At 51.2% G+C, this 72,089-nt stretch overlaps 2 protein-coding genes and 1 long non-coding RNA gene across 3 annotated transcripts; all 3 read right to left on the bottom strand.

The window, feature by feature from the left end:
* Positions 1-1,358: 1,358 nt before the first annotated feature.
* Positions 1,359-5,040, bottom strand: LOC133352820 (uncharacterized). The gene is made up of 2 exons (XM_061568741.1): positions 3,773-5,040; positions 1,359-3,632 (listed from the first exon to the last, which is right to left on the bottom strand). The coding sequence occupies exon 2, from the start codon at positions 3,136-3,138 to the stop codon at positions 2,122-2,124; it is 1,017 nt and encodes a 338-aa protein (XP_061424725.1). The 5' UTR covers positions 3,139-3,632; positions 3,773-5,040; the 3' UTR covers positions 1,359-2,121.
* A 16-nt stretch (positions 5,041-5,056) lies between these two features.
* Positions 5,057-8,897, bottom strand: LOC133352819 (cytochrome P450 1B1-like). The gene has a single exon (XM_061568740.1). The coding sequence runs from the start codon at positions 8,636-8,638 to the stop codon at positions 6,890-6,892; it is 1,749 nt and encodes a 582-aa protein (XP_061424724.1). The 5' UTR covers positions 8,639-8,897; the 3' UTR covers positions 5,057-6,889.
* A 19,023-nt stretch (positions 8,898-27,920) lies between these two features.
* On the bottom strand, positions 27,921-68,999 carry LOC133352660 (uncharacterized). The gene is made up of 3 exons (XR_009756284.1): positions 68,895-68,999; positions 46,561-46,753; positions 27,921-29,220 (listed from the first exon to the last, which is right to left on the bottom strand). It is a non-coding gene; the product is annotated as an uncharacterized LOC133352660 (long non-coding RNA).
* Between the last annotated feature and the right edge of the window lie 3,090 nt (positions 69,000-72,089).

Here is a 72,089-nt window from a genome sequence, read left to right as displayed (position 1 = left end):
CAGCCGTCCTCAACGCAAGCAACCTGAGGACGGCTGCTTGCGTTGTGGCCGAAACGTCGTGAGAATAATTTTATTATGTTTTATTTTTTATTATTTTATTACTTCCCTTCTACGTGACTTTACTGAAAGAACCAAGAAGATGAATCCCTGCAGTCACGAAAGCTTCAAATCGAAATTTCAAATGCGATCAGAGTCAAAAGTAAACCGATATGTTTTGGTTAGAATATTTTATTACCTCTAGACGTGTACCCTCTATTGCTTGTTTACGCTCTCAGTTGCCACTGAGTCCAATTTTCGGCAGCCCCAAAGAATATTCCTCACCGGCCCATTTGTTTTATTTGGACCCAGCCCAAATGGGCCAATGAGATTATACGGCAATTTGGGCTCGGCTTGTTTACAAATGTCTGGGCCGATTTTTTTTTGTCCCAGTCCTCCACTGGGTGGGTGCAGGTGCATGCGAGGGCTATTGAGGGTCACATCGCCTAGCCGTAACGCGTTTACCATGCGTTGGCAGAGATTCGTGGTTCGAGCCCCGCGTCCGCCCTGGTTAATACTGCGGGTGCATTAACCATAAACAAATGCGCGTCGTCTGCTTCAAACCGTCGTGGGCACGTAACAGATCACCTGACGTTATTCGATGATAATGAGCAATAATGATTTACATTTGTAAAGTAGCGAATTTCATCCGTAGATCCCACTGATGTCGCCCCGTTTACAGAACCTGCAGGGCACGTGACCTGAACTCGGCGAGGGGGGGGGGGGGTTAAAGGCCGATTTACAGAGTTGAGTTCTCAAGACGGAACTGAAATGCCATTGGAACCTCATTTGCCAGTAAACAATATAATTGGTTTTTTACCCTTCTATCTGACAACTGGCGTCATCTGGTCCAACCCATGTGAGACTAGGCTCTAAGGAAAGCTGTCTCGGGTGTGGACCAATCAACTTCAAGGACAGTGCATACAGAGTTATGTTTTTTGTTTGCATCATGACCGCAGGAACTGAAATGGTTCCAACTATTCAGATTGTGTGCCGGCGTCACGGTCTAATCTTTGTGAAATTTCAAAAGTTTACCCACAAAATGAGTTTGCTCAATCGGGATTCCATACAGCACGGCAGTTATGCCCCCCTCACCTCCTCCAGCCCCACCCCCCACCTCCTTCAGCCCCCCTCCTCCTCCAGCCCCCCCACTCCTCCACCAGGCCCCCCTCCCTCTAGCCCCCCCCCCCCCTCCTACTCTGAAACGACTTAGCAGGCTGTCGGGGAAAGACCACGTGAATACCTAAATGCGATCTCCAATACAGTACGCATATACTGTATGTTGACGTAAGAAATCGATTCACACAGTTACGCACGAGATAATTTGATGATAAAAAATCACGTGTGTTTATTGTCGTTTTTCTTACATGTTTAATAGTGTTTATTACAAAGCGCGCGCACGCCCACACACACACAAAATCACCGCCGGCAAACATTATAAACCGGCAGCTGTACTTTCACATCGTGATAAAGTGCACACCACTTACTCTTTCGTTTAACAACGCGAGGAATTTGTCCCCCAGAATAATAGCAATTATTATCATTAGATTCGAATTACATTTCTCGTAAAGAATATACGTATTGCCTTAGTAGCGGATCAAAGGTTACATGCCGTACATACAATTAAAACACTGATTGGTATTTTTACTGGAATACCTTTGCACATATACGTAGGTAATGAATACTGTCTCCCAATGGATCACTTGGGATAAAAATAATTATTATAATTATTAGAACAATGTTCATAATACGATATCGGTAGTTATTATACGCAGGGATTAACATCATCGGGGTGTGGGACACGCGACAAAACAACACATTTCTGAACCCGGCACACCACATCGAGTATAGCTCTCGCTCGTGACTGCTGATTGCTACTACTGCGACTAACCCTCACGTGCCACGGACAAGAACAAATAGATAGACGGCGAGTGAGCAATGGGTCGCGGGGTTCGACTCGGTGAGAATTAGGAGATAACATGACCCACAGGCGGCATTGCCGGTAAAACAGATCGATGTCTTTATAGACTATAAATACGAATTACGCATGCACATGATGGGTATAGAAAAACATTGGAAGGTTGCTTATACTTGAAGCACATTTAAAAAAATATTTATATAACGGCTGCTGAGCATTGGGGTACGAAGGCTGGAAACTCCATGCGGCCAGCAACAATCAGCACTATGATAGTTTGCAATGATAGGAGTGCGTGGAGAGGCGGTGATGCTGGGAGGGAAGTCCGAAGTGAAACGCTTCCAGGGAAGGAAGCGACAGGGAGATAAGTGTTGTGACCTGCTAGTGTGGTGGGCGGGTGAGTGAGTGGGTGGGTGGGTAAATGAGTGGGTTGGTGAGTGAGTGGGTGGATGAGTAGGTGGGTGGATGAGTGGGTGGGTGGGTGAGTGGATGGGTGAGTGGATGAGTGAGTGGGTGGGTGGATGAGTGGGTTGGTGAGTGAGTGGTGGATTAATAGGTGGGTGGATGAGTGGGTGGGTGGGTGGGTGAGTGGATGGGTGAGTGAGTGGGTGAGTGAGTGGGTGGATGAGTGAGTGAGTGGGTGGATGAGTGAGTGGGTGGATAAGTGGGTGGGGGAGAGGATCAGTGAGTGGATGAGTTGGTGAGTGAGTGGGTGAGTGAATGAGTGAGTCGGTGGATGAGTGGGTGGGTGAGTGGATGAGTGAATGGGTGGGTGGGTTGGTGAGTGAGTGGGTGGGTGGGTGGATGAGTGGGTGGGTGGATGAGTGGGTGGGTGAATGAGTGAATGGATGAGTGAGTGGGTGGAAAAGTGAATGAGTGGGTTGGTGAGTGAGTGGGTGGATGAGTAGGTGGGTGGATGAGTGGGTGGGTGAGTGGATGAGTGGGTGGGTGGGTTGGTGAGTGAGTGGGTGAATGAGTGAATGGGTGGATGAGTGGGTGGTTGAGTGGATGAGTGAATGGGTGGGTGGGTGGGTTGGTGAGTGAGTGGGTGAATGAGTGGATGAGTGAGTGTATTGTTGAGACCTGGCAGTGATGGTGGCTGAACGCACTGTAGATGAGACGACACGAACTTGGTTGAGATCTCGGGCGAAATCAACGCAGGATAAAGGAACGCTTACACGAAACATTACGTCTAAAATTTCGCCGAGATCAGATCACGTGAATATGTAACAATACAAGTAATGTATAATCCCTTCCATCAACACACTGCTGGATGAGGGGCCTACCCCACGCCATATGGCGGTTGTTTTCACCATACTTCGCCACGCTGGTCCGTGAGGGTTCATCAAGGCCAGGTGCATATATGCGGGGACATAGAAGTACAGTACTGCAATTGGTTTTCCTGCACTGCCATCTGCTGACCACAGCAGCCTACAGCTTTGTGTTGTTGGTGGTCGCTCATGTTCACACTATCCAGGCTCAACACCTGCTCAGCTTTCTGAGATTTGTCGAAATCGGTCGCGTGCCGTGGCTCATTGGTCAGTTGAAGGGGGCCTTCATTGTGAAGCTTGTGAAGCTCACCCACCTACTCACCCATCACCTACCTCGCCCACCTGCTGACCTACGTACTCACCCACGTACTCACCTACGAACCCACCTGCTCGCCAACACGCTGACGTACCTACTCACCCATCTACTCATCACCCCACCTACTCACCCATCTACTCCTCACCCCACCTACTCGCCCATCTACTCATCACCCCACCTACTCACCCATCTACTCCTCACCCCACCTACTCACCCATCTACTCCTCGCCCCACCTACTCACCCATCTACTCCTCACCCCACCTACTCACCCATCTACTCCTCACCCCACCTACTCGCCCACCTACCCACTCACCTGACCCCCCCATCACCCAGTATGTAATTGTGCAACTTGAATCCCACGTGACGTGTCACATTAAATCCCACGTGATGTCTGCACGACAGACAGATGATTCCAATTAGATGGCTGTCCTGGGACACCTCTCCCCCCCAAAAAAAAATATCCACACAATATATAATTGTCAGGATATGGTTGAGAATAGCAAAGATGAAGTGGCCGAAACGGGCGAGCGAATGATTCCGTTTTTCGTGCGACCGTTTGCGCAGAGAGGCGATTAATGGCAGATATAGATCGTAAATTGTAAAGTGTTTACAATGAATCGAGCGCGAGCAATCTCTTAAGAGAACAACATCGTCATCAACATCCTCCATTGTCTTATCCACTGCTGGATTAAATCCTTCCTCCCACCCCGGCACCGTATCTCACGGTCTGGTGCCGCTACCATTCGTCTCACTTCTGAGCGTGAACTGCAAATAAATATGTATAGTTGTGTAATCAAATAAGAAACGTGTGTATGCGATTAAACTATTTTGTGTGCGTTGGCGGTGGTGCACAAACACAATTAACAAACCCACGACGATCGTTGGCAACACTGTCGCCTTAAAATAATATGCATATAATTGGCGACGTTTCGGGCATTGATCCTTCAGCTTCTTTACATGGCCCGTTAGCCACCGCAGGAAAAGTCGACGGTTTGTATCTTTTACTGCCACGGTTGACGAGCTTGAGTTGTGTGCGTTTGATATATATAAAAATGCGGGCGTGGGTTATCAACTTGTTTCAAAGGGCACTCAACTCAAATGAGATCGAACGGGAGTGGGGGGGGGGGTCTCGTTTTGTATCTGAGCGGAAACGCGACTATTGGGTCTGATGATCTTCCTAATATGTTAACAATATCTATTCATCAGATTCGATTTTTATTATATTTCATCTATAAATTTTGTTTAGAATAAAATATGTTTTGGCCCAATGTATCTGTGTGTCTCTGTGTGGCTCACTAGGTCCGCAAAAAAAATAAAGTAGCGATTCGTCGAGGCAAATTTGCGATGTGGCTCTGGGTGTATTCGAGTGAGTGTGTGTGTGTGAGTGAGTGTGTGAGTGAGTGTGTGTGAGTGAGTGTGCACGCGTGTGTGAGTGTGTTTGTGTGTGAGTGTGTGTGCTTGTGTGTGAGTGTGTATGAGTGAGTGTGTGTGAGTGTGTGTGAGTGAGAGAGAGTGAGTGTGTGTGAGTGTGTGTGAGTTTGTGTGTGAGTGTGTGAGTGTTTGTGTGTGAGTGTGTGGGTGTGTGTGTGAGTGTGTTTGTGTGTGAGTGTGTGGGGGTGTGTGTGAGTGTGTGTGTGTGAGTGTGTGAGTGAGTGTGACTGTTGGCTCCAGCAGTCTGTTAAGGTTATAGGGGGGAGGATCTTTGTCTTTGTTGTGATCTCTGTGCGAACTCCGCACCCCCCCCTCTCCGTTATCGATGGTGGAGGGGTGATCGATCAACGTAGCTCTGCAGCAAATGATACCAAATAAACATTCGCCAACGACGCGTGAATTAGACCCTTGGTGAGGTCAGCAAATATAAAGTCGGCCCGATTTTTGTTCAGTGACAATACAAACACACACACATATATATAATCACGCGAGTTTGCCCATCCAGACCAATAGTGTTATTATAATAACATGTATAATATTACTACAATTACTATACATTTCTGGACCCAATATCACCTTGAACATATTATCTTGGTTATGTTTTTCTTTGGCTCATATCAGCTCGATTCAACTCGGGTTTGTTATCAGTTTCGATTGCTCATCAGCCGATGGGCTGAATGAAATACGTGTTCCTGGCGTGGCGACACGGAAGGGAGTTTTGGGTCTCTATTTACCACGGCAGCCCTTGGGATTGATTGCTCTGCGTACGCAATTAATGAGAAGCGAGGCCGTAACGAATTGCACCGTCGTCGACACCAATACAATGTCACGATTCGATCAATGTAATCGATTAACGTGGTTTTTTTTTGCAGCTATCATCGCGCGAGATGAACCCAGTAGTGACCGCAGTTCCCACCGTCGGCTGTGCGAACGAATGGAAATAATCGATGAAAAAATTATCGATGGAGGAATCGTGAATGTAATCGTCAAATTGCACCACACATCTCGCAAGTGTGTATATGTGCGTACATGATACGCAGATACACACAAATACATGCAAAGCCCCACCCCCCCTATAGTCTCCATCGTATGTTGGGGCAAGTGCTGTTATCCACCACCCATCAAAGCCGTCACGACGCCCGACCGCCTTTGTCTCCCCAAGTGGCGATGCTCACGTACGCCATGCCAGTTACGTGTACTGGTGTTAAGGCCGTGTCGACCTATACGGACGAGGCCGCAGGACACGTTCAAATATCACTCGCTGCGGCTGTAAATCGAACTTGTCCACAGCGTGTGCGGCGCTGTGCGCGAACCACTGCGTAGCCGCTCCCTCCGCACTCTCAACGAACTCATCATCATCATCAGCATGAGTATGTATCACACAACTCTGGTTTCTCCACTCGCACACGATCTCTCTCCAATCTACGTCGTGTCTTCTTGCAATTGTCCCGTTCATCTCTTCACTCGCTCTAAAATATGATCTCACTCTCTCACCCGGATCGCGCCTCCTGTCAATCCCGTATTCATGATTTTTGTTTTTTAAAATTTATCTTACACTGCCCCCCCCCCCCCGCGCTCTCACTCGCTGTCCCAAAGTGTTCTCTCTCTCTCTGGCTCACTCGCTTGCTCACTCACTCTCTCGCTCACTCTCTCACTCGCTCACTCTCTCGCTCACTCTCTCGCTCACTCACTCGCTCACTCTCTCGCTCACTCTCTCGCTCACTCACTCTCTCGCTCACTCTCTCGTTCACTCACTCACTCACTCACTCGCTCACTCACTCTCTCACTCACTCACTCACCCACCCACTCACTCACTGTCACGCATGCGCGCTCTTACTCTCGCTCACTCTCTGTGCCCCCCACCCAAAACTCTCACTTACATTCTCACTAACACAGTAATATCCTCACTCTCTCTCGCGTCACTCCTCTGCCTCTCCCGGCCGACCCAGCAGCTGTTCGCGCGGCGTGAACGCCACCGAGATATGCTTGGGCTTCAGGGAGAGACCGTACACGCCCTCCAGGCTCACGACGTGCCCGGGGGGCACGGACATGCTCAGCTGGTGGAGCAAGACGCTGCAGAAGAGGAAGAGCTGCATCTTGGCCATCTCGTAGCCGATGCACCTCCTCTTGCCCGACGAGAAGATCATGACCCGGCGCGCGATGTCGCGGTCGAGCGCCGCGCCCGTCTCGTCCAGGAAGCGACTCGGGTCGAAGCGCTCGGGGTCGCGCCAAATTGCCGGGTCGTGGTTGACCGACCACTGGTTCACGAACACAACGGTGCCCTTGGCGATGCGGTAGCCATTGAGCTCAGTGTCCGTCGTGGTGGCGTGCGGGATCGTGAAGGGCACGTAGCTCACGTGACGCATCATCTCGCACACGAACGCGTCGACGCACGCCAACTGCGGCCGGTCGTCCAGGCGTGGCAGCCGTTCGCGTCCCACCACGCGGTCGATGTCCCTCTGCATGTCGGCCTGAAGGTCCGGGTGCTTGGCGCACAGGAGCACGAACCACAACAGCGACGTGGACATGGTGTCCTGGCCGGCCCCGAACACGTCCGTGAGGGTGCTGTCCACGTACTGCGGCCCCAACTTCAGGGGCTCCTCGCGCGCACCGCCTCCAGCGCCACCAGCAGCGCCACCAGCAGCGGCGCCGGCCCCGTCTGCCGCGTCTCCCTCCTCGTCGCTGTCGCCGCCTCCGCCCTCGATGTGCCCGATGAGCGCGTCGATCATGTCGCGCGGGGTCGCCGCGGGGTCGTACGAGTCGCGGTGCTCCTGCACCTTGCGCTGCACGAAGGCGAAGAACTCGTTGTTCATCTGCTCGAAGTCGCGGTAGATGGAGCGCACCGGGTTGGGGAAGCGCATGAGCCACGGCATTACGTCCACCACGCTGCCGGCGCCCACCGTCTTGCTGAAGCGCTCGTTGTTGCTCAGGAGGTCGCGCAACTCGGCGTCGTCGTGCTCGTAGCGCTTGCCGAAGCACACCGCCGAGATGACGTTGGCCACGGCCAACACCGTCGGCTCGCTGGGGTCGACGACGCCGCCTCCCGCCCGGCTCGTCGCCGCCGCGAGCATCGCGCACAGCTCGGCTGCCTCGAGGCGCACGTGGCCCTCGAAGACGCGGCGGGTCGCCGCCGTGCCCGTGAAGAAGGCGCGCAAAGTGGAGTGCGCCAGCCGCCTGTGCATGCGCCACAGCTCGCTGTAGTTGGTGAACGACATGCTGTTGCCGCCCGACACGAGCGCGAAGGAGGGGAAGTCGGGCCGGCCCGCGAACTCGGTGCCGCGCTTGACCAGCGCCTCGCGGATGATCTCCTCGCCCGTGAGCACCACCACGGGCTCGTGGCCCAGGTGGATGCGGAACACGGGCCCGTAGCGCTGCGCCATGGCGGTGAGGGTCAGGTGAGGCATCGGTCCCAGCTGGAGGGAGTTGCCCACGATGGGGAACGCGAAGGGACCCGGAGGGTCGGGAGCGCTGTTCTTTTGCTGCTGCTGCTGCTGCTGCTGCTTCTGCTGATGAGAGCGGCCGTGCTTGCGAGCCTCCAGGGTGACGAGAAGGATGAGCAGAGCGGAGAGCAGGAAGAAGAGCACGGGAGGGTGCGAGATGTCCCACAGCTGGGCCCCGCTGCCCGCCGCTACCACGGGCAGCGCCTCCATGCTCTCGGCTGCGGTCATGGCAAGGCAGAGAGAGAGAGATGTCAGGCAGAGGAGATTCTCTCACTCGCAAACGTCGTGGGCTCGTTCATTCAACGCGCGCCAAGGGGAGGCGCCGTCTCTGCGACCTGATCGCTGGCACGAGTCCGCTCTGCTGCTGGCGATGATTACGATGATTGCTGGCGGTGATGGTTCGCTGATGGTACTTATGCTGCTGCTGCAACTGCTGAAGCTGCTGAAGCTGTTGCCTCTGCTGCTGCTGCTGCGACTTTTAAGTCGCGAGTGGCGTTGATCTGCGGGTGCCGCAGAAACCCACGTGTATTTATCAGCATGACCCCCCCCCTCCTGCATCGACTGCCCCCCCACCACCACCCATCCACTCGTCCCCTCCCTCCTCTCCCACCCCTCGCCACGATTGTGACCGCCACTCGGAAGGAGGCGAGCGAGGGGCGGGGCGGGGGGCGACTGCTGCCTCTGAAATTTTGCGAGGACGACCCAGCCCCCTCCTCCTGTGTTCTCTCCCCATCCTCCACACCTCCTACAGCCCCCACCCTCAGCCCCGCCACCCCCCACCCCCCAACCCCATTACCATCCCCTCCGCGTTCCAGGGCTGGGGGCACAGGGCTACGTGCAGAATCAGAGCCAGGGGAGATGGGGGGGGGGCTCCGTGTGTGTGTGTAGCGGTTAGCGCTACGCTGCACTACGAACCTGGCGACCCGGGTTCCACACATAAACACACACACACACAAACACACACACAAACACGCACACAAACACGCACACACACATAAACACACACACAAACACACACACAAACACACACGCACAAACACACACGCACAAACACACGCACACACACACAAACACACACACAAACACACACACAAACACGCACACACACACATAAACACACACACAAACACACACAAACACACACGCACAAACACACACGCACAAACACACACGCACACACAAACACACAAACACACACACACAAACACACACACACAAACACACACGCACAAACACACACGCACACACACACAAACACACACAAACACACACAAACACACACACACAAACACACACAAACACACACACACAAACACACACAAACACACACACACAAACACACACACACAAACACACACAAACACACACACAAACACACACACGCACGCGCGCCCTATGCGAGTCGCAGCGCGTGCACATCCCACGACCCGCGGGAACGAATCCCCCCGGAAAGTTGCTAGGGGGTCTCTTCCCCCTCCACCAAGGCCTCGAAATCTGATGACAAATTTCCCTCCCTCCCTCCCAACCACCCCCTCCAACTGCTTCAGCTTAGCACTTCACGAATTCGGAATTCCCCCCCCCCAACCTCTCCCCCCCCCTCTCCTCCACCATCCATATTTCCATGTTCGTATACACCTCGCTCGCTTCAAGAAACGATAACGACCACTTGAATGGCGCCGAGGCTTTCGAGACCAAATATCATCCACAAATTGGCACGTTCTGTTTACGTGGCAAACCTTACTAATTTTTCTGTGTCGGGTGGTGGCGGGTTTAACGACACATTTATATTCACGCCTTTGGGCCCTGCTGAGTAAAAACAAAGTCATCGTTCGGTTGTCCTTCCCCCGGCACTTCCGATTGGCACGGTTGGCTACGTACGATGCGAAAGAAGTTCGACCCTAATGCATCGTCATCATTATCACACCCCGACTTCTCGGCTCGACCAATCGTGTACACTGCTGGGACACCTCGCATAGCAGCGGAGTCGGGGTGTCAGTGGGTCTCTGTGTGTGTCTGTATCTGCGTCTGTGCGTGCTTGTGTAAGTGTACGTGTGTGTGGGGAGCTGTGGTGTAGCGGTTAGCGCGCTGTGCTACGAACCTGGCGACCCGAGTTCGATTCCCGCTCACTGCCAACACGGTCCTGGGCCTTGCCTAGGTCGACTCAGCCTCAAATGTGTACCCGGTGCGGTGTGTAAACATCGTCACCAGGGAGACAAAGGCTGCCGGCGTGGAGCTGATCACCCCTCGTGTGCCGTGCCGGCCTTCATAGGTGCTCGCTAACATCACTTGCCCCAACAGTCTGTGAAGGCTATACGGGGATCTTTGTCTCTGTAGTGTTCAGAAGTGAGTGTGTATGCCTTCACATGCGCTTGCTAGCAGCACTTGCCCCAACAGTCTGTGAAGGCTCTACGAGATATCTTTGTCTTTGTCGTGTTCAGAAGTGAGTGTGTCTATGCCTTCACATGTGCTTGCTAACAGCACTTGCCCCAACAGTCTGTGAAGGCTATACGGGGTATCTTTGTCTTTGTCGTGTTCACAAGTGAATGTGTGTATACCTTCATATGTGCTTGCCAACAGCACTTGCCCCAACAGTCTGTGAAGGCTATACGGGGAATTTTTGTCTTTGTGGTGTTCAGAAGTGAGTGTGTGTGTGCCTTCACATGTGCTTGCCAACAGCACTTGCCCCAACAGTCTGTGAAGGCTATACGGGGTAGCTTTGTCTTTGTCGTGTTCAGAAGTGACTGTGTGTATACCTTCACATGTGCTTGCCAACAGCACTTGCCCCAACAGTCTGTGAAGGCTATACGGGGTAGCTTTGTCTTTGTCGTGTTCAGAAGTGACTGTGTGTATACCTTCACATGTGCTTGCCAACAGCACTTGCCCCAACAGTCTGTGAAGGCTCTACGGGGTAGCTTTGTCTTTGTCGTGTTCACAAGTGAGTGGGTGTATACCTTCACATGTGCTTGCCAACAGCACTTGCCCCAACAGTCTGTGAAGGCTCTACGGGGTAGCTTTGTCTTTGTCGTGTTCACAAGTGAGTGTGTGTGTGCGTGTGTGCGTGGTTGCGTGCGATTGTGCGCTAGGATGGCGACGGATGTTTTTGGTGTGTGTGTGTGCGAGCGTGCGCCTGTGCGTGCGAGGTAGGTAAATAGTTCGCGTGAGTTCAGGGCTGTGACCCACCCACCCACTCACCCTTCCACCCACCCTCCCACCCACCCTCCCACCACCACGCCGTCGTCTCGCTGTTATCTCGCTCTGTAATCTCGCTCTCGTCCTGGCACGGCCACGCGCTTGGTGATTGTGCGCGCGCGCGAGCGCGAGCGTGGTCGGGGTGTCCTGCGCGCGCGCGCGCATCTTGCGGGACATTCTGGCGTTGCGAGTTCGATTCCAGGCCCAGGGGATAATCTGATTAATAATGGTAAATCGGGAATTGGCTTCCTTTAGGTCGACTTAGCATCTGAAAGCGTACCCGCTGCAGTGTGTAAACAACAATAAAATATCAGCACTCGGGAGAGACAAAGGCGGCCGGGTGTGTTAGTTGCTCCATTCCTTTTGTAGACCGTTCCGGCCTTAATAGGAACTCGCGAACAGCACTTTCCCCAACAATCTGTTATAATCAAGATTTTTATATTTAATGGAGGAGGGGGGGGGGGGGGGGAAGTTGTGATGTAGTGGTTAGCGCACTGCACCGCGTGCTTAGTTCGACGTTCCGGGCACAGCCAACATCAGCGGCGAGGCTGGATCCCTGACCATCCTCCCTCGACGGCGCCTTAATAGGATCGCTGCCGCCGTGTGCGCGCGTGCATTTGATGGGAGGTTAAGGGTCACCTTGTGCACAAAGCCCCGCGGGCTCCCGACGCCTCTAATCGAGATGGGGGACGCATTTTTACAGAGGGCTCAGCTTCGCCATGAGAACCATACACAAATGCAAATATCCCCCGGCGTTTTCCGTACCACGCTTTGGGGGCAAGTGCTGTTAGCGAGCAACTCTCTGACACGGCACACGAGGAGGTGGGGTGGCCGCTTTTATCTCCCCTCGTGGCGATGCTTACACACTTCTCATTTGAGGCCGAGTCGACCTAGGGGAGGAGGCCCAGGACCGGTTTAGATAATCGTCACTGGTGTTGGCCGTGAGCGCGCTAACCGCCGTGCCACCGCTCCCCTTCACCATGAAAACCAACTCAGCCCTGAACACACACCACCCACAAACACCATACACACACCAACACACACTACACACCCCACACACACACCACACACACCACACACACACACACCACACACACCACACACACACTGCACACACACCTACGCACACCACACACACACCACACCACACACACACCTACACACACCACACACACACCTACAGACACCACACACACGACACACACACCACACACCCCACACACACACCACACACACACACAGCACACACACACCACACACACCCCTCACAGACCACACACACACACCTATACACACCACACACACCACACACACACTGCACACACACCTACGCACACCACACACACACCACACCACACACACCACACACACACTGAACACACACCTACGCACACCACACACACACACCACACACACACCACACACACCATACACCACACGGTGCTGTGTGAGTGTAAATTGCCTGCCCCAGTTGGCAGTCGTTGTTGCAGCTTCATCGTTCACGGCGTGTCAAGGTAAAGGTGCAGCCCTGCAATTGCCTCCTAACGCGACACTCGAGCGAGCTTCGAGATCGAAAGCTTCTAGAGAGGATTTTGGCCAACCCATCCACGCATGGGAACATCCACACTTCAGAATCAGAATTTGTATTCAGACTGGAGGAATCCTATGAGCTATAAAGCGCTTTTATTTTCCCACAGATGTCCAGTCGGGTGCGGGGTAAGAACTTTCCAACCAACAACCTGTACAAAAAACACGATCGGAGTGGCAGATTGCTATAAAGGTTACCAAATCGCCCAAACGCACAACAAAAATAAAACTAAACCATCACCCATCCTGCCAGACAAAGCCCACCGCGGTATTAACTTTCTTTGTCAAAAGCCACCTGGCCACAAAGGATAGTTGAACAAAGTGGCCCACCATTTGGACATTTATAGCACTTCTACTCCCATGTGGACAGAACCGGGGTGTGGTGGTAAGGGGTGGCCGTGGTGGGGGGGGGGGGGGGGGTTAAAAAGTGCCCGTATTTTAAACTACCGCGCCAGAAGAACGCGCTGGTGACCTCTCGCTTGCAAGTTGCAGAGTTCAAACGACGACACCACGGCGGCGTCGACTCTGGTTTTTCACACACGGCCCGGATGATGGCCTCTCACCACGCCTTGTCGTTCATTGGGGGATTTTGTTTAACCATACTTCACCACGCTGGTCAGTGCGAATTGGTGAAGGGCGAGGCGTGGTTGCGGTGGGGGTGGAACCGGTGCAGATATCAACTCGCGTCACCGTGAATCGATCCCGCGCGGTATGGATGATTGACAAGTTCAGTGCGATAATTCTAGATTTGAAGCTTTCGTGACTGCAATGATTCATATTCTTAGGTTTTTTTTGGTAAAGTCACGTAGGTAAAAACATAAAAAAGTAAAATAAAATAAAAATCACGACGTTTCGGAGGCAACACAAGCTTCCGTCTTCAGGTGGTACCGTCACAGCCACGACAGCTGTATCAAGTGCGCTAACCACTGCGCCACCGCTCCTAACCCCCAGTGAACACACAGCGGCCCACGTTTGTAGAAAGGTCACTCGATAATTGTAGTCGTAATAATGATGGCGCTGATCGCATGTTGTTGATAGCAACCGCGATAGCAAATCACAACTACGATGCTTTAATCATTGTTACAGCGATGATGATTAAGGGTAGCGATGATACGTTGTATTCCAAACGAATTGTTGCTGTTCCTGCGTTGGCAGTGGTGCACAAACAACAAACAACAACAACACGCTCCGTGTCAATAACAACACCGCCGTGCGCGTAGCCTGAGCGTGAAAATGGGCGACGTTTCGGGCAATGACCCTTCTTCACAGCATATTCGAAAGGGAGGCCAGAAAAGTAGAGTTATTTTTGTATATTCGAACGATGGTGAGTATAAAATTACCGTTACAGAGATGCTGACGATAGGCCTACGGATGATGCTCATGACAATATCAGCCATCACGATGCCGTTAGCAATGATTATAACGGCATCGTGATGGCTGATGTCGTCATGAGCATCATGATTATAATCATTGTTAACGGCATCGTGATGGCTGATGATTGTATCCGTGATGATAATCATCATCACGGATACAATCATCCGCAGCGAGCATCACCGATTGATGCCGCTGCTGCTGCTGCTGGTGTTGTTCGTTACGAGCTTAAACATCGCCCCACCCCCGCACCACCCCCTTCACCCTCCTTCGCGTGTGGCACCGGGATGGCAGTGCGGGATAATTGGGTTCATTTCCCTGCCCATCTTGGATGGCGGCACGCGAAAGTGACGCGAGGCCGACAGAGACCCCCCCCCCCTCTCCTCCTCCTCCTCCCCAAGCCCCCCCACGTCCGCTCCGCTCCCCCACTCATCCCTCTCCTCTCGCCCCCTGCGCACGCCCCCCCCCCCCGCCCGCCTGCCTCGCACCCCGGGCGCTTCCTCGCCGCGGCTCTTCAATGCGTGCTGTTGTTTACGGTATTCGCCTTCAGCCCTCACCTTCTCCCCCCCCCTCCTCCTCCTCCACGCGCCCCCCCCTCTCTCCCCCCTCCTCCACCCTTCCACCCCCACCCACCCCCCACCGCCCCCTCGTCTTCCTCGCACGCGATCCGCGCAGCTTGCCAATTACTCGGGGTTGCGAAGGGCGCGTCGCTAATTGCGTAAATTATTTACGCGAGGTTCGACTGCCTCTCTCCCGCCGCCGCCGTCACGCTCCGTGCCGTGCCGTGAGCACGCACGTCCACCCACCCCCCCGCCCCCCCCCCGCCAAAAAAAAAACACAAAGACAAAGATACCCCGTATAGGCTGAACAGACTTTTGGGGAAAGTGCTGTTACGCCAGTAGCGCTCGTGAAGGCCGGGACGGCACACGAGGGGCTTTGGGTAACCACATGGCTCATTTGAGGCCGAGTCGCCCTAGGGAAGGCCCACGATGTTGGCCGTGAGCGGGCATCGGACTCGGGTCGCCGGGTTCAGAGCACAGCGCGCTCACCGCCACGACACCGCACGTACAAGGGCAAAGACAAAGATCCCCCGTATAGCCTGTAGCAGACTGTTGGGGCAAGTGCTGTTAGCGAGTAGCACCGATGAAGGCCGGAACGGCACACGAGGGAGTGGGTTGCCAGCATCACACCCCGGCCGCCTTTGTCTCCCCAGTGCTGATATTTACCCACCACACCACATACACATACATACACACACACGTACGTACACAGCTCCTGCACGCGACGCACACGCACGCACTACAACATAAATGCACGCACACACACAAACATCACACAAAAGACATCCTTAGAGCTTCACAAAACTTGCTGATGCAATTGCAGTTAGGGAGCACCTAGCACGGCCCCAGGGGCCCCCGGAGGGGGTGGGGGGAGGGGCTAGTGACGCGGTTGCACCCGGACTCGGCCCTCTTTGTTGCTTGTGAAGTTTTGGATGATTTTGAAACTCGGGGGGGGGGGGGGGGGTGGGGGTTTGAGGGAGGGGGGGCTGCAATTTTGTTTCTGGTGGGGGAGAGCGGTTGACGCACAATCGTGATCGTCATCCATGATCTATCCACTGCTGGATGAAGGCCCTCGCCTCCTCCGCGCGGTGGCTCCACCTCCCACGCGTCTTCACGTCACCTTGACGAAGACAAAGATCCCCCGTATAGCCTCAACTAAACTTTTGGTGGCAAGTGCTGTTAAGGGTACATATGAAGGCCACCCGCCGCCGGAACGGCACGCGATAGGGTGGGTGGCCCGGCCGCCTTCGTTTCCCTAGTGGCGATGTTTACTGCACACCGCACTGGGTACTCATTTGAAGCTGAGTCGACCTAGGGGAGGCCCAGGACCGGTTCAGATAATCGTCCCGGGTGTTGGCCGTGAGCGGGAATGGACCCGGGTCGCCGGGTTCGTAGCCGCTGGCTGCACTGCGTCACCCCACACGCACTCGGACGTTCGAGCCAAGCTGGGATCAGCACGGGGCCAAGAAACAGATTCGAGTGAACCGACTAAATATTGAAGGCCGTGGAGTTAACCCGCTGTGGTCTGCGCTCCTCACTGTTCCATCACCTTCTTGCGCCCAGTCTCGCTTTCGTTCCTTTTCTCTTCCTGTCAATTCTAGATTTGAAGCTTTCGTGACTGCAATGATTCATATTCTTAGGTTTTTTCGGTAAAGTCACGTAGGTAAAAAACATTAAAAAGTAAAATAAAATAAAAATCACGACGTTTCGGAGGCAACACAAGCTTCCGTTTTCAGGTGGTACCGTCACAGCCACGACAGCATTCACATGATACAGCTGTCGTGGCTGTGACGGTACCACCTGAAGACGAAAGCTTGTGTTGCCTCCGAAACGTCGTGATTTTTTATTTTATCTTCCTGTCAAGTTGCACAGGTACATACTCTTGTCGGACTCTCACCTCTCGCTTTCCACCTTTCGCTCGCCCCCCAGCTCCTTCCTCTTCTCGGTTTGCTGTTTCTCTTCCACCGCCTCCACCCCGACCGGCTCCTTCGCCCGCCTCTCACCTGCTCCCAGCCCCCCCCCAGTCATCTTCCTCCGACGACCCCGATTCCTGACTCGACCCCGACGTCTCGCTATCAACGTGCTCCTGGACACATCTCTCCCCCGCCCCCTACGGCCGTGCTCCTCCATCTACTCAACTGTCCGGTCACCAGACATCTGCCCCTAACACCCTCCACCTATCCTCATCCGTGCCCATTTCACAACTTTCACGCGCGTGCCCCCCCCCCCCATACCCCACTGCCACTCATCCACCTTTCACCCACCAGACACCCTCACTCACCATCTCACTCCACCTCACTCTGCCTTACGGACCCCTGCTACATCTGCTCCATTCCCAGCCCCTGTCCCTCCATCCATTCCGTCGCCTTCCTCACAGAACGCCATGGAAAGGGCGCTATGTGAATGCGAAATATAATAGAATAGAGGATGAGGAACGGCAGCACCACTTCACGAACTTTCTCCGCGGAAGACCTTACTCTCTCTCACTCACGCCGTGGCTTTAGGGACCTGGACGTTGTAATGGATCTTCTGAACTTTCCAGATGCTGTCGTACGCCGCCAGATGTTTTTTTTTGCAAGCGAGCCGATTCCATCGCTGGTGTGTCCGCCCCTCTCATTTCCGCTGTCTCAATGCGGTCGTTTAATCTCCGGTTGAGCGTCCCTGCCAATGTCATTAACACTACAATTGTCACGTGCTTGCGAATGATTATAATAATATCATCATTATTATTCACGATGGTGTCGATTCTCCGTCACGGCCAACATCGGTGGTGCGTGGTGGCTATGAGATGTTTACTACCTTGCCTCGTATACAGGAGGTCATGGGTTCGATTCCGATCCTGACGCCTGCTGTATATTTGGAGTTTGCGTGTCTCTCTCATCATCACGGTGGCTAGGAGATGTTAACTACCTCGCCTGCCATGCAGGAGGTCGTGGGTTCGATGTCAACCCTGATGCCTGCTGTATATTTGGAATTTACGTCTCTCATCATCACGGTGGTGAGATGTTAACTACCTCGCCCGCTATACAGGAGGTCATGGGTTCGATCCCGATCCTGACGCCTGCTGTATATTTGTAGTTTGGGTGTCTCTCTCTCCCCGTGGTCTCGTGGATTTCTCTCTCCACGTTTAGAAACGTGCGTTTAGAGTAGTTGGCTGCTGTCAGTTTCCACGTGATAAGCCACTTCGTTGAGCTATCATTTGTGGCCAGGACGCTTTTCAAACAGAGCTCTATAGCTCAGCGGGCCTTACTTAACTAGGAGTGGTGAAGTATGGTCAAACAACCCCAATTACCGGCACGGCGCGGGAAGCCTTCATCCAGCAGTGGATCGACAGTGGCCCTGCACGCAACTGAGCGGTGAGCGGTGATCATTTCCACGATACAGCCTTGATCCAGTCGCGGAAACTCCACATTCGTATGACGAGGACCAGTCGTGACAGAAGATTAATTACTTGGTGATACTGCTGCTGTGGATCGGCAGTGATGCACAATCACAAATAACAACAAAAACTCAGCACATTCGTCAAAAAAACATACAATAGGCGGCGTGTGTTAAGTGTCATGTTTAGTTTTAATTTCCTTTCCACAACACGGACACAGTGGTACTTGTTTTTTAAATCGACCCTTAAAGGATGATGAGATAATTCTCGACCCGCCCCCCACCTCCATCTCCCCGACCTGGATTTGAACTCGCAAATTTTTTTTTTGCGATTGCAAGCCAAGAGCTCTCTATAGCTGCGCCACCCCGGCCAGATATATCCACTGCTGGATGAAGGCCTCCTCAAGCCGTCGTCAAGTGTAAATAGCAGCACTGGGGAGACAAAGGCGACCGGGCGTGGTGCTGGTAACCCCACACTTGATACAGCTATCGTGCTGTGACGGTTCCACCTGAAGACGGAAGCTTGTGTTGCCTCCGAAACGTCGTGATTTTTATTTTATTTTTATTTAACTTTTATTAATTTAAATTTTTTACCCACGTGACTTTACCGAAAAAACCTAAGAATATCAATCATTGCAGTCACGAAAGCTTCAAATCTAGAATTAACCCCACGCTCTTTGTTTGTTCATATTGGCCTTCATAGGTGCTCGCTATCAGCACTTGCCCCAATGGTCTTCTAAAGGCAATACGGAGGTAGGGGTGGTGGTGGTGATGATGGGGGTGGGTGGGGGGGGTCTTTGTGTTTTTGTATACGAGTGAGCCGTCCTCGCGTGCGAATGGGTTTGCGTGTAAGTGACCGGGGTGTGTCTGTGACCGAGAGGGTTCGAGTGGTGTTCGCGAGCGAGCGAGGCAGCCAGCCTCCCCTTGCGTGAGAACGCGTTGCACGGTTGCGAGCAGCGTGCACGTGCGCGCGCGTGTGTGCGTGGGGGCGCGTTCTCAACATTTGAATATCCGTGCCAGTGGCGTGCGTGCGAACGGGGTTTCATCGGTGGGAGCGGTGGTGTCGCGGTTAGCACTGCGCTGCGAAACCGCCCACCCGAGTTCGATTCCCGCCCGCTGACGGCCAACACCGGTGACGATTATCTGAACCGGGCATGGGCCTCCTCCCCTAGGTCGACTCAGCCTCAAATGAGTACCTGGTGCTGTGTGCAAACATCGCCACTGGGGAGACAAAGGCGGTCGGGCGTGGTGTTGGCCACTCACCCGCTCGTGTGCCGTGCCGGCCTTCATAGGTGCTCGCTAACAGCACTCGCCCCAACAATCTGTTCAAGGCTATATGGGGGATCTTCGTCTTTGTGTTTTCGTGTGTGTTTATGTGAAGGATTCTCCTGGGCAAGTTGAAGGCAGTCACCCTCCCTACAACAGCAACAACGGAGGGCGGAGAAGCGACGCTCACACCAACGAGCGAAGCGCGGCGTCGTTAAAACGCAGCAAGTTGGCACCGTGTGTGCGGCACGTGAGTTTAAGAGGGCGGGCGAGTGTCTGCGTGAATGTGAGTGAGTGTGTGTAAGTGTGTGTGAGTGTGTGTGAATGTGAGTGAGTGTGTGTAAGTGTGTGTGAGTGTGTGTGAATGTGAGTGTGTGTGTGAGTGAGTGTGTGTAAGTGTGAGTGTGAATGTGAGTGTGTGTGAGTGAGTGTGTGTGAGTATGTGAGTGTGTGAGTGAGTGTGAGTGAGTGTGAATGTGAGCGTGTGTGAGTGTGTAAGTGTGTGTGTGAGTGTGAATGTGAGTGTGTGTGAATGTGAGTGTGTGTGAGTGAATGTGAGTGTGTGTGAGTGAGTGTGTGTGTGAGTGTGAATGTGAGTGTGTGTGTGTGAGCGTGAATGTGAGTGTGTGTGAGTGAGTGTGAGCGTGAATGTAAGTGTGTGTGCGCACGTGGTTAGCGCGCTGCGCTACGAACCCCGCCGTCCCGAGTTCGTTTCCCGCTCACGACCAGTAGCAATGCCTCCCTTGAAATAAGTACCTGGTGTGGTGTGTACACATCGCCACTGGGGAGACAAAGGCGGCCGAGCGTGGCGTTGGCCACCTACACCCTCGTGCGTGGTGCCGGCCTAACATCACTTACCCCAACAGCCTGTACGACTGTCATTTCCTTTGTTTTAATGCACGCGAGCTTCCGTGAATGTGTGCCAGTGATTGAGTTCGTGCGGCCGAATCGGTGCGCGTGCGAGTGTTGCGCGTGCGAGTGTGTAAACGTGCGTTCACCCACCGCTGTGCTCGCGTGCGTGCGAGTGCGTGCCACGTGCGTGCGAGTGAGCGTGCGAGTGTGAGCGTGCGAGTGTGCGCGTGCGAGTGTGTAAACGTGAATTCACCCACCGCTGTGCTCGCATGCGAGCGAGCGAGCGTGCGTGCGTGCGTGCGTGCGAGTGCGTGCCACGTGCGTGCGAGGGAGCGAGCGTGCGTGCACGTGAGTCTACGCGCTCGCACGACACTTGCGTGCGAGCGTGCGAGTGAGTATTCCCCCACACCCTCGTACACACACAGAGAGAGAGAGAGCGCGCCGAGCTCTGTGCGCTGTACCCGGGTCCAGCCAAACTCGACACTCGCACGCGATGCGTGGAGGCAGCGTGCGCGCGCGGGGTCGTTCCTCACTCGGTTCAGAAGCCGAGGAGGGCCGGTTCCGACAACTCTCTGTTAACATTGCCCTCATTCCAGAAAGATCAATATTTTAAATATGCCGACAGGACGAGGATTTCTACACAAGCGGTCACAACCGCCTACCCCTCCCCCCACCCCTCACCCACCACACACACACACAACCACTTCCCCTCCTGCCCACCGCGGCAACGAACGCGCCACTCAGAACAAAAAGAGCGAACGAGAGAGGCACTCCGCCGCGCACTTGAACGGGTAAACACAGGCAGACGCGCTCGCCTCCTCAACAAACACAAATCAGCCGCTTCATCAGCGGCGCGCAGCCATTTCGCATTTGATGCGCTTAATGCGTTTAGCAAGAGAATACAAAGACAAAGTCCCCCCGTGTAGCCTTGACAGATATTTGGAGGGGGGCAAGTGCTGCTGTCGAGCGCCGTATTAAAGGGCGGCACGGCACGCAAGAGGGTGGGTAGCCAGAACCACGCCCGGCCGCCTTTATCTCCCTAGTGGCGATGTTTACACATCGCACCGGGTACTCATTTGAGGCTGTGTCGACCTAGGGGAGGCCCAGGACCGGTTCAGATAATCGTCACTGGTGTTTGCCGTGAGCGGGAATCGAACCCCGGTCGCCAGGTTCGTAGTGCAGCGTTGCGCTAACCGCTACACTCACACACATAACACACATACACACACATACACACACACACGCACACATACACACACATACACACACAGACATACACACATAACACACATACACACACATACACACACACGCACACATAACACACATACACACATACACAGACATACACACACATACACACGCACATACACACATACACACACACATACACAGACATACACACACACATACACACATACATACACACATACACACGCACACATACACACACACATACACACATACCACACATACACACACATACACACACACGCACACATAACACACATACACACATACACATACACACATACATACACACATACACACGCACACATACACACACACATACACACACACGCGCGCGTGTGTGTAAGGCGTGACAGCCGTGTCGCGCGGTTCGCAGTGAAAACAAAGCGGAGATCCTCGTGTTGACATAAAAATGTCATCCCTATTTGACGCGAAAACAAACAATTGTGAAGGGAAGGCAGCGGAGACGTTAAACAGAAACCTCGCGATGTTTGTGTATGCATGGAGAGACAAAGACGGCCGGTCCTGGTGCTGGTCCAGCCAGCTAAGTCGTACGCCTTTCCGCCCTTCATTGCTGCTCGCTCGCTGCACTTGCTCCACGTCTGCTGAAGGCTATACGGGATATATTTGTCTTTGTCTATAGACGCACATTAATCCTCATATTGGCTCACTGGATAGAGCCCAGAAGTGCAATTTACGTAGATCGGGGTTTTTAAAAAAATCCGAGTCCTTGCACGGACTGTTATAATTACACAATCATCTTCGTCCTGAGCCAGGGCTAATCCACTGCTGGGTAAAGACCCACGTGCACGCTCGCTCGCACGCATACACACGCATACACACGCATGCACACGTACACACACGTGCGTGTGGACTCCCGTGGCATCGCACGCACGCTGTACTCGCTCGCGCGCTTTGACATTCCATTCTTTGGGCTGCCGTTCCGTGCTTCATCTTGACCATCGGCCACCGTCCCCTCCAAGCGACGAGCCCTGACCAAGACCCACTCACTTTCGACGTCTCTCCATCCCTCTTTGGCTCCATTGTGTTTCGCTCGTGGCCGCGTGCGGAGGAGCGGCGGTGCAGCGGTTAGCGCTACGCGAGTCGAGGGAGTGAAGGTTGTTACTGTGTGTGTGTGTAGCTTAGTGGTTAAAGCACTGCGCTGTGAACCCTGGCGACCCGAGTTCGATTCCCGCTCATGGCCAACACCAGTGACGATTATATGATCCGGTCCTGGGCCTCCCCCTAGGTCGGCTCGGCCTCAAATGAGTACCTGGTCCGGTGTGTAAAAACATCGCCACTGGGGAGACAAAGGCGGCCGGGCGTAGTGCTGGCCACCCACCCCCTCGTGTGCCGTGCCGGCTTTCATAGATGCTAACAGTTTGTTCAGGCTATACGGGGGATCTTTGTTTTTGTGTGCGCTGCCAGCGGGCGTTTGACACTTCACGTGGCCTTAAAGTGCACATAGCCTGGCACAGGTGCCGTGGTGACGTCACGGTCACTGACTGACGAATGGCGGTGGTTGTTGTTGTTGTGTACGCTTTTACGCTTATGTAGTTGTGTACTCTTCGTGGTGAGTCCTTGTGTGTGTCCGTGTATGACGACATGCCCGTGTGTTGGTGTTAATATGCACAAGCGTGGGGGCTTTTGCGTGTGTCTGTGCACATGATGGGAAGCGGTAGAGTAGTGGTTAGCGCGCTGCGTTACCAAACCCGGTCACCCGAGTTCGATTCCCGCTCACAGGGGCGAATCTACGAACCTATCCTGGGCCTCCCCTAGGTCGACTCAGCCTTAAAGTGATTGTCCGTTTCGATGCGTGAATGTCAGCATTCCGGTGACGAAATCGACCTGGGCGTGGTGCTGACCACCCATTCCCTCGTGCGCCGTGGCAGCTTTACTTAATAGGTGCTCGCTAACAGCACTTGTCCAAACATTCTGTTCAGGTGAGGCTATGGGGAGGGAGGTGGGCGGTGGGGGGGGGAGAGTCATTGCCCGTGTGCGTGTGTAGGTATGTATGTATGTACGTGTATACGCGTGTACGTGTGCACGTGTTGCCTGTGTGCCACGGGGCGGGGAGAGGTCAGCCGCTTGTTGTTTGTGATGCCCCGCGTCTCGCGTGACCGGGGCTCTCGGGTTTGCGTGCGAAGCTCCGGCTCTCAGCAGCAAACTCCCCCCCCCCTCTCTCCCTAGAGCTGTGGGGGCAGCGAGGGACCCCCCCCCCCTCCTCCCCCCCTAAGTGGGGGGGAGGAGGGGGGGACAGAAGGGGGGTGGAAGATTGGGTGGCGGACGGCTCCACAAGTGATTACATTACCGCTGACCCCGGTGCAAGGGCTGCCCAGATGACCTCGCGGTGGACAAGAGGATGGCGAACGGCGTCGTTCGTTTTAGAAATCGGTTCACTCCGTGGGACAAAAAAACCCCGTGGCATTCAGTCGTTCGGTAAACTCGCGCGCGCGTCCCGTAGTTCACAATTGAGCCGCAGCTGAATTAGACCTTGGGCTCTGAGTCTCTTGCCCACGAACATTGGTGCTCTGTGGCAGTAGGGAACCCAGCAAAACATGGCAAGGTCGGCCAAGGTTGAGTGGAGCAGAGGTCAACTTGATTAGACACACACACATGTATATATGGCGCTGTGATATCCGCTTCCATGGACCGTTCTCTATGAATGGAATCTTGTTCATCTTGTGACATGGCGTCGATTTGCACAATCAGGAATACAATTGGTACAACATTTAATTGCCTGTTAATTCAGCAGCAGCTTCTTCTCAGTCTCCGCTCGAGGTGCGTCGTGGTGCTGGCTATCCAACCCCCTTGTGTGCCGTGCCGGCCTTCATACTCGCTAACAGCACTTGCCCCAACAGTCTGATAATGCGAGACGGGTGGTCTTTGTCTTTGTGCGCAATGCACGTGTGACTTGACACCCAGATGGGATTATTCTGGTAAAAAATAAACTTACTATTAAATAACCTTCATTTAAACAAAAAATATGGTAAGTGTTTTGATTTGTGTTGGGAGTAAACTGGAGCATGATGATGATGATTATTATTATTGAATGATTACACTATGTAACACAATTTGTATTCCTGGTTAGTGTTATTTCGTAATTGCTTATGCCTAAAAAGTATAGAAAATGACTATTATTCCCCACAAACTTTGCTTTTGTGACCAGGACAGTGATATTTTGAAATTGACCTATTTTCAATGAGAGAACGGGCGAATTTGTGTCTTTTCGTTCACGTAAAATTATTTAAAAAACAACATATTAATCAACATTAACATGTATTTATACTAAAGTAATACAAACATGACTACAAAAGATTTATAAGTGAGTAGTTTTTCGAGATTTACGATTATACTGTAAATCACTTTCACGAATCAGCCCCCAAATGTAGTCTCCCATCATGTTCTCGTTATACTGTCCTTGGTAGCGACATTCAAAGTCCAGTATATCCTGGTGGAAGCGCTCGCCTTGCTCCTCCAAGTACGCTCCTATGTTCTTCTTGATTTATCAAGATGAGCATCAAGGATATGGGCTTTGAGGGACATCCTACAACCCATTGTGCCGTAGTTCTTCACCAGAGTCTCAACCAGCTCCACGTAGTTTTCGACCTTGTGATTGCCCAGGAAGCCACGAACCTCTGCGGACAAAGCTGTCCCAAGCCGCTTTCTCCTTACTAGTGAGCTCCTTGGGGAATTCATTGCATTCCAGGATCTTTCTTTATCTGTGGTCGGACAAAGACACCGGGTTTGACCTTTGCCTGAGACAGTTTAGGGAAGCAGTCTTGAAGGTATACTTGAAGGCTGCCGACTTCTTATCTACAGCTCTGACAAATTGTTTCATGAGGCCCAATTTGATGTGCAGTGGTGTCATCAGCACCAGTGGCTCCCACTTGACGTTGTTCCTCCCCACAGAGAACTCGGTCTGCTGTGGCCAGTCCCGTCTGTGGTAGTGCGCCTTGGTGTCCCTGCTGTCCCAAAGGCAAAGATAGCAGGGAAACTAGGTAAAACCGCCTTGGAGACCCATTAGGAATGCCACCATTTTGAAGTCCCCGATGACCCCCCATCCATACCCATCATTCAAGGCGTCCAGCAAGGTCTTGATGCTGTTGTAATCCTCTTTGAAGTGCACCGAGTGAGCCAGGAGAAGAGACGGGTACTTGTTACCATTATGGAGCAGCACGGCTTTGAGGCTCCTGGGTGACCTGTCAATGAAGGGGCGCCACTAATTCTGGTTACAGGCGATTCCGATTTCCTCGAACAGACTGGTCACATTGTGGCAGAAGCAGAGCCCATCTTGACGGGTGAAGAAGCTGCAAAAAGTTGGTGACGCTTCCTCTGATCTGCGACTTGCACACTTTTATCCAACAAGTTCCACGACTTGAGCCTAGACGTCAAAAGCTCAGCATTGGACTAGGTGAGACCAAGATCTCTGATCAAGTCGTTGAGGTCTTTTTGGTTGTGGAAGTATGGGTTTCTCTCCTCAGCTCCACCTCTGAAATTGTCATCTGGATCTACGTCTTCCTCGATCTCTGATTTGCTGCTGAAAATGTCTATCATTCCCTGCAAACTTTGATTTTGTGACCAGGACAGTGATATTTTTAAATGTACCTATTTTGAATGAGATAACGGGTGAATTTGTGTCTTTTCGTTCACATAAAGTGAGAAAAAAATCAACATATTAACATGTATTTATATTAAAGAAATACAAAAATGACTACAAACGATTTAGACACCAAGGGGCACAACCACAGGTGGGACTGGCCACAGCGAACCGAGTTCTCTGTGGGGAGGAATAATCTCGAAAAACGACTCACTTCTAAATATTTTGCAGTAATTTTTTGTAGTACTTTAGTATAAATACATGTTGATTTAGATTCATATGTTGTTTTTTCTGACTTTATGTGAAAGAAAAGACACAAATTCGCCTGTTTTCTCATTGAAAATAGGTACATTTCTAAATATCACTATCCTGGTCACAAAAGCAAAGTTTGTGGGGAATAATAGACATTTTCTGTTCTTTTTAGGCATAAGCAATTGCGAAATAACACTTACTACCCAGGAACAAAAATTGTGTAACATAGTGTAATTAAAGGTTGTTGCTGCTGCTGTTGCTACTGCTGCTGTTGCTGCTGCTGTTGCTGCTGTTGCTGCTGCTGTTGCTGCTGCTGTTGCTGCTGCTGTTGCTACTGCTGCTGTTGCTGCTGCTGTTGCTGCTGCTGCTGATTTTGTTGCATCGAGGCACCGCAAGAAGCCTGCTCAAACCTCCCACGTGACTCTCAAAACATGATTTCCCTCCGCGAACAAACGCACCCCTAACATTATGAAAGTGCCCTCACGTTCGCCCGCATTGTATATGCCACGTAAACACGCGAGTGAGTCCTTTGGCTTTAAAAATTCGGCAGAGCCTCTGAATGCCTTTGGATACAAAGACTCACGCAACAAAGACAAACCCTTCCCAGCAACCCCCCCTATAGCGTTAACAGACTGTTGGGGTCAAGTGCTGTTAGCGAGTAGCAGCACCGATGAAGGCCGGCACTGTGGCACACGTGGGGGGGAGGGCGAGGGGAGGCCACACCATCACCGGCCGCTGTTGTTTACGCACTAGGCACTCGTTTGAGGCTGAGTCGACCTAGGGGGAGGCCCAGGACCGGATCAAACATTTCGCCGATGCCATTGGCCGCGAGCGGGAATCGAATCCGGATCGCCCGGGTTCGCGGTGCTGTGCGCTAACCACTGCGCCACCGCTCCTCTACGTATGCACGCACTCATTCGCTTCGTAACAATATCCATTGCTGGTTCAGAAAATGAAATTGCTGCAATGTTAAAACGTCTCATAATGGAGGGAGGTGGGGGGGGTGTTCGCTCTGTAGAACAATAACACACGCAGCCTTTTGTCTGCTGGCGCCGAGTTTGGGGAAAAGCAATTCCCCATTGCAAAAGCTCACTTTACATACCTTAACTCAATAATAATAATATCATCATAATCATAATAATAGTCATATGACTTGTGTGCATTTGAACAATCAACCCTTATGACTCAGCCAGCGTGGGGAGGCTTTCGTCCAGCGGTGTATTGATCATGGCTGTAATTATGATGTTAGTATGATTATTATTACCATATTGACTGCATGTTTATGCCTTCCTCCGGCAGTGGACAAATCATGGCTGGAATTATTATTTTACTTTATCATCATCATCATCATCACATTGACTGCATGTTGATGCCTTCATCCGGCAGTGGCTAAATCATGGCTGGAATTATTATTTTACTTTATCATCATCATCACATTGACTGCATGTTGATGCCTTCATCCTGCAGTGGCTAAATCATGGCTGGAATTATTATTTTACTTTATCATCATCATCATCATCACATTGACTGCATGTTGATGCCTTCATCCGGCAGTGGCTAAATCATGGCTGGAATTATTATTTTACTTTATTATCATCATCACATTGACTGCATGTTGATGCCTTCATCCAGCAGTGGCTATATCAATGCTAAAATTATTATTTTACTTTATCATCATCATCACATTGACGGCTTGGTGAGGCTTTCACCCAGCAGTGGATCGATCATGACTCTTACTGCTGCGACTTGTTTTGATGATTATTTTTTTTGTCAAATCTTTATAAACATTCATTCCGGCTTCAGTAATTGTGTTTCATGTGACAAATTCACGCCGCCGTGACATGTTACAGCGGGAAACGGAGCAATTATAAAATTGTGAAAGCAGGCAGCGGATTGGTTAAGCTGGCCTTCATCCAGCAGTGGATCGACGGTGGCCAATGATCATGATGACGGTGGAGGGAATTCGTAATAGATGACTGGGTTTGTATTACAAAATGTATTTTTTTTTAAAGCGACATCTTCGTCTTTCGACAGATGCCACGCGAATTAAAGTAATTGACGTGTGATAATATTGGCATTTTGTGAAATTGATCAAGCGCGTTAAGGTCATCTCAAGTCAATATTATAACATGTTATCTGTACTTTAGATGCAGCGTATGTTTATATATACAGTACTTATATACGCGGTATTGTGTACTGTTGTAACAAGTGGATTGGCTCTCCGCCGCTTTCTCTCGGCTCTACCGTCACACTCATGGCCTGCGTCGTTTGCCGGTGACCCAACACTGGACGTTGTTTTCTCGCCCTCGTTCGGGAGCGTTGGTTCAGATTTCTCGCAGCTCACTCGATCACGATCAGCAACGTCCACGACACGTTCATGGATACGACGCCAAGAGCAGTGAGGAACGGTGGGGGGGAGCATTCGGGGGTCGGGAGTCGAACTCGGGTCACCGTTCCCCGCGTCTGCCTCCGACGCGCCTGCCTCCACGGAGCTATGCAAACGACTGCAACAACAAATAACAAGAACACGAAGACCTTTAAATATCACGGCTACACGTGCGAGATAGAAACAACTACGCGTGCAGAATATATATAAAAAAACACACACAATGTGTCAATTCGATCGGGATTTTTTTTGTATATAGCGTCTATAATTCGGTGTGTACATATTGGCACTAGGGAGACAAAGGCGGCCGGGCGTGGTGTTGCCTACCCACGCCGTGCCGGTCTTCATAGGTGCTCACTAACGGCACGCGTACAAAGACAAAGATTCCCCGTATAGCCTTAACAGAATGTTGGAGCAAGTGCTGAAAGCGAGCACCTATGAAGGCCGGCACGGCACACGAGGGGGTGGGTGGTCAGCACCACACTCGGCCGCCTTTGTCTCCCTAGTGGCGATGTATTTTACACATCGCACCAGGTACTCATTTGAGGTTGAGTCGACCTAGGGGAGGCATAGGACCGGTTCAGATAATCGTCACTGGTGTTGACCGTGAGAGGGAATCGAACTCGGATGGCCGGGGTTTCGTAGCTTAGCGCGCTAACCGCTACACCACCGCTGCCCCCCCACACACACACCCACACCAGTGCACACACACACATACACATCAGTACACACATACACCCCAGTGCACACACACATACACATCAGTACACACATACACACATACACCCCAGTGCACACACACATACACATCAGTACACACATACACACATACACCCCAGTGCACACACACACATACCAGTGCACACACATACACACCAGTGCACACACACACACATACACACCAGTACACACACACACATACACACCAGTACACACACACACACATACACACCAGTGCACACACACACACATATACACCAGTACACACACACGCACATACACACCAGTACACACACACATACACACCAGTACACACACACACATACACACCAGTGCACAGATACAACAACGCTCATACACACCAATACACACACACAAATTGCGAAGACACCAATACACACACAAATACAACAACACGCAAACACACCAATACACACACACATACAAAAAAAATCACACGCAACAACAATGTACCTACACAAAAATACCCGATGCGGTTTGTACAAAAAAGCAATGCATTGATTCCATGCTGGCTGTAAATCACGCACTCCCAAAAACGCCGTGCGGCTGTTGACATCATCATTTGTGTGTCGAGACGGATAGAGCACACTTAGCAATGTATCAAGTAAGGCTTGATACAGCAATCGTGCTGTGACGGTTCCACCTGAAGACGGAAGCTTGTGTTGCCTCCGAAACGTCGTGATTTTTATTTTATTTTTTATTAATTTCAAATTTAAAATTTTACCTACGTGACTTTACCGAAAAAAAACTAAGAATATAAATCAATGTGTTGTTATTTATATTTTCCACGACGAGGCTAATGTTTATATTTCATGCAACGGCGACCCGTGGTGATTGAGTCACGTGAGCAGCACGCGTTCTCGTTGTGTGCACGTCGCTGAGTCTATGTGTGTGTCTGTGGTTCTCTGAATGTTGTTGTCTTCGTGCGCTGTTGTGGTGTGTTGTTGTTGTGTTGTGTTAGTGTGCTGTTTGTGACTGTGTGCGCGTTTCTGTTTTGTGTGTGTGTATGCTGTGGTGGCTGCGTGTTAGTGTGCTGTTTGGAATGTTGTGATTTGGGTGTGTACTCATATTTTGTTGTGTACTTCAGAATAATTTGTGTAGTGGTGTGTGCGTGTGTGTGTACTGGTGTGCTGTATGTTGTTTTTGTGTCCTCGTATTTTCCGTGTCGGCCTTCATAGGTGCTCGCGAGCCGGGGATCTTTGTATCCTGTATATTGTCTATTTTTTGTGCACTAGTGTTTGTGCGTTGTATACTTTAGTATTTGTGTATGTATACAGGCGTGTGTAACAACACTTCGCCCAACAATCTATCAAGGCTATAACGGGGAATCTTTGTCCGTGTATACTGCTTTATTTGTGTGTTCGCTTTCCGTTTGCGGGTGTCTCTGGATTTCAAAATAAGCACAAAGTGTGTCTCCGCGTGTGCCTGCTCATCTCCGTCTGTCTGTGCCACACGTGCAGATTTTTACACGGCCATTATTTATTGTACATCACGTGAGATGCCTTACAATGATCGCTGTGCGTTTCACGAACGGATCGTAGACAATCACGTCGAAACAATCAGCCTACGTTTGAATTAAATTAACGCCTGGTGGGGGGGGGGGGGGCGGAGTCCTGAATATGAAACGAATGCTTCGTTTTTTTTACGTTGCGATTTTCAGAACATGACAATAACGTATATTTAAGCATTTAAATACAAAGACAATGTTCTCACCCGTGTAGCTTTTAACAGACTGTTGGTGCAAGTGCTGTTAGCGAGCACCTATGAGGACCGGCAAGACACACGAGAGAATGGGTGGCCAGCACCACGCCCGACCGCCTTTGTCTCCCTAGTGCTGATGTTGTTTTTACCCATCGCACCAGGGACTCATTTAAGGCTGAGTCAACCTAGGGGGAGCTGCCGGTTCAAGAATTCTCGGCTGTTATTGAGCGTGAGCGGGGATAGAACTCGGGTCGCCGGATTCGTAGCGACATCCGCTAACCACCACGCCACCACTCCCCATGAGTGTACATACACACAAATATTAATTACATAATCGTTAACAAATAGTCTGCATCCTGTAACACAAGCTACAAATGATCAACAATACTGAGATGGACACAGTTTAAGAGGTTTCGATTTAAAGCTTTCGTGACTGCAAGGATTTATCTTCTTGGTTCATTCGGTAAAGTCACGTAGAAGGTAAATAATAAAAATAAAACATAATAAAATATTAATAATGATTTTATTATGTTTTATTTTTAATAATTATTTTATTATGTAGTATTTTTTATTATTTTATCATTTCCCTTATTAATAATAAATGTACTATGTTTTATTTGTATTATTTTATTATTTACCTTCTACGTTACTTTACCGAAAGAACCAAGAAGAGGAGTTTAAGAGGTGTTAATAAGAGCCCTTCATCATCATCAGCCATGGTCAATCCACTGCTGGATGAAGGCATCGGTCAGCCGCCACCACCACGTCACACGATGTAATCGATACTCCTGCAGCAAGCGGCAACCTACGCATGAGCTGATTCCATCGCTCCGTCTCCCAGTTGGAGGTCCACCAAAGACCACGACGATGAAGGGCAACTTGATGAAGTGAATATGTGTCCCTTAATGTTTCAATGTCCAAGGACGCACACACACACACAGACACACCGAGTGAACGTCGTTTTGCAACGGGAGTGCCGCGAGGTGAACATCCTAGCGCGAGCGGCATCCCCAGCGGACCGCGTGAACGACTCTTCGTGTTTCACGCGCGGCACGTCGAACGAGACACGCGTGACACCCCCCCCCCCTCTGCCCAGCCCCCCGCAACAATAAATAGACTTGTACATATTTTCATTGGCAGAAATACAGCAACATCATCAACTTGAGTAATCAAACAAGCGCCCTCCCGTTCACCCCCCCATCCCCACCATGTAATGAAATCCTCAGCTGTACATCATCGTGATGGGCACAGAAAGCAGACGCGTTGCTCTTGCAGCAATCGACATCGATAAATCTCGTCGCGATGTTCGCACGCGGTTGGTTTTACAGACGCTTTGCTCCCTCCCCCCCCCAAATAAGGTCCCCCCCCTCCCCACGTGCTCGTGGTTCTTGGGTGACAACATCACACGGATTCGTCGTCGTCATCATCGCCACCATCTATACGGCCACAGGACTGCTTCCGTATGTGTGTGTGTGTCTCTGTGCGTGTTTGGTTTGTTGTCATTCACGCGCACCTCCGGTGAACACGGTTGGCCACGTAAGGTGACCGAAAGAAGTTCAACGAACATACAACGTCGTCGTCGTCATGGACCTTGGTCAATCCACTGCTGGATGAAGGCCTCCCTCCAACAAGCCGCCGGCCAGTCACACAATACGGGGCACGAGCTAACGAACGTACGACGCTCGCGTTACAAGCAGGAAATTACACTTAATAATCGTAATAATAATAATAACAACAACAATACTGTAGTAATAGGTTTTTACCCTTTCAACTGGTACAAAAACTGACACCTTTATACAAGGCATCATGTTTGCAATAACCACAACACAAGCAGTCAAAATGCAAACAAAAATAAACAACTCTGATGATGATAATGATATGCACTGTCCTTGAAGTTGATTGGTCCACACCCGAGACAGCTTTTCTTAGAGCCTAGTCTCCATTGGTGTTGGACCAGATGACGCCAAAAGGCGTACAACTCAAAAAAACAGCGCACTATCAGAGTATTGAGAGCTCGGGGTAAGCATTTACACTATGAGACCTCCTTTACCAGTGGCAAAATATAGTAGTAGGTTTTTAGAGTAGAACAACCATACTGCTATTACAAATAATTAAATCGATGCATTGAGTTGACTGGCTGGCTGCTGCCTGGGCTCCTCTGCACGCCAACTCGATTGGTAGTGGCTGCTGTGGGCCGTTGCCACCGACACGAGCTGGGCAACTGGCTACACTAATATGTGTGTTGAACTTCTTTCGCACCGTACATGCGAAACGGCGGACTAAAAGGTGTGCTTTATAACATAGAGGGGGGTTCTATGCACGTGTGTGTATTCATGTACGTGTACGTATCCATGTACGTGTGTGCATCCATGTACGCGTGTATATCCAGGTACGCGTGTGTATCCATGTACGTGTGTGTATCCATGTGCGTGTGTGTATATCGAGGTACGCGTGTGTCTGTAGCTATGCACGTGCACATACTCCCTTGAGCAGGAGAGAGTAGGCAGAGGAGCGCGCCGGGGGAGAGCCGTGATGGACCTCTCTGAGGACCACGACTCACCTCTCTCCACCCCCCCTCTCTCTCTCTCACCCCCCCCCCTCTCTCCGTCTTCCCTCTTTGCAGTCTCCCTCGAGGGTTTTTCTTTATTATTATTCTGCTGCTGCTGCCAAACTTTCTCAGGACCCCGCCAGAAGCGCCGCGCGAACTCCCTCGATGCGCGCCGTCGCTCTGAGTCGCGTCCCACCGAGCAAACATTTGAAGGGGCATAGAAGAAGGGGCTCGCCTGGCGAGTGAGTGGCGGGTCTGGAGGGGGGGAGGTGATTGCTGTTTGGCCGAGGGGGGGGGGGGTATAAAGAGTTTTACAAAGCGCGCCCCAGACACGCGCGGATGAACACGTTGAAGTACATGTGTGTGTGTGCGTGTGTTGATAGGGTGTGTGTCGTGGGGAGCGGTGGTGTAGCGGTTAGCGCGCTGCGCTACGAACCTGGCGACCCGAGTTCGATTTCCGCTCACGGCCAACGCCCAGTGACGATCATCTGAACCGGTCCTGGGCCTCTCCTAGGTCGGCTCAGCCTCAAATGAGTACCTGGTGTGATGTGTGAGCATCGCCACTAGGGAGACAAAGGCGGCCGGGCGTGGTGTTGGCCACCCACCCCCTCGTGTGCCTTGCCGGCCTTCATAGGTGCTCACTATCAGCACTTGCCTCAAAAGTTTGTTAGGCTAGACGGGGGATCTTTGTCATTCGTAGGGTTTAAGAGTATGCGTGTGTGTGTGACCAGCAGCACTTGCTCCAACAGTCTGTTAAGGCTACAAGGGGGATATTTGGTGTGTGCGCGTGTTCTGGCCTTCATAGGTGCTCGCTAACAAAGGCGACCGGGCTTGGTGTTAGCCACCTTACGTGGCCAATCGTACTTGTCTGTTGTGAATGGTGTGAGCAGCACCACACCATTACACAAAGACAAAGACACGCGCAGTTCTCAAATATTCCACTCTGACCATCGGTAGGTCGCGTGTGGCGGCCTATAGAGTTGGTAGGGCCGCAATTTCCACCTCTGCCAGGACGTCTGGCCACACCCCACTCACGAAGGCCCTCTCTCGAGCCCCCTCGAGTGAAGGCCCTTCCGCCAACAGCGGCGTGAGCGAGACGATGTAGCGGCGCTATATGATATTCTTAGGTTTTTTCGGTAAAGTCACGTAGGTAAAACATAAAATTACCTACGTGACTTTACCGAAAAAACCTAAAAATAAGAATATGAATCCTTGCAGTCACGAAAGCTTAGCGCTATATGATGTTTTAGACATCTCTACGTGATCCACCAACTGCCTTGCCGACTGGACTTTCGTACCGAACACATCTCTGCACGAATGAGACAATTGTTGAACGCCCGCTGAATGGTGGTGGGTATAATTCGTTAAACATTTGCGGAAAATTCCGTGGAAATTTGTTTACATTCAGTGGACATTCATGAGAAATTCACATCGGAATTTGTGGGGAAATTCCGTGGAAATTCGTGGAAAATGTCGTCAAAAATTGTGGGGAATTCCATACAAATCCGTGGAACATTCCGGTAAAATTTTTTTTAACATTCTCCGTAGGAATTTGTGGAAAATTCCGTTCACATTCGTGAAATATGCCGGTGGAATTCTGTGGAACATTCTATGGAAATTGCCACGAGCGGTGAGGTTTTTGTATTTGTCGAGATGAGCGATACAGGACGAGACGCGAATCTGCCAAGCGTGCACGCAGAGCCACACGGACTGAGAAGGGCCGCCCCTTTGCTCCATCAAGGTTAGGATAGCAATAATTATTTATATACGCATATTTTTATTATTTTGTTTCGCCTAGCCTACATGTACAGTCTTCCGCGCAGCATATCACTTTAAGGGAGAGTCATTTATTGAGCTTCTGTCCGTGCGAGTGTTTGTGTGCCCGCGTGTTTTAGAGATGGAGCGGTGGCGCAGTGGTTGGCGCACTTTGCAATGAACCCGGCGACCAGAGTTCGAACCCCGCTCATGGCCAACACCAGTGGCGATTATCTGAACCGTTCCTGTGCTTCCTCTCGATCAACTCAGCCTTAAATTTGTGTCTGGTGTGGTGTGCACACATCATCATTGGGGAGACAAAGGAGACACGAGTATGGGGCTGGCTACCCAACTCCCTCGCGGCCTCCATAGGCGCTGCTCGCTAACAACACTTGCCCCTACAGTCTGTTAAGGCTACACGGGGGAACTTTGTCTGTGAATGTGTAACGCGGGGCCTGTCATGTGGAACGCGCGATCCGGTTCGCTGCTCCTCCACCCGGCCGGGGTTACTGCGAGGGTGGGTGGGAGGTGGGGAGGGTGAGAGGTTGGAGGTGGGAGGGAGGTGGGAGGGAGGGTGGAAAGGATGGAGAAAGTGAGAGAAGATGGGAGGGATTACGGGAGAGGGAGTGAGTGATGATGGGAGGGAGAGAGTGAAGAATAGAGGGAACAAGTGGGGGGAGAGGGAGGGAGGGAGGGAGGATGAGAGTGAGGATTGGACAGTGAGGGAGGGAGGGTGACATCAGCCCTAAGAAAACGTTCGCAAATCACCGCGCCAACACACAAAGAGGGGGAGGGGGTAGGGGTCGGCGATGCTCCACAAACAAAAGGGCGCTCTCTCCTTCCACCGCAGGTTGTCAGCGCCCCGGGAGGCTCTCGGCGCGGCCGGGCGCGCGGGTCAGAGCGGGCCGGGTCGCCCTCTCTTCTGCCCCATCATTAACGACGCCAGCGAAAGGTGCTTTTGATGCCCGGTGACTGATTGCCGGGGATTGAGCCGCGTGTTGATTCTGGCTCCGTGTGGGTCACCGTAAAAGGCAAAAAGAAGGCTTGCGGCAGTGGTCAGCGCATTGGATGCACACACGTACATGGATACACACACATAAACCCACGAACCTGGCTTGAATTCACGGCGAGTAATACGCGAACCGTCGTGATGGAGATACCACCACAAATTTTAATGTTACATGCGTAAAATATCGAATGCGTTCGGACCAACCTCCTGTTAGCCTTCCGAACCGATGCTTAGCAGCGGCATTCGTTGAAGATCGCGAGCTCTACGATCCGGTTTCACCATTCCGGTGCTCATCAGCCGGATCGGTCTCACCACTCTGAAGAAACGAGTTGAAAACGAATTTCTTTTGAACGACGTTTCGTGTTCAGTTTATTAGCACGGCTGGCTACGAACGGCGCGTAAGTAGTTCACAGATCACAAGTACAAAGATCCCCCGTATAGCCTTAACCGGCTGTTGGAGCAAGTGCTGCTAGCGAGCACCTATGAAGACCGGAACGGTACACGAGGAAGTGAGTCGCCATCAACACGCCCGACCGCCTTTGTCTCCCGATGTATAAACATCGCGACAGGTTCAAATAATCGTCACTGTTGTTGGCCGTGAGCGGGAATCGAACCCGGGTGGGCGGGTTCAAAGCGCAGCGCGCTAACCACGAAACTACACACACACACACACAGCAACAACCTTCACCCCCTCGACTCGCAACACTCATGGCCCCGGGTCACGCGCACAAATGAGACGTATCCCGGCCCTCTTGAGATCCCACCCGGGTTTAACTCAACAAACTAAACTGAGCCCATGTGGTTTGGTGAGAGCCACGACTCCGTCCACTCGATCGCTTTAACGCACTCTCAACAACACTGTGGCCTTAAAATGAACATAAATATTTTTTTAATCGGGGATGTTCCGGACGATGTCCCTTCTTCGTGACTTATACAATTGTCGCCGATTACATATGGATATTATTTACATTTTAAGGCCAGGATAGTCGATACGGAACATGTTGAGTTGTTTTTTGTTATGGTTAAACTATTATTGTGCACCACTGCCAACGCAGCAGCAGCAGCAGAGACAAATATTGGCGTGTCGTGGTTTCACAAAGAGAATATTCTGGGTCACGAGTAAGATATATATACGCGTAGTAATGAACACACGAATATAATGTGGCAAGGTGGAATCTGCAACATGTTCTATGTGTATGTGTGTGTATATACATCGAGGTTATGGAGCTTCTGTGGAGGCTTGGCGGATGTCGGTGTCACGCCAATATTCGTGTCGGAAACCCTCGACCACCCGACACGAGTCGCCACGTTCGCAGCGACTCAACCGAGTAATTCCAGCTGGCCAGCGCACGCCATCGCCGTCAGAACTCTGACCGATAGTGCCCTCCTCCTCCTGCTACTCCCTCCTCTTCACGCGGTGCCTTGAGACTCATCCACCGGCGTAAAGATGACGGGGGGAATATATTCGACAGTGAAATCGTGACGAATCCAACATGCTTCATCTCGCCTCGGAGAGACGCGATCCCACGCGCCGGTATACGCTGTGGCCTCGCTGAAGAGCGCGACGCTGATGCCACTAAAAAGCGAACAGACTCAACGGTGTTTGCGAGGGAAAAGTAAATACTCGGCGACGTTTCGGTGAACGGCCCTTCTTGAATACTAATCGGCGCACCTCTTACCGCGCGAATCCACATCGGGATGAACACGTATGCAATCAACGCATTCATTCCGTTTCGCTGCGAATATCATTCAGAACACGGTCATATTTTTTCACGTTCTCGAGACACGCGCAGAGTTTGCGTTAAATTGAGCACACGCGTGATAATCACGATAATAGGATGGGTATACACCGTGGCATATGACGCGTAATGCCAATCCACTGCTGTATGTTGGACTCCCCACGTCGTGTCGGTCACATGGGGTAGTCGCGTGACCATACTTCACCACGTTGGTCAGTGCGCGTTGGAACAGCTGGGGTTGGGAGCGGCGGGGGGTGGGGGGGGCGTTGGATGTAGAACCCGGTGTGGATATCGTTCGCCACTGACGTTAGCCGTGATCGGGGACACGAACTCGGAGTTTGAAAGCCTGATGCACCACCCAACCGCTGCGCCACCGCTCCACCCCGTACAATGTAGACAATAATAAAACAATTATATAAATATCATGATCCCGTATACAATATGAACACGTGTATATACAACGTGTAGAGGTGTATACCGCCAAAGGTACGATAGGGCTATGCTAAACACTGCGGCATTACCACACTGGCAAACACGGATTTCATCCGTCTGCTCATGCCAACGTTCATAATGTGATTGTACGTTTACGAGCAGAAACAGAACTCGTTTAATAAAAGAAAAGATGATCATCGCTTTAACAAATCTATGATATCATCAGTGTGTATTTATATACTGTATATATACATTATATATAGGGTTAGGCACTCAAATTGATAAATTCGGATGAATATTAATAGTCACCCTTGGCAACTTTTAAATCATTGCTGAAGGCCACGATATATGTTTTAAATTTAACGTCTTTTTGGCCATGACTGTCCGTCCCTCCAGCCAGCAAAACTTAAAAAATAGAAAATATAACATACGGCTTAGTCTCTGCGTTTATTTTGGCATCTTATGATTATTTGACTGTTTTATTATCCCCACCCCATTATTTTAACATTTTTATGAGCGTTTTGACAACATTTTACTTTTCGTGGCCTTGGACCTTGTGCTATGGCAGGCGCTCTATTGATTAATATTATTATTGGTTATGATTTGCCCTGTGTTATTGTTGGTGGGTAGCAAATAATTTAAACATTCTAAACAGGACCTCCCATTTTAACACGTCGGCTTTCGCGACCAATATAATCCATAATACCATTTTTTTGGGTTAGATCGTGTAAATATATAAATGTGTCGTTAACCCCGCCACCACCCGACACAACCAATTAGTAAGGGTGGTCACGTAAACAGAACATGGCAATTCGTGAACGAATTCGTTCACAAATTGCCATGAATATGGCCTGTACATTAACAACATGATTCTACGATGAACTCATGTGAATGCATCATCATCATCATAATTACCAACAGCTGTGATGTATCTACTGCTGGATGAAGAAGCCCTGCATAACCCAAGCAGCCGTCATCTCTCCGACGGTATTCACGATTCAACAACAGCAACAACAACAACAGCAACAACAACAACAACAATCAGCGCAGCTCCTACGCACACGTGGCCACTTTAATCTCCGCCGTTGGACGTTCCTCTCGTGTGCATCCCCCTCCCTTGTCCCCTCCCCTTGTCCCCCGCCCTGTCCCCCCCCCCCCTTGTCCCCCCCCTTGTCCCCCCCCCTTGTCCCCCCCCTTGTCCCCCCCCCTTGTCCCCCACCCTTGTCCCCCCCCTTGTCCCCCCCCCCCCTTGTCCCCTCTCCTCTGGCTGCTCCGGCTGACACTGCGGCCACACAGGCCACGCGTCGCAATCACAGCGCGTACGGCGGTGCGTAGGAAGACATCGATAGTCGGCTGTGAGCTGGCGCAGGGCAGCCAGTCAGCCGCGTCTTCGTCGCTGTGCTGTAAGCGTTCTAGATTTGAAGCTTTCGTGACTGCGAGGATTCATACTCTTAGTTCTTTCGGTAAAGTCACGTAGGTAAAAATTGAAATAAAAATTAATAAAATTAAAATAATAAAAATCACGACGTTTCGGAGGCAACACAAGTCTCCGTCATCAGGTGGGACCGTCACAGCCAGATTTGCTGCATCAAGTGACGGTCCCACCTGATGACGGAGACTTGTGTTGCCTCCGAAACGTCGTGATTTTTATTATTTTTATTTTATTAATTTTAATTTCATTTTTTACCTACGTGACTTTACCGAAAGAACTAAGAGTATGTGCTGTAAGCAGCCGGCGAGCGGATTTCACCCCTTTGCATGCGCCCGATCTCTCGTGCGGATCCCGAAAGCTCATTTTACTGGTCAGTAAATGGATGTGTGACCGATGACAAAGATCCGCCCCCCCCCTCATCATCCGTATAGCCTTCACCAGACTGTAGGGGCAAGCGCTGTTCGCGAGCACTACGACTGCCGGAACGACACACGAGGGGGTGGGTGGCCAGCACCACGCCCGGCCGCCTTTGTCTACCCGGTGGCGTTGTTTGCACACCGCGACACGTACTCATTTTAGGCTGAGTCGACCTAGGGGTGGCGCAGGACCGATTCAGATGATCGCCTTGAGCAGGGGAATCGAACGTGAGTCGCCGGGTTCGTAGCGCAGCGCGCTAACCTCTACACTACCGCTCCCCCGCACATTTACGTACACCCACACACATTTACTGTGAAGTCGCTCCATCTCCCCATTGATTTCTCAGAAGCCACGTCCCCCCCTCCCCCCTCGTTGTTTCATAAGTGGTGATGCGCTTGCGAATTGGCATGGCGAGTCTCAGTCAGTCACTGTAATGGACAGAGCAGACGGCAGCGTGCCGACCAGGAGCAGTGCCGTTGCTCGTTGTGGGTCAGCGTCGGCGAAAGGGGCGGTCGGGTTGAGCACTGGATGGAAAGTTGGACTGTTTGTCATTGGGACGCGATTGAAGGTGGCCTTCGTGAGGAATGCGTGAATTCTTCAAACCGCAGCGCGCGCGGGGCGCATTGATGAGTTCACAATCCTCATTCCCTCGCGTCTATCCATCCCCATCCTCCTCCTCCTCCTCCTCGAGATAATGATTACAAACACGCGGAGGAGTAGGAGGGCGGGTAGAATCGCCGCGTTCTCCACTAATTCCAAGCAAAAGGGACCCGCTCCGCCCTATTCCACCTCTCCCCCAGCCAACCGCGACGTCGGCTCCCTGCAAGCCCGTTCAGTTGAATTGTTTCGACGGCACACATAGGCTCACATAGAGACGCATAGACTCGCATTGAACCCCATAGGCTCACATAGAGACCCATAGAGTCGCATAGAAACACATAGGCTCACATAGAGACCCATCGACTCGCATAGAAACCCATAGGCTCACATAGAGACTCAAAGACTCGCATATAAACCCATAGGCTCACATAGAGACCCATAGACTCGCATAGAAACCCATAGGCTCACATAGAGACCCATAGACTCGCATTGAACCCCATAGGCTCACATAGAGATCCATAGAGTCGCATAAAAACACATAGGCTCACATAGAAACCCATCGACTCGCATATAAACCCATAGGCTCACATAGAGACTCAAAGACTCGCATAGAAACCCATAGGCTCACATAGAGACCCATATACTCGTTTTGAAACCCATAGGCTCACATAGAGACCCATCGACTCGCATAGAAACCCATAGGCTCATATAGAGACCCATAGACTCGTATTGAAACCCATAGGCTCACATAGAGACCCATAGACTCGCATAGAAACACATAGGCTCACATAGAGACCCATCGACTTGCATAGAAACCCATAGGCTCACATAGAGACTCAAAGACTTGCATAGAAACACATAGGCTCACATAGAGATCCATCGACTCGCATAAAAACACATAGGCTCACATAGAGACTCAAAGACTTGCATAGAAACCCATAGGCTCACATAGAAACCCATATACTCGTATTGAAACCCATAGGCTCACATAGAGACCCATAGACTCGCATAGAAACCCATAGGCTCACATAGAGACCCATAGACTCGTATTGAAACCCATAGGCTCACATAGAGACCCATAGACTCGCATAGAAACCCATAGGCTCACATAGAGACCCATAGACTTGCATAGAAACCCATAGGCTCACATAGAGACCCATAACTCGCATAGAAACACATAGGCTCACATAGAGACCCATAGACTCGCATAGAAACCCATAGGCTCACATAGAGACCCATAGACTTGCATAGAAACCCATAGGCTAACATAGAGACCCATAGACTCGCATAGAAACCCATAGGCTCACATAGAGACTCATAGACTCGCATTGAAACCCATAGGCTCACATAGAGACCCATAGACTCGCATAGAAACACATAGGCTCACATAGAGACCCATAGACTTGCATAGAAACCCATAGGCTCACATAGAGACCCATAGACTCGCATAGAAACACATAGGCTCACATAGAGACCCATAGACTCGCATAGAAACCCATAGGCTCACATAGAGACCCATAGACTTGCATAGAAACCCATAGGCTAACATAGAGACCCATAGACTCGCATAGAAACCCATAGGCTCACATAGAGACTCATAGACTCGCATTGAAACCCATAGGCTCACATAGAGACCCATCGACTCGCATATAAACCCATAGGCTCACATAGAGACCCATAGACTCGCATAGAAACCCATAGGCTCACATAGAGACCCACAGACGCACATATACAACCATAGTATCACATATAAACCCTCACATATAGACTCACAGGCGTACGTACGTACATACATGTACGTATGTTGAACTTCTTTCGCGCCCTACGTAAACAAACAGACTCTTAGTCTCACGAAGACACACGTGACTGCCGCTCCGCGGAATAATTCAATATCTCTATTGCCTCTGCACAGAGCTTTGAGATGCATTATGTTTGAACGGACGAATCCAGGGCCCTATCGCCTATTGTTGAGTGGCTCGTTTTTGCTGGACACAGAGTCGGCGAGGCACCGACGACAGAGATCAGTTCCACTCCCCCCCCCACCCAGCGATGAGAGGTGTTTCTTTTTTTCGGGGGAAGTTCAAACTCGCTCTTCCAACGTCCTGGCAACCACAGCATGCACACAAGTCCCGTTTGTATTCGGCTGTTTCAAACACACAAAGGCACCTACAGCTTTCCGAGTGGCTCAGCAGGGAGGGGGTGCGAGGCGGTGTGAGGGGGAGCGTGAAGCGAGAAGGGGGGGGGGGGCGAGGGGGGGTTTCATAATGACCATGTCAGACAAAAAATCAATCGAGCCGGGGTGAAATCCAATTCCGATCGGCCGGGTTCGCAGCGCAGTGTGCTAACCGCGGCGATACCGCTCCCTGTCATACAAAGACAAAGATCCTCCATATAGCCTCAACAAACTATTGGGTCAAGTGCTGTTAGCGAGCACCTATGAAGACCGGCACGGCACACAAGGGGGTGGGTGGCCAGCACCACGCCCCACCATCTTTGTCTCTTTCGCTGCTGGTGTTTAATACCACACCGCAACCGGCACTCATTTAAGGCTGAGTCGACCTACGGGAGGCCCACGACCGGTTACAACATCCGCCACCGTTATCGGTCCGAGTTCGAAGCGCAGTGCGCTAACCATTGCGCCACCGCTCCCTATTGACCCCTCCCTGTGTACGAGAGACGCGCGCACGCAATCGGGCAACATGTTGCTCATGGGTCCCGAGTTAGATAATAATTGGGGACAGCAACACAAAGGCACCTCGAGTCCCCGTGACTCGTGACAGCGCTGGGCGTAATGAGCGAGGTCACTGTGTCTCCACGCTCCACTGGCCCCTGCAGCATCGCTCGTCACGTGCTGCGAACGAGCGGTTGTTATGAACGCATACATTCCACGTTCCGTCGACGGGGCCGAGTTCAGGGATTTCCCACCGAGCGCACTGTGGTGCAGCCTCGCCATGTGGTAATCAGTTTACCGCCCCCGCCGGCCCCACTCCCGTGTCGGGAATGATCTTGGGATCTCATCCCGCTGTTTCTGCACACACATCAGCAGCGGGGGCAGCAGTAACCAAGCACCATCCTGCACCTTCAAGCAGCAGCTCAGGACTATCACCTGTCCATGCTCTCACCTGTTCAGGCCCTCACCTGTCCAAGTACTCACCTGTTCAGGCACTCACCTGGTTCAGGCTGAGCTCATTATACTTTTTTATGATCTCGCCTTACATTGTACTGTCAAGAAAACAATGTGTTCATAGCAAATATTTAGTGAAACTGCTGCTGGTCTTAAAAAACAAATCTAATCCGTGACGTTTCGGACAACGACAGCACATGTGTTATGACGAGTCTGCTGAGTTTTTTGTTTGTTTGCAATAACATAGAGTACGAGCATCCCCTTTGTTGTAGTGGTAGTGCCTTACGCCGATAATATCTTCACCCCGTGGCAGCCTAGCAGCGATCGGGAAAAAATTGAGTGAGGAATGAAACCTTGGGTATGTATATTCTTGGTTCTTTCGGTAAAGTCACCTAGAAGGGAAATTATAAAATAAAATAAATAAATAAAAAATAAAAAATTTATTTTATTATTTCCCTTCTACGTGACTTTACCGAAAGAACCAAGAATATGAATCCCTGCAGTCACGAAAGCTTTAAATCAAAACTTGGGTATGTGTATGTACTAGTTGTGTGTGTGTGTGAATGATATGAGATCACACACTCCCATATATAGTGCAGCGGTTATCTAGCGCAGCTGCCACACGAACCCAGCCACCCAAGTTCTATTCCCGCTCACGGTCAACACCAGTGACGATTATTGAAACCGGCCCTGGGTCTCCCCTAGGTCGGGTCAGTCTCAAATGAGTAGCTGGTGCGCGTGTGAAAATATCGGCAACTGGGGAGACAAAGGCGGCCGGGCGTGGTGTTGGCCATCTGCTCGTTCACAGCACCTGCCCCAACAGTCTGTTAAAGCGTATAGGGGGCATCTTTGTGTATGATATCTGTATGTGTGTGGGGTTCGGTTTGCATCATATTAAAATGCATTTAATCACCATCGTTCTGCGAGATTCCAAATAATGTAACTTTACTCCGCTGCTGCTCAAACTTCTGCGTCAGCTATCGCTCGATCGAACGTATTCCCCGTCTCTAATTTTATATATACACACACACACACTTGATATATAATGATATAATTATATATATACAGTACACACTCGCTTAAAGCTATAACAGATTATATACTAAAATACGGAGATGTTTATTTCTTTTGCGTGGGATTGGTGGGTCCCAAGTCGATAGTTTTGGATCCGTTCGGGGAAAGGGGCTGACGGGTGTAGAGAGGATCGAGGGCGAGTTGGGGCTGTGTGCGGCAGTGGGTCGGGGTAAGGAGTTGCGGGGCTTGGTGGGGGCTGAGTGGGGATTAGCACGGTTGGCTACGTACGGTACGAAAGAAGTTCAACATACGTACATACAAGGCGCATAAACCATCACGCAAACTCCGGTGATCCTAGCAGCAGCAGCAAGATCAGCGGGTTTTGGCTAACCATCGAACAAAGACCACATCGCGCCCTTTAAGATGCGCTTCTGCGGCCGTCTGGAACGCTCTTCCTTCCGATATTAGGAGACCACTGGGAGCTATGCACTTTTAAATCATCTCGATTGAAAACGAATTTCTTCAAAACTGATTTTTTTTTGGTCTTTAGGTCATCGTCCTTCCACCGCTCCTCCGACTAGCGCCGTCGGCTACGTACGGTGCGACCAAAGTTCAACATTCACGTACATACATCAGCGCGCCACGCTACGAACCTGGCCACTCGGGTTCGATTCGCGCGTCCGACACCAGCAACAATGATCTGAAGAGGTCTTGGGCCTCCCTTAGGTGGCCTCAGCCTTAGAATGAGTACCTGGTGCAATGTGTAAATATCGCCATGTGTTGGAGGCCGTGGTGTTGGCCACAATTCCCTTAAGTGTGCCGAGGCGGCCTTCATAGGTGCTCGCTAACAACAGGGGAGGGGAGGGAGGGGAGGGGGAGGTTTTTCTTTGTCTTTGGGGGGTGTGGGTGGATGGAAATGTTCCTGAAGGATCAGTTTCGCGTGCACCTCGTTTTGTTGTTGTTGCTGCTGCTGCTGGAGCCGATCCGTGGGCCGCCAGCAATTGCCTCCCCCCTCCCCTCAAGGGATGAGACTTCTTGTAACCTGCAGCACTTATTTGTTCGCTTCACGGTTGCGTGCAGTGAGAACGGGGCCCGGTGCTCGCGCCAGCTGCTGCCGCAGCAGCTTTTGCTCTGCACGGCTCCGACCATCGGGAGTGGGTGGGTGGGTGGGTGGAACACGCATCGAATGAAATTGTATATTACTTTATTTTTTTCGGGTGGTTGATATTAAAACAGATTTTTTTTTACATATATAACAATATGTTGGTGCGGTTGAGAGAGAGGTGGGGGGCGGGGAGGGTTTGAGATTTTATTTTTTTAATAATAAGTATGAAATCGAGTATGACCCGTTGGCAGGCGCGCGCGGGTCCCAGGGGCGATTTAATAAATTTGCATTGGGAGAGTTGCGCAAAAGCAAAGTTCACGAAACGCGACCTCGCTCCCCAGCCCCACGTCTCTCTCGTCCCCTGACAGCTGACTCGGGAAAATCAGAAAGAGAAGTTGCAGACGCGGCCTGTTCCAATTCTTCACGGACTTACAGTCTTGAAGAAATTTGTCAATAATAAGAGCAATGAAGCGTGATGCCCCCCCCCCCCACTCCAAATGTCTTTGCGTGGCGCCTGTAAGAGAGAAAACCCCGACGATGACGGCGCAGCATATAAGAGATTGGTGCCAGAAATATATGGCCACTACTTGGGTACAAGACAGAGGAAATTGTACGAAATGAGCAGTGGATACCTACGGCCTATCAGCCCACGGATCGTGATGCCGATGATGTGACGTCGTAGGTGTGAGACCTACTCAGGCCAGGCGCCTGTGGGATACTGGTCATGCAGGGTAGATGGTCTTGGAGGTCCCTGCATGTGCTACTCTACCGCTCCCCGCTACAAAGACAATGATCCCCTATACATCCTTAACAGACTGAAGAGGAAAGTGCTGTGAGCGAGCACCTATTAAGGCCATCACGGCACACGAGGTGGTGGGTGGCCAACACCACGCCCGGCCGCCTTTGTCTGCCGAGTGGCGAAGTTTACACATCGCACCAGGTACTCATTTGAGGCTGAGTCGATCTTGGGGAGGCCCTGGACCGCATCAAAAGTTCTCCATTCGTATTGTTCATGAGCAGGAGTCTAACTCGGGTAGCCAGTGTCGGATCACAATGCGCTAACCACTGCGCCATCACTCCCCACTTACATACAAAGCCTCCCCCGTGGAGCCTATACAAACTGTTGGGGCATAATTCCCGGTGCATAACACACACACACACACGCGTATACACACGACTTATAATAAAAAAAAATCAGTTCTGTATAAACACACAACTTGACAGGAGGATAAATATGCTGCAGAAATTGCACGTCTCTTCCTATTTGAAACACTGCGGTCAAACTGCCCCAGAAAATTGCTCTCCACAGAATTGGTCTCCCAGACGAACCATATCGTTTCATCCACACGGTGTTCAACCACCACCCAGCAGGTCACATCAACTTACTCACCCTCTCACGAACCCAATCAGTTACCCACCCACCCATTCAGTCACCCACCCACTCATTCACCCACCCACCCACTCACTCACCCACTCACCCACTCGGTCACCCACCCACTCAGTCACTCACCCACCCACTCACTCACCCACCCACCCACTCACTCACCCACTCACCCATTCAGTCACCCACCCACCCAGTCACCCACCCACCCACCCACTCGGTCACCCACCCACCCACTCACTCACCCACTCACCCACTCGGTCACCCACCCACTCAGTCACTCACCCACCCACTCACTCACCCACCCACCCACTCACTCACCCACTCACCCATTCAGTCACCCACCCACCCAGTCACCCACCCACCCACTCGGTCACCCACCCACTCACTCACCCACTCACCCACTCGGTCACCCACCCACTCAGTCACTCACCCACCCACTCACTCACCCACCCACCCACTCACTCACCCACTCACCCATTCAGTCACCCACCCACCCAGTCACCCACCCACCCACCCACTCGGTCACCCACCCACCCACTCACTCACCCACTCACCCATTCAGTCACCCACCCACCCAGTCACCCACCCACCCACCCACTCGGTCACCCACCCACTCAGTCACTCACCCACCCACTCACTCACCCACCCACCCACTCACTCACCCACTCACCCATTCAGTCACCCACCCACCCAGTCACCCACCCACCCACCCACTCGGTCACCCACCCACCCACTCACTCACCCACTCGGTCACCCACCCACTCAGTCACTCACCCACCCACTCACTCACCCACCCACCCACTCACTCACCCACTCACCCATTCAGTCACCCACCCACCCAGTCACCCACCCACCCACCAACAACAATACGTATGTTGAACTTCTATCGCACCGTACGTAGCCAAGCGTGCTCATCTGAGGTGCGGGGGAAGGACAACAAACTAAACTCAAATTGCAACAACAATTCATCACATTCGTCAATGACACTCTGCCGGGCATCAACGTGCAAAAAAGGTAAAAAAAAGTAAATAGGGGAAAACCTTTCGGGCAAACGACCCTCCTTCATAGTAGCATAGAGACATCAACATTACAGCGGGGTCACACTCGCCCCCCCGTGTTCTGCTGCTGGACATGTGGTTTTGATTCGGCGCCACGGAGCCGGGCTTGCGTTCCCCCCGCTCCCATTCACGATCGGCGTGCATGCACGAGAGTGGGGCGCGTGATGTGTTGATGCAGCGCGCGGGCTTGTCTATTAAACAGCGCCTCGTTGGCGTCTCGTAAATTACTGTCGGTGGAAGGTGGGCGCCAGGGAATTCAACACCCTCGCCCCTACGCCCTCGCCCCAGTGCCGGATTAAGCTAGTGCGGGGCCTCTAGCATATGTTACAAAGGGGCCCTAAATGTAAAAAAACACGTAAATATTAAAACATACATTTTTTTACTTGCATAGTAAAGTAATTGTATTTTTTAATTTGCTATACAACCAGATAATACGACAAATCGCTAACCTTAAACACCCAGTCGTTCATAAAAGTTGAAGACAGTATAGTACTATAGTAATAGAGCAAGTGCAGGGGCCCGTAGCATATGTAGCTACTTTTGCTCCTAGGATAATCCGGCACTGCCTCCCCCTTTCCATAACCCACCACCCCAACCACACAAACCACCCCAACCACCCGCTCGCCCTCCCAGGCCCACATCCCTACCCTTCACCTATAGTGAGAGCACCTATGTGTGTGTGCACCGCAATCATCGTGAAGGTCTCAGCCCCGTGTGAAGCCAACTGCCACGACGGAGAGGCCTCCCCAGACCGTGTCGGGTTGTGCGGCGTTATTTTGACCACACTTCACTCTGACGCTGGTCAGTGTGGGTTGGTTGCAATCGTGGGGGGGGGGGGGGGGTAGAACCAGCACGCCGGTGACGCTATCATTCGCCGCTGATGTTGACCGTGGCGTGGAATTGAACGCGGTGTAGTGCTGTAACGCTGCCCACTTGTGCCACCGCTCCAACGCCAATGCGTGCTACGATGATTGTACCCACAGGCAGCCCCCTCCTCCTGCCTGACGCCCGTCTGTTGTTGGCGAGAAACGCCGTGGGTGTCTGCGTCACTGGCTCGTTCACGCCACCGGAAACATTTCAAGTCCCAAGGTTCCGTTTAATTCACCAGAATAAATTTTTTTAAATGGGGATAATTAAAATGTCGAGGACAGTGTGGGTCAAAAAAAGTTTGATTCCATTATCGTAAAACGATTACTGGAATTTCCCAACAATAGTGACCCCCCCCCCCCCCAGATTATTTGAATTAATTCACGTAATAATTCGTCATATTATGGGGTTTACGCAGCAATTGGTGACTCGGCCGAGACCATCACCAAACTCTGGACATGTGAAAAAAAACGTTATAGCTCATCGGATTCCTCCAGTAAAAGTAAATATTCTTATTCCGAACTCGCTGCACCGAATAGGTCCGGATTGATGCCTCCGGGCAACGGAATCAATCCCGCAATCCAAACCCACAATTCTCAACTCTGCGAGCCTCAGCTTTCTCTGACCTCCCAGCCACCCCGCTCACCTCAGGAAGAAGGTCTGGCTGTTGTGTAACGCAATCGCAGCCATACGTTGGGAGGAGATTGGGGGGGTGGGGGAGAGAGCGGAGGGCGGGAGTGCGGGGTAGGGAATTTCTGATTAATAGCCACGCGCAAAAGTCGCGGGCATTCCTAGAGCAAGCGGGAGAGAAGGCTTTGATTGCCCATGGTGATTTGGCGGCAGCTGAAGACTGTTTGTGGCGCGTCTGGCGTAATAATCTTAGAGGTCCCAAAAAGTCAGGCGAGACGATAAATCACCCCGTCCGGTTTAACACACACAAAAAAAAACAATAATGCAGAGGCACAGCTCCGACATTTCTAAGAAAATGTTTTCTCCGCGATTCGTCCGTGACAGCCGGAGATCGGAGCGGAGGTCCCTGAGGTCTGTGCGTGAGAAATGAAATCCCGGCCGCGACGCCCCGACGACTCTGCCTCGGCTGCGTCGAGGGCCGCGTGCTCCCCGCGATCGTTCACATCGGGAAAGTCATCCCGGAGTCGCGGGCCTCCTACGCAGTTGGTTGTTATTTTTCGCATTTTATAAAATATATGGCGCATGCACCCCCCCCCCCCCTCCACCACCCGGTGTCTGTAAACTTATTAATGTCACGTAGGTAAAAAAATTAAAATTAATAAAAGTTAAATAAAAATATTTTATTTAATTTTTATTTTATTTTTATTTTACTTTTATTAGTTTTAATTTTTTACCTACGTGACTTTACCGAAAAAACCTAAAAATATGAATCCTTGCAGTCACGAAAGCTTCAAATCTAGAATTATTCATATTTGGTCACAAAGACGAAGATCAATAATCTCCCCCGCACCCGTATAGCTTCAACAGACTGTTGGGGCAAGTGTCCATAATAGAGGTTTGTTAGGTTAGATCGCGTAAATGTATAAATGTGTCGTTAAAACCCGCCACCACCCGACACAGCCAACTAGTAAGGGTTGTCGTGTAAACCGAACGTGGCCAATTCGTCACTAGTACAGCACCGGTGTGTAGTGTAGTGTATAGTGTAGTGTAGTATATAGTGTAGTGTATAGCGTAGTGTATAGTGTAGTATACTAGAGCAGCAACACCGGTGTGTTGGAGAGCCAAGCCACAACATTTACAATCTGATTACGACGTGTCGCCAGTAATTACAACTAGCTTCATCAGGCGACTGCCAGATTTGTGGCGGGTTTGAACGACACATTTATATATTTACGCGATCTAACCCCAAAAAAACCTCTATTATGGATGATATTAGTCGCGAAAGCCTGCTACGTGTTAAACGGGGCAAGTGTTGTTCGCGAACACCCACGAAAGCCAGCACGGGACTCGAGAGGTGGGTGGTCAGCACGACGCCCGGCCGCCTTTGTCTCCCCAATAGTTGCATATCGCATCAGGCACACGGTTGAGGCTGAGTCGGCCCAGCAGAGGCCGAGGACAGGATCGGATTTCCGTCATTGGTGTTGGTGGCCGTGAGCGGGAATCGAACTCGGATCGCCCGGGTTTGTAGCCCAGCCACTAAAACCCCCACTCTACCGCTCTCCACGGATGTGTTGAAGATGTGTTGTTTTCGCACCACTACCATCGCGGAATCACAATTCCTTTTTTTTTCGATTTAAAGCTTTCGTGACTGCAGGGATTCGTCTTCTTGGTTCTTTCGGTGAAGTCACGTAGAATGGAAATAATAAAATAATAAAAATAAAACATGATAAAACATAATAATTATTTTATTATGTTTTATTTTTTTTACCTTATTATTTCCATTCTACGTGACTTTACCGAAAGAACCAAGAAGACACCTTTATATATTTGCACGTGCGTAAGCCAACACGTTTCACATCCACAAGTGTTGATGGTGGGTTGTGATGGTGACGAGTAGGTGGCGAAGGTGAGGATGAGCAAGCGATGGAGGGTAGGCGGAGAAGATGGAGAGATGGGATAGAGAGGTGGGGAAGATGGAGAGGAGAGGAGGTCAGGAAGATTGAAAGGATGCGAAGCAGAAGGAGAACATTGAAAGGATCGGCGGGAGAGGAGAGGAGGAGGGGATGGGGAGCGTTAGCACCGATGGGGGGGGGGGGGGGGTGAAGGTTTGGAGAGTCGAGAAGGCCCTGGCAGCGGCGGTAATTACCCTCGTGCAAGGCGCAAGGCGGGCACATCATCAGCCGGTGACACCTCTGGGCCAGATGTCAGCTTCAGCTTCCGCCGGGAGGAAATTATTGAGCGGCTCTTTCTCGGGGCCCCGCTGTTGAACCCGCGCAGGATTTGCCGGGTTTGTCCTGGGTCAGCGGGCTTCTCTGTCCGCACGAGAGACCCCGCTCCGCCTGCACCCACCACGTGCCCCTTAGCCCGTGAGCCACGGGGATTGGTCGGTACCACCTGCGGTGGCAGTGTATTGGTAGTGTCCACCGTGGGCAGTGTCCACCATGGGCAGAGTCCACCATGGGCAGTGTCCACCATGGGCAGTGTCCACCATTGGCAGTGTCCACCATGGGCCGTATGCATCATGGGTAGTGTCCACCATTGGCAGTGTCCACCATGGGCAGTGTCCACCATGGGCCGTGTCCACCATTAGCCGTGTCCATCATGGGCCGTATGCATCATGGGTAGTGTCCACCATTGGCAGTGTCCACCATGGGCAGTGTCCACCATGGGCCGTGTCCACCATGTGCAGTGTCCATCATGGGCAGTGTCCACCATGGGCCGTGTCCACCATTGGCAGAGTCCATCATGGGCCGTGTCCATCATGGGTGCACACTGTTCGTTTCATTTTCCGTAGATGTTTGCGTCACTTTTCTCCAAAAGTAAATCACGAGTTATGTACGGTTTCCCTTTAATGGGATCATTCAGACGCTGTTTTTCCGACAGACCTGTTCTTCACCTGAGGACGGCTGCTTGCGTTGTGGCCGAAACGTCGTGAGAATTATTTTATTATGTTTTATTTTTATTATTTTATTATTTCCCTTCTACGTGACTTTACCGAAAGAACCAAGAAGAGGGATTGTTCTCATCAGAAGCTATCGCGTGGATCTTGCTTTCATGCACATTCGGTACGCGGAGATAACACGCGTTGAGAAAATAATTGTTCGCATGGCACCGAGAGACATTTTGGGGAGCATTGGCTCACGACTAACGACCACCGCAATCCAGAGGTCCCGCATCGATTCGATTTCCCGGCGCGGCAGATGCAACAATGGGCACGTTCCTTAACCCCTCCGCCACGACCCCACAAAGTCGCTTTGTCGCCACGTGCTCTGTTCGCCCAGCAGGAAACATGTTCATCGACAGCAGTCGCGTCTGGTGGGGTAAAGTGTGGGCACTCCCACCCCATCCCAAGACGTCTGTCTGGGCACGTGTGAGAGCGTGTCTACGTACGAACCACGTGTGTGCATATGCACGCGCAGTGTGCAGTCACGCACACGCCCTCTTAGTTGTAAGTGCATATGCAATCATTTGCGTGTGTGCATTGCGGGGTGGGGAGTGGTGGCGCGGTTGTTAGCGCACTACGCTACGAGCCCGGCGGTCAGAGTTTGATTCCCGCTGACGGCCAACTCCAGTAACGAATATTTGAGCCTGTCCTGGGCCTCCCCGAGGTCGACTCAGCCTCAAATGCGGTGTGGAGTAAACCTCGCCACTGGGGAGACAAAGGCGGCTGGGCGTGGTGCAATCTACCCACGCCTTTGTGTGCCTTTTCCGGCCTTAACAGGTGCTCACGAATAGCACTTGCCCCAACAGTCTGTTAAGGCTACACGGGGTATCTTTGTCTGTGTGTGTATATACAGTCAGGACGCGAAGTACGTGACACAGATCATGCGTTCTACATTACCGTGTTTATTTGCTCTGCAATCAATGGCGCGTTTTCTTCTCCGTCCTTGGAACAAACACACACAGAGAGAGAGAGATCGACTCCCTTTCTTGTCAGATATTCATGGCCTCATTTAGGGGGAAGTTAGGAGAAAAAACTGAGCGTGTTTCCCGGGCGCAGAATTTCAGGTTTGGCCAGCCCACGAATTTGTTTGTACCTGTATTCATGAATAAAAGTGGTGTTTTATTCGGAATTGTATTTATAGTAAGGTGAGTGGGGGGGGGGGGTGTGCATTGAACAGAGTATGGTCTGAACAGGTGAGAGTCTGAACAGGTGAGAGTCTGAACAGGTGAGAGTCTGAACAGAGTATGGTCTGAACAGGTGAGAGTCTGAACAGGTGAGAGTCTGAACAGGTGAGAGTCTGAACAGAGTATGGTCTGAACAGGTGAGAGTCTGAACAGGTGAGAGTCTGAACAGAGTATGGTCTGAACAGGTGAGAGTCTGAACAGGTGAGAGTCTGAACAGAGTATGGTCTGAACAGGTGAGAGTCTGAACAGGTGAAAGTCTGAACAGAGTATGGTCTGAACAGGTGAGAGTCTGAACAGGTGAGAGTCTGAACAGGTGAGAGTCTGAACAGAGTATGGTCTGAACAGGTGAGAGTCTGAACAGGTGAGAGTCTGAACAGGTGAGAGTCTGAACAGAGTATGGTCTGAACAGGTGAGAGTCTGAACAGGTGAGAGTCTGAACAGGTGAGAGTCTGAACAGAGTATGGTCTGAACAGGTGAGAGTCTGAACAGGTGAGGGTCTGAACAGGTGAGAGTCTGAACAGAGTATGGTCTGAACAGGTGAGAGTCTGAACAGGTGAGAGTCTGAACAGGTGAGAGTCTGAGCAGAGTATGGTCTGAACAGGTGAGAGTCTGAACAGGTGAGTGTCTGAACAGGTGAGAGTCTGAACAGAGTATGGTCTGAACAGGTGAGAGTCTGAACAGGTGAGGGTCTGAACAGGTGAGAGTCTGAACAGAGTATGGTCTGAACAGGTGAGAGTCTGAACAGGTGAGAGTCTGAACAGGTGAGAGTCTGAACAGAGTATGGTCTGAACAGGTGAGAGTCTGAACAGGTGAGAGTCTGAACAGGTGAGAGTCTGAACAGAGTATGGTCTGAACAGGTGAGAGTCTGAACAGGTGAGAGTCTGAACAGGTGAGAGTCTGAACAGAGTATGGTCTGAACAGGTGAGAGTCTGAACTGATGGATAGCCTTGAGCTGCTGCTTGAAGGTGCAAGATGGTGCTTGGATACTGCTCCACCAGCGGACTTTGGACACTTCACTTGGCCTCGAAGCGCACCTAGCATGGCACAAGCGCCGTGGTGACCTCACCGCTACCTGGTGATGAACGGCTGCTGTTGTTGTTGTTGACAGAGAGCTCCAGACGGCTGCTGTTGTTGTTAAGAGAGAGCTCCAGACGGCAGCTGCTGTTGTTGTTGAGAGAGAGCTACAGACGGCTGCTGTTGTTGTTGTTGAGAGAGAGCTACAGACGGCTGTTGTTGTTGTTGAGAGAGAGCTACAGACGGCAGCTGCTGTTGTTGTTGAGAGAGAGAGCTCCAGTCGTCTGTTGTTGTTGTCGTTGAGAGAGAGAGAGAGAGCTACAGACTGCTGTTGTTGTTGTTGAGAGAGAGCTACAGACGGCTGCTGTTGTTGTTGACAGAGAGCTCCAGACGGCTGCTGCTGTTGATGTTGAGAGAGAGCTACAGACTGCTGTTGTTGTTGTTGAGAGAGAGCTACAGACGGCTGTTGTTGTTGTTGAGAGAGAGAGAGAGCTCCAGACGGTTGTTGTTGTTGAGAGAGAGCTACAGACGGCTGTTGTTGTTGTTGTTGAGAGAGAGAGAGCTACAGACGGCTGTTGTTGTTGTTGAGAGAGAGAGAGCTACAGACGATTGTTGTTGTTGTTGAGAGAAAGCTCCAGACGGCTGCTGTTGCTGCTGTCGTCTGGTGGTGCCGCCACGGGGAAAGAAACGCCGCTCCGCCGGGACAAGGCCCTGGTTCTGTTGCGCCGTGAAGAAAGGCCCCATTGCCTCGAAACGTCGGCTCTTATACATTTATATATATACACACACACCTTCAGATGTACGTCGGAGGCTGCAGGCTTCGTGTTCGGGTTGGACGACTGCTGGCCAAACGAGGGCCCCTCCGTGTTTATTCGCTGGCGGATTCCCACGCGCGCCCCGAGAGACGACGCCGCTGCCGTGGGGGGCCCACGACGCCAGCAGCACCGAAGCCGCGATGGACCCCCCCCCCGTCCCCCCCCCCCGTCCCCCCCCCGTCCCCCCCCGTCCCCCCCCCCAGCGCATCGCCACCGCTGCCTGCAGTAGTCAGGGTTTTAGGGAACTTTTCAGAATTGAAAACAACAAAAAATTAAACATTTTCAACCGCCCCCCCCTCCCCACCGCACTCTCCCCTTCCCTTGGCGGTGGGAGACCGCTTGGAGTTTGAGTTGAGGGAATGATTTGTTTTTCCCATCCGATTTTAATTTTAAGTTTGTGTGTGTGTGTGTGTGTTTCCCCCCCTTGGCCAAATCTCTTAAGTCGAGACTCGAGGGGAATTCATGTTTCCTCGTAAAATAATAATAGTAATAATAATTAAAGCCTCCAACTCATATTCACTTGGGCCACGTTTCACCCAAAGTTTATTTATTTTTGCGAGCGGTGATTTAAATTTAATTAGCCCAAAGTAATAACGTTACATTTGAAAAAAAACCCATAACGGGGATAGATCCTGCCTTGGTGGCATAATGGTTCACGCACTCGACTTTCAATCCGGAGGTCAGAGGTCGCGAGATTTGACCCAGGGCCGCAGCAGTTGAAACAATGCGGCAAGTTTTTGGTTTGTTTTTAAATCAAAATGAGTGCAACCTGACTTAGTTCATTCGGCACGTCACGCGTAGTGGGACAAACTGTGGGTAAAGTCACGTAGAAGGGAAGTAATAAAATAATAAAAATAAAACATAATAAAATAATTCTCACGACGTTTCGGCCACAACGCAAGCAGCCGTCCTCAGGTGAAGACGCTGTCTCCCCGACAGACCCGGTCTTCACCTGAGGACGGCTGCTTGCGTTGTGGCCGAAACGTCGTGAGAATTATTTTATTATGTTTTATTTTTTATTATTTTATTACTTCCCTTCTACGTGACTTTACCGAAAGAACCAAGAAGATGAATCCCTGCAGTCACGAAAGCTTTGAATCGAAATTTAAACTGTGGGTACTCACACTGTCACACACACCTTCCAACACGTGTGGCCGGCGTGGAATCGTACTCCCAGATTACCGTACACTCGATAGAGGAGGAGGTTGAGGGGGGGGGGTGCCTCGGGAGAGCTCCCTCTAGCGGAGGCCCTTCCGCCAACAGTGGCGAGGGTCAAGGCTACACTTTGTAACTTCATACTACGTAAGAAAAAAAAAGTTTTGCTCGCTGGCTGGCAGGACGTCACGTCCAGAGGGACGAACCGATGATCACGTCCAAGGCACGCGCGGGGTTTCTCGCTCGCTAAAAGTGAACCACATGTTCAACAATTGCGCGGTTAATCCGCGAATTTATTTTTTGTTTACTCGGCAGCTTGTCGCGTTCGTGTCGCCGCGTGGCTCTCTGATGATGTGGATTCGGGCTTGGAGCGCGTGCTGTTCGGCGCGACGTCAGACGTTTCGCTCCGCGTGCCAGGAGCTTGCCCAGGAACTGAATGGGGGGTGGGGGGGAGGGGGAGCTCAAGCCCTCCCTTGCGTCTCCGGCTGCTGCTGGGGCTGCGGATCTCGGCTCGCCGAATTTGATTTCATCTGGGTTCGAATCTCCGTTATTCAGCTTCGTGTCCGACCTTTCACTCCACGTGCCGAGAGCTCCTTCGGGAACTGCATTGAGTCGCTCAACTGAGTTCCTGAACAAGCGCCCAGCCCGTGGTGCGAAACGTCGGACATCACGCCCGAACACAACGCTGTTACTCGGAAATGTATTCGGCCAGAAACCCCCCACCGCTCCCTCCCCCTCCCTCCCCCCCGAAAAAAATATATAATGAAATGAAAACGAATTTGCCATATGTTGTTAAATGTCCATCCCCTGAGCAATTTCTCGGTAAAGTAAGAAGTGCCGACCTCTTGACGCTAACAATGACAGCGCACGGAGTGGGACGAAAACCAGAGCTCGCCCGAGACCCCGGTGTCGACTGAACTACGGGGCGCTGGGGACTGCCCCTAACGGCCCCGTCGAGAACACAAATACGCGCATCAGCAGCGCTGTGCGCGAGCACACGCAAGTAAAATATATATATCACGCTGTTCCCCCCCACCACCCCCCCCCGAAAATTAAAACATTACGAGTCTACGTTTCGCGCAGCGGCCTTTATGATGAAGGGAAATTGTCCGAAAGTGTTGGCCCTCCTTCTTGGTTCCACCTGAGGACGGCTGCTTGCGTTGTGGCCGAAACGTCGTGATAATTATTTTATTATGTTTATTATTATTTTATTATTTCCATTCTACGTGACTTTACCGAAAGAACCAAGAAGATGAATCCCTACAGTCACGAAAGCTTTAAATCGAAATGTCGGCCCTCCCTTTAGCTGCCATTCCGTCACCGATCTCTCTCCGTCTCTCTGTCGAAATTCCGAGTGCGCGTCTCTCCGTGCGTTCTCTTTGCGCGGTTGTCAGCTGACAAATTGTGCACCGATTGCGAGCCTTCGTCTACGGGCGAATTTGCGATTCTGATTTAAATTATGTTCCATTGCACGTGGCAGCACTTGCGTGCAGAAGCTCGATGCCAATGTTGTTGTCCGTTGGCCACGCAGAGAGAGGGCTTCAGGAGTGAAGAGTTCGTGTCGTTTCGCTCTTACTCCCGTTGAAGCAGGGCAGGCCACAGTGGGTTTACTGTACCGTCCAGACTCTAAGGCGCTCTTCCCCCTCCATTCCAGCTTAAATAGACGCTCCAAGCCTGGGGTGTGTCATTCAGACTCTGTCTTCTCGACAGACCTGTTCTTCACCTGAGGACGGCTGCTTGCGTTGTGGCCGAAACGTCGTGAGAATTATGTTATTATGTTCAATTATGTTTAATTTGTATTATTTTATTATTTTATTATTTCCATTCTATGTGACTTTACCGAAAGAACCAAGAAGATTGTAGGAGGTGGTGGGCATCGGTCGAGTGAGGTTCAGCGTCTTCGTAGGAGGAATGGCAGAGCCAGAAGGAGGTGCGATTCTATTCTTGGTTCTTTCGGTAAAGTCACGTAGAAGGGAAATAATAAAATAACAAAAATATAAAACAATACGATTCTCACGACGTTTCGACTGCAACACAAGCAATCATCATCAGGTGTGAAATCCATAGCAAAAAATGTAAACGTCGTGAGAATACATTTTTATTTATTTATTTCCCTTCCACGTGACTTTACCGAAAGAACCAAAAATATAAATCCCTGCAGTCACGAAAGCTTCAAATCACAATTTAGGTGCGATGATGTTTATTGTTTGTATTTTTAAATTAAAAATTTGGTTGATTATTTGTATTTTTAATTTTATTTTAATTATTTTTCTATTAACGTGACTTTACCGAAACAACCAAGAATATGAATGAGGAGGTGTTTATTCTGGACATCTGCGTTGTTCCACTGTTCGCCATTATTTGATTGAAAGCATCAATATTTGTTTTCATTCTTCAAAGTAATAATTCGCCTAGTTGTGGAGAATATAAAGAACAACAACATCGATAGGCGGACGATGTCTCCTGCACATGTAACCCGTCTCCACAAACAAACAAAAGCATTTCTTACGCTACCCATTGGACGCATGGCCTGCTAGGAGTGAATAATGCGAGTAAAACTCTGCACCGGTTTCGACACAGAGTGTATCATCAGCAGTGAAATTGTCTTGTTCAACCTGGCCACGTCGCGAATGACAGTACATGAATCCAGCACAGCAACATCACGTGTCAGTACCACCTAAAGGTGGAATCACTTTAGTGATTTTAATTTGGTACGGCTATTGTAGTAGACACAATCGACAGGAAGTACAAGATCACAAGAGCAATGGGCTCGCTAATGCGCATGCATCATGTACGTTGACTCGTTAATCCCCACATCCCCCCCCCGCTTTGCGCAAGAAAAGCACACAAGTGTTGTCAACACATCTACCTCTCTATTTAAGCGAAGAAACAGGAGGATTTCTCCACATATCTGACTTTCGCCTGATTAAGCTAGATGCAATTACTGGCGAAACGTCGTACTCAGATGGTAAATGTTTTGGCTTGGCTCTCCAACACACCGGTGGTGCTGTACTAGTTACGAATTGGCACGTTCTGTTCACGTGACAACCCTTTTGGCGTCATCTGGTCGAACACCATATGAGACTAGGCTCTAAAGAAAGCTGTCTCTGGTGTGGACCTATCAGTTTCAAGGACAATGCATAAATTATCAGAGTATTGTTTTTTTTTTGCATTTGACTGCAAGTATTGTGTATAATGTAAGCATGATTCCTTGCAAAAAGGTGTCAGTTTTTTTGCCAGAAAAAAGGGGAAAACCCTTACTAGTTGGCTGTGTCGGGTGGTGGAGGGTTTAGCGACACATTTATATATTTACGCGATCTAACCCCCCAAAAATCCCGTATTGTGGTTCCGATTAATGCCTGCGACCAATAACAGCGAATTACGTGATGAAAAATGGCAATGAGTTGGGGTTAATAAAGTAATTAACTCGAGTTATCTTTGTACATAAAGCGGTTACGGTTAAGGTAGTGGTTGCTGCCTTAGAGGTGGTACCGATTTCTGCTCTGGTCCTATGCTCCCACTGTATGGACGAAACCTCAGTGGATTCTCGTGGGGAAAATAACTAACAAAAAAAATACCCCCCAAAAAATCGGATGAATTACGATACAAAGAAAAAAAAATATATAATAATCGTAATACCGACTTTGCAACATTCTTCTACAAAGGCTGTTGCTGCTGTAGATTTATGTCTGGACCCTCGCTCACAAATCGGAGCTTCGCGTGCATTATATTATCCCCATACGCACAGTAGCCGTGATTTAAGAGAGCCACGTGCTGTGCTGTGTGGCGGCTGCGAGTCGAGACGTGAGCGCGTGCCCGTGTACATGTGCGCGTTAGGGCTGTACGGGTGATCTCTATCCCCGGAGCGGTGGCGCAGTGGTTAGCGCGCTGCGCTACTAACTCGGGGGCGGTTCCCACACACCGATTCTCGGCTTTCCCCCGAGTTGAAACAGCGTTATAGACGAGTACCCGGTGCGGTGTGTATATACATCAACAACTGGGTAGACAAAGGCGGCCGCTCGTCGTGGTGTTCATCACCTTACACCCTCGTGTGCCGTGCCGGCCTTCATAGGTTCGACTCGCTAACAGCACTTGGCTCCTATCGTCTGTTAAGGCTACACGGGGCATCTTTGTCTTGTACTTTGGTGAACGCTGCCTTCCCACACAGGCAGCGGCGACACAGCGAAACAAACGTGGACCGGATTCATCCTCACGAGGTCTCATCAGCATGGCAGTCATCCGTGCAACCCCATCTGGCATGCGACTTCTGATGGCCACAGTTTGACAACGAATTCAGTGGTTGGTCTGATGATAGCAATAGATGCTGATGATGAATGTATCGATAAACATCATCATTATTAAATGCTGATGATAGCGATAGATGCTGATGATGAAGAATTAATCGATACACATCATCATTATTAATTGATGATGATAGAGATAGATGCTGATGATGAATACATCGATAAACATCATCATGATTAAATGCTGATGATAGCGATAGATGCTGATGATGAATTAATCGATACACATCATCATTATTAAATGCTGATGATAGTGATAGATGCTGATGATGAAGAATTAATCGATAAACATCATTATTAAATGCTGATGATAGAGATAGATGCTGATGATGAATTAATCGATAAACATAATCATTGTTAAATGCTGATGATAGCGATATATGCTGATGATGAATGAATCGATAAACATAATCATTGTTAAATGCTGATGATAGCGATAGATGCTGATGATGAATTAATCGATAAACATAATCATTGTTAAATGCTGATGATAGTGATATATGCTGATGATGAATTAATCGATAAACATAATCATTGTTAAATGCTGATGATAGCGATATATGCTGATGATGAATGCATCGATAAACATAATCATTGTTAAATGCTGATGATAGCGATATATGCTGATGATGAATGAATCGATAAACATAATCATTGTTAAATGCTGATGATAGCGATATATGCTGATGATGAATGAATCGATAAACATAATCATTGTTAAATGCTGATGATAGTGATATATGCTGATGATGAATGCATCGATAAACATAATCATTATTAAATGCTGATGATAGTGATAGATGCTGATGATGAATTAATCGATACACATCATCATTATTAAATGCTGATGATAGTGATATATGCTGGTGATGAATGAATCGATAAACATAATCATTGTTAAATGCTGATGATAGCGATAGATGCTGATGATGAATGCATCGATAAACATCATCATTGTTAAATGCTGATGATAGAGATAGATGCTGATGATGAATGAATCGATAGAGATCATCATTATTAAATGCCGCTACTGCTGTTGCTGATGATTATGATGATGATGCACGTGAAGCTTGCAACCGCAGACTCACCATATTTTTTTCCCGTCTTCATTTCGCTAATGACGGTGGCGTGTGTGCCGGTGCGTGGTTACACCGTGAGGGCTATGAAACGGATACGTCCACATTGCCCTCCGCATCTCTCTCTCTCTCTACACACATGTCGGTGATGTGCACGTCTTCTTCGAACGCTGGGGAGCCGGAAAAGCCCTCTGTACCAGCGTGGACGGCACCCTCGTGTTCACCTTCTGAAGCGCTCGCTCGTCATCGTGGCGTGCGCGATGATCACCACCACCACCACGTGGCTTTTCTTTCGTGTTGTGCGCGGTGCTTTTAGCGCCACAGCGCGTGGATTTGTAGCGTTCATTTTCATTTGTTTGCTGGTGACTTTGTGTATTTCATATCGAAATCGCCTCCAGTGATGTTGCTGCTGGCGGCAATTAAAGTTGTTTAAAAGTCAAAAGTCTCCCCTTTCTCTCTCTCTCAGATACGTCCACGTTCCCGCCTGCATCTCCCTCGCCATCTCCCTCCCCCCCTCTGTGAGTCTCTCTCTCAGATACGTCCACGTCCCCCCCTGCATCTCCCTCACCATCTCCCTCCCCCCCTCTGTGAGTCTCTCTCTCAGATACGTCCACGTTCCCCCCTGCATCTCCCTCGCCATCTCCCTCCCCCCCCCCCTCTGTGAGTCTCTCTCTCTCTCAAAGCTTATTACACAACCCTAATTACCACATCGAAAGAGTCGCCCGCAGGCATGCGGACGTGTGGCCCCTGTCCAAACACGCAATTTAGACAATGATTAATTGTTTAGATGTATCCGAGGAAAATGAGGAGTTGGGGGGGGGGGGTTGGTGGCGGGGGCGGGGGAATGGAGAGCGAGAGGGGAGATTGAAAGGCGTCAGGATGTTGTGGCTGCTTCATGATCCCACCAGGAAATGACTCCACGACTCCCACAAACTCGCCTCCTCCTCCTCGTCCTCGAGTGTCGGTTTTGCTGGGACGGATTCCGCCGTGGAGCAGTGGTTACCGTTTTGGACTTGGGTCCCTGTGTGAGTCTGTGGGTCTCTATGTGAGTCCGTGGGTCTATTTGTTGAGTTTGTGGGTCTCTGTGTGAGTATGTGGGTCTCTGTATGAGTCTGTGGGTCTATTTGTTGAGTTTGTGGGTCTCTGTGTGAGCATGTGGGTCTCTGTATGAGTCTGTGGGTCTCTGTGTGAGTATGTGGGTCTCTGTATGAGTCTGTGGGTCTCTATGTGAGCCAGTGGGTCTCTTTGTAACACTGTGGGTCTCTATGTGAGTCTTTAGGTCTCTATGTGAGTCTGCGGGTCTCTGTGTAAGGCTATCGGTCTCTATGTGAGGCTATGAATATCCATGTGAGTCTATGGGGCTATATGTGAGTCTGTGGGTCTCTATGTGAGTCTGTGGGTCTCTATGTGAGTCTGAGGGTCTCTGTGTAAGGCTATGGGTCTCTATGTGAGGCTATGGATATCTATGTGAGTCTATGGGTCTCTATGTGAGTCTGTTCGTTTCTATATGAGACTGTGTCTTTACGTGAGGCTGTGGGTCTCGATGTGAGTCTGTGAATCTGTATGTGAGCCCACTATATGAGACCCAATGCGAGTCTATGGAATACTGTGGTGGAGTAACGGCTACCAACTCTGGCTCATGGCGCAGTGAATGTTCATCAAACTCGAAACGAGTGTCTGGTACTCTGCGCTGGGTGAGTCACGGGACGCGATCTGCCCTTGTCCATCGTCTCCTCTTGCTCGGGCTCTCACTGCCATGTACATTTTGTCGCGACATCTTTTTGAACTCGGCGGTAGGAATGTGTCAGCGCGCCTGTGCCTTCAGCGTGGAGGCGGTGGTGGTGGTGGTGGTGGTGAGGGTGTAAACATTGGCACTGGGGAGACTAAGCAGATCGGGCGTGGTGGGCACCCACTCACCAGCCTCGAGTGCCGCGCCGGCCTTGTCATTGGTGCTCGCTCACAGCACTTGCCCCAAAAGTCTGTTGAGGCTATATGGGCCAGGGGGAGGGGGCTCTGTCTTTGTCGTGGGGCAGTTGTTAACACACCGCGCCACAAACCCGCCCGACCAGAGTTCCATTCCCGTCTCACGACCAATAACAGCGGCGAGTATAATTTGAACGAGATTCTGAGCCTCCCCTAGGTCGACTGGGCCTTGAATGAGTACCTTGACGTGGTGTGTATAAAACGTCAGCACTGGGGAGACAAAGGCGACCGGGCGTGGTGTTGGCCACACCACCCGCCCTCGCGTGCCGTTGCGGCTCAGCCATTAGTGCCCGCTGACAGCACTTGCCCTCCCCCCCAACAGTCTTGTTAGAGGCTACACGGGGTAGCTTTGCTTGTTGTTTGTCACGCGCGGCCGTCGACTTCCGTGGGGCACTCGAGTTGCGTCTGCGCCTCTCGCTGCCGAATCGCATCGCCCCCCAATCCCTGCCTTGCCCCCCCCAATCCTACCCTGGGCTCGCCCCCAAATCCCTGCCCTGGGCCCCCCCCCAATCCTACCCTGGGCTTGCCCCCCAATCTCTGCCCTGGGAGTCGCCCCCCAATCCCTGCCCTGGGCTTGCCCCCCAATCTCTGCACTGCCCCCCCCAATCACTGCACTGGGATCGCCCCCCAATCCCTGCCCTGCCCCCCCCCCCAATCCCTGCACTGGGATCGCCCCCCAATCTCTCTCTCCGTGGGCCACCTGGCAGATGATGAAGAGCACACTTTGCAATATAATTATTTTGTTAAACTTAACGTTTTATAGATTATACCCAAACATTCCCTCTTGCCATAACGGGGAGGGATGGTTGGCTTGAAGGGGGGGGGTGGGGGGGAGGGAGGGCGGGGGGGGGGCTTTGTGTTGAATCCCAGAGCCCCTGTCGAGTTAGTACCCCCACCACCCTCCCTCCATCCACCGCCGTATAGGAGGGGAGGAAGTTGTGTGCGCAATGCAGTGAACATGGGCGCTTGTTTTTCCTATCGGGCGAGGCTGGGTCGTTTGTTTTGGGGGGGCGGGGGGGGGGGGGTTCTGGCCTAAGAAGCCAAAGCCGCGGCTCGTGTCATCGCTCTGCAAGGTGGCGCCTGACCCGGGCGCTCGGTGTGCGTGGCTGGAGGGGTTTTTATTTGACTCGACGGGGACGGAGGCTGACGCTGTGACCCCCGACCCGCACAGCGATTTGAGGGCTGCTGCTTCTGCTGCTTGCGGCTTGCGGCTGTGGCTGCGTTGGCAATGGTGCAGTGGGACACTGAGGATGCCTTCGTCGTCCAATGGTGATGATCTTGACTTGAAGCTTTCGTGACTGCAGGAATTCATATTCTTTGGGTCTTTCGGTAAAGTTACGTAGATAGGTAAAAAAAAAGAACAAAAAACTACGACGTTTCGATCGCAACACAAACGGTCGTCATCTCCACCTGATGATGATAGCTTGTGTTGCGATCGAAACGTCGTAGTTTTTAGACAGTTTTTTGAACCTATCTACGTGACTTCACCGAAAGACCCGAAGAATAGGAAAATGCTGATGATGTTGGTGGTGATGGTGGTAGCGGTTATAAGACAGTGGGGAGCGGTAGTGTAACGAGCGGTCCGCGCGCTGCGCTACGAACCCGGCGACCCGAGTTCGATTCTCGATCACGGCCAAATATCGGTGACGATTATCTGAACCGCTCATGGGCCTCCCCTAGGTCGACTCAGCAGTGTGTAAACATCGCCACGAGGGATTAAAATATCAAAAAGCGGACGGGTTTGGTGCTGGCCATCGACCACCTCGTGTGCCGTGCCGGCCCTCATAGGTGCGACTCGCTAACAACACTTGCCCCAACAGTTTGTTAAGGCTATACGGGGGATCTTTGTCTTTGGTGGTTAAATGAGATGCAATGCGCAGTTGGTTAAGGGACACCTGCAAAGTCCGGTTCGCGGGCCGTTTCGAAAACTCGGCTACAAAGCCGTGGGCCGCTGCTATTGTTACTCGTAATGAGATAAACAGGGGGGGGGGGGCGACTGGGGGGGGGGGGTGGAGGGGGGGGCTCTGGATGGACGCCAGTTTCCGCTCCGGGGTCTTTGCGCCCACAAAGCGCACGCAGTCATAATTCTTCTTGCGTGTAATTTAGGAAAAGAAAGCGATCCGGGGGGAGCGGAGTAAGGGGTGGGTGGGTGGGTGGCTGTAAGGGTGTAGGAGGGATGTGGGGAGGAGGAGGATGATGAAAAGAGGGGGGGGGGTGGGCGGGGTGTACCGGGGGCGTCGCAGTAGGAGGGTTTGGGTGGAGGGCATTCAGTCACCCCCAGTGAGTCTGGGTCCGTAACGTAAACAAAGTGTGGAAGCTGCGTGTTTGCGTGAGAAGCCGCTATTGAAGAATCAGGAAAATTTCGGAAAAAGAAAACAGGAGCAGTGGGGGGTGGGGAGGGGGGTGGTGGATGAGGGAGAGCGGAGTGAAAGGAGCCAAGCCAAGTTCACGGGGTCATGGTTGGGGACAAAGTTCACGGCCTGCGCCCTGGCTGCCTCTCGCACGCACGCACGCGCACGGCCAGGTCGCTCGCACGCCACTCGCGCTCGCACGCTCTCGGCCCCCCTCTCTCTCTCTCTCTGCCCCTCTCTCTCTCACGTACACCCCCACGTTCTCGCGCACACTCGCACGCGATTCGCGCACGCTCACGCACACCAACGCAGACTCGCACGTACGCACGCTCGCACACTCACATACACACACTCTCACGCCCACACGCACACGTTCACGCACAGCAACGCACACTCCCACGCACACTCCCACACACACCCACGCACACACACTCATGCACCCACGCACACCAACGCACACTCCCACGCACGCTCACGCACACCAACGCAGACTCGCACGTACGCACGCTCGCACACTCACACACACACACACACTCTCACGCTCCCACGCACACGTTCACGCACAGCAACGCACACTCCCACGCACACTCCCACACACACCCACGCACATACACTCATGCACCCCCGCACACCAACGCACACTCCCACGCACGCTCACGCACACCAACGCAGACTCGCACATACGCACGCTCGCACACTCACACACACACACTCTCACGCTCCCACGCACACGTTCACGCACACTCCCACACACACCCACGCACACACACTCATGCACCCACGCAAACCAACGCACACGCACACCCATACACCCTCCCACGCACACTCACGCACACCAACGCACACCTTTGCACGCAATTCACACGAGTGAAATATGTCAAATAATAACATCGATACCGTACACGATATGGCCCTCCGTCTAATCAGGGCAATTCTCGCCGAGTCTCAAGGCGCGTTTTCGGGAGGGTCCTGCTACATTGGGATGTTTGGCCAATTCTTTTGAAATGACCGTTTTCGTTTCACGCGGGCAGGGAAACCTGGGGGACCCCGAAGAAACGCCACGACGTCAAACCGAGCGAGATAACCGCTCAAAGCTCCACCATAGCTGGATCCGAGATACAATTTTGCTCTACTCCCATCGCGGGGCCACCTCGCAGCCTCGCGGGTTCGGGAGTTTTACAAATCCGCGTGTGATCTACTAACCCCCCCCCCCCTTTACCTCCGACGCGTCGCATCGCAGATTCGCGCCGATTGCGCGTTGCTCGCGTTTCGAGGGGGACCAAAACCCCCCCGCGGATCTTTACCCAAAGTCCACCGTCTGTCGATTTCATCCACGATTAGTGAATTTCATGACGGGGGCAATCTTTGCCCCCCTTAGTGGCGCGTGCGTGACGAGCCCGTGGCGGTTACCTTTGGGCCGCAGAGGCGAGCGATGGAGGCGGACAGGAAGGGCCCTCTCGCTCTCTCGCTCGCTCTCGCTCTCTCTCTCTCCATCCCTGTGCCTCGCTCCGCACGCAACGTACGTGGCGTTCTTATCGGTGTCGCCATGTGCCGAGCTGATAAGAGCCCCGCTGAGATTTAACCCCCCCCCCCCCCCCCCAAAAAAAATGGCAGTCGTTTGTTTATTTATTTAGGTGCTTATTTATTTATTCATTCATCTGCCAAAAAAGCCTCGCCGAGTCTCAGGAGTTAAGATTGCTCTTTTGTCAGGAGGGTGGGTGGGGGGGGGGGTCCGGTCTTCTCTACGTTGGGAATCTTCTTGGTTCTTTCGGTGAAGTCACGTAGAATGGAAATAATAAAATAATAAAAATAAAACATAATGAAACATAATAAAATAATATAAGATATTATAAAAAATATTTAATTATGTTGTATTTTTATTATTTAATTATTTCCATTCTACGTGACTTTACCGAAAGAACCAAGAAGATGAATCCCTACTTTGGGAATGTTGGGCTCAATTACTTTCTCCTAAACTCCGTTGACGACCAGGAGCCGAAACCCCCCCCCCCCCGACTCTCCGGGAGTGATGCGGTAACGGTGGCAATGTGGACCCCCCCCCCTCCCCCACCGTCTATACAGGCCGATAACCACCTCGACATATATGTAGAGGACCGCAGAGCTTGGGCAGTTTGTTGGCAGCGCCGGCTGCTCACCGTGCGGCTGCTGCAGCCCTTCCCGCTCGTCCGTGGTTCCTCCTCGCGCCTCTGTACGACGCTGAGCGAATACGGTGGGAATACTCGGCAACGATGTCCGACGTTTCGCGCTCAACGTGGCGGGAGCTCGTTCAGCAAAGCCGCACCGAACCTCTCGAAGGGCCCTCTCGCTCTCTCTCTACACCGTTGTCTTTAAAAATATCTTACAACTCCTCTTTACATCAAGGCCGTAGCCATGGAGTCAACATTGGGGGGGACCAGATCTACCAGGGGGTCTGGGGGTCCCAACCCAGAAAAATATCTAAATTTGAAAACGAATTTCCTTCCATTTTCTGCTTAAAATATAAAAAAAATTCACTAACACATGGAATGGACTTTTTATAAATTTTCTACAATAAGGTCTAATAGTGTATTGTATTACATTCCTCTGTTTTTACTTTTTTTACCATTTCTTGTTTCATTGTATGAAATGTTTGAGATTAGGGATTAATAAAGTACAACCATGACCACAATCATATTAACAGAAATCTATGCATTGATTTATACGAAGACAAGTCCAGATATTGTGGCCAAGGTTGAGCAAATTGTTCCTTTTATTTACATAGCATAGCAATTATTATTACATTTTTTTATATTTTAAGCAAATTTTTATATTATATTATAATTACGGCCTTGCTTTACATGTGCCCACGGCCTTGCCCCACCTGATATCTCGCCTCTCTCATCTCCGTTTTCGTCTCCCCTCGTGCTCTCCGGTCACCATCTTCTCTCTGTCTCTCCCTGCCCCCCCCCCCTCTCCCTGTGACGCTCTCCTTTCTTGAACCCCTCCACTGGAATCAACTTCCCCTGTCAACTAAGCAGCCCCCACCCTCCCCTCCTCCTAAACCTCATTCTGTTCATCTCTTAAAGCCTCACCGACTCGTCTCTGTCGCCCATTCCCTTCCTCTTCCCTCCCCTCGCCCCTCCACTCCGTCCCGTCCCTCCCCCATCACCCTTTCGTGACCACCACCCCCCACACCCGCACGTGCCCTCTGTAACGGGGGTCACTCATTCCGCGGCCCTGATACTGCCCCTGCCATCTAAATCACTCACCGCTGTCGTTACCGAGTGTTTATTTATTTAATTTTATTTAAACGACGTCAAGCGCCTTGGTGCTCAGGCTCCCCGTAAACACGCGATGTGAGTTAATGAGTTAATGATGACGTCACCCTGCTGCTGCTCTATATAAGAACGGGAGACACAGCAGAGCCTCACCATTCTGGCGAATTGCCCGATGATGCTGGATGCCATTACCAGCGAAACGTCGTACTCAAATTGTAAATTGTTGTGGTTTCACGCTTCAACACACCGGTGGGCTAAAGCAGTGAACTATTTGTCTTTTGTCAACGTGACACTTTTTTACTGATTGGCCGTGTCGGGTGGTGGAGGGTTACGACACATTTATAAATAACGCGATCTAAACCCAAAAACGTTGATTATGAATGCGACGTGAAACAAGACGCGGCGGTGCAGCGACGTGCCCACGGAGGACGCGCGCTCGACGAAGCGGAGAGTTCGTCATGCAGAGCAGACGAGCTCCGATGTCAGCTCGGAGTTCTTCCCTCGCAGCAGCGGGGTCTCAAGACGAGCGGTAGAAACGAGGGGGGGGGAGATATTCATCGCCAGCCGTCCTCGCCTCGGCTGTCTCGTATCGCATTACCCAGCCCCCCCGCCCCCCCCCCCCCCCCCCCCGGGACACAGCCCTCGAGAGGGATAATCCCGTGGAGCGAACGGCACCACGAATGTTATCTCTAGCGGAAATGTGATGAAGAGGTCTTATGGGGGATCATATGGGGATCTTGCGGGGATAAACCTCGGCTTTTGCGTGTGGTCTAACAGTCCCGGTGTACGTTACATGAACGTTAATAATGTCAATTATATTCATAACGACGGACGGATATTTTTTTCTTCCACTATCCACTGCCTCCCCCAAAGCAATGTCTTGTCGGGGTCGCTTGACCATACTTCGCCAAGCTGGTGAACGTGGGTTCGTCGGGGGATAAAGGGCGTTGGCCACAGGACCCTGCTGAGATCATCGCCTCGCCGCTCATGTGAGACATGGCCGGGAATCGAACTCAGGTAGGGTGGGGTGGCAGGTTTGGGAATAACGCAGAAAGCGAGCGAACCACAAACACAAACATGTGCTTTACACGGTGATACAAAAACACGTGAGTAGACATAACGTAAAGACAAATACCCCCCCCCCCCCGTGTAGCCTTAACAGACTGTTGGGGCAAGTGCTGTTCGTGAGCACCCATGAAGGCCGGCACAGCACACGAGGGGTGATGTGGCCAACACCACGCCCGGTCGCCTTTGTCTCCCCAGTGCTGGCCTTTCATACACACCACATTACGGTCCGGTTCAATTATTCGCCGCTGTTATTGGTCGTGAGTGGGAACCGAACTCGGGG

The sequence above is a fragment of the Lethenteron reissneri genome, chromosome 41 (assembly GCF_015708825.2).
Source record: "Lethenteron reissneri isolate LAM-NWPU_2019-01 chromosome 41, ASM1570882v1, whole genome shotgun sequence".
NCBI classification, from domain to species: domain Eukaryota; kingdom Metazoa; phylum Chordata; class Hyperoartia; order Petromyzontiformes; family Petromyzontidae; genus Lethenteron; species Lethenteron reissneri.
This window is presented reverse-complemented; position numbering and strand designations above follow the sequence as displayed.

Bases quoted from the DNA above. Each gene is read 5' to 3' on its own strand.
- LOC133352820 (XM_061568741.1), bottom strand. From the start codon at position 3,138: ATGTTTCGTGTAAGCGTTCCTTTATCCTGCGTTGATTTCGCCCGAGAT.
- LOC133352819 (XM_061568740.1), bottom strand. From the start codon at position 8,638: ATGACCGCAGCCGAGAGCATGGAGGCGCTGCCCGTGGTAGCGGCGGGC.